This window comes from Diceros bicornis, chromosome 7 (assembly GCF_020826845.1).
Source record: "Diceros bicornis minor isolate mBicDic1 chromosome 7, mDicBic1.mat.cur, whole genome shotgun sequence".
Classification (NCBI taxonomy): Eukaryota; Metazoa; Chordata; class Mammalia; order Perissodactyla; family Rhinocerotidae; genus Diceros; species Diceros bicornis.
In genome coordinates this window covers 45,754,007-45,826,095 of record NC_080746.1, presented here as the reverse complement: position 1 = coordinate 45,826,095, position 72,089 = coordinate 45,754,007, and the positions used below count along the sequence as shown (strand labels likewise).

General features: G+C 43.8%; 1 protein-coding gene across 1 annotated transcript; it reads right to left on the bottom strand.

The window, feature by feature from the left end:
* Window positions 1-42,164: 42,164 nt before the first annotated feature.
* FZD4 (frizzled class receptor 4) lies at window positions 42,165-51,115 on the bottom strand. Its single transcript, XM_058545450.1, has 2 exons — window positions 50,666-51,115; window positions 42,165-48,574 (listed from the first exon to the last, which is right to left on the bottom strand). The coding sequence occupies exons 1-2, from the start codon at window positions 50,948-50,950 to the stop codon at window positions 47,246-47,248; spliced, it is 1,614 nt and encodes a 537-aa protein (XP_058401433.1). The 5' UTR covers window positions 50,951-51,115; the 3' UTR covers window positions 42,165-47,245.
* Between the last annotated feature and the right edge of the window lie 20,974 nt (window positions 51,116-72,089).

The following is a 72,089-nucleotide window of genomic DNA, read 5'->3' as shown; positions in this document are numbered from 1 at the left end:
CGACTTCTAGGTATTGGATTTTTGTTCCTGCTTTTCTTTTTGTGCTTTCCCACATTTCTTTCTTAAAGTAAATAACCAAACATTCTGCACTACTTCCTACTTCCCCAGGCTGGACTTAGCCTGATCTGTAAAATGGAGTGCCTTATCCATGTGGCAAGGCCTTGCCCTTCACATCAAGGCTCATGGCCAGAAACTGGAGAACCCATGTCAACTAAAGGGACAGAAACTCCTTGCTTCTGCTGCTGTCATTATTTGCCCTGTTAAAATGACCAAATGTCAGGGCAGGCCCAGTGGCGCAGCGGTTAAGTGCATGCACTCCGCTTCGGCTGCCCGGGGTTCGCAGGTTCGGATCCCGGGCGTGCACCGATGCACCGCTTGTCAAGCCATGCTGAGGTGGCGTACCATATAAAGTGGAGGAGGATGGGCATGGATGTTAGCCCAGGGCAGATCTTCCTCACAAAAAAAAAAAAAAAAAAAAAAACAGACCAAGTGTCTTAGAGGAAGGTGTGTCTGTCCTATTTCCCAAGGACAATTCCTCCTGCTGGGCACGTGGTCATCTCTCTGGAGCCTCATTTCACCAGTCATTCCCTCATTCTCTCTTCAAGCTTTCCTCTCTACTGCCTCCTTCCATTCTGCCTACAGACAGGATTACATGTTCTCATCCCTCTAAGTAGAAAGCAAGGAAGGAAATGAGATTGGGTGGGAGCAGGCCATGGCCAGAAGTTGATGGAGTGACAATATTCGGAGATGGCAAGAAGAAAATGAAAGCCAGAAAATGGAGCTAGGTCAGAGACAACTCAGATCAATGCAGTGATACGGAAGCCAAGGGGGATGAGAGTTCCAAAGAAACATGATGTAGGGAAAACCATGGGTTTAGAATTGAATCTTGGCTCCCTCACTTTCTGGCTGTATGATAATCTTTAAAACAGTGATACAATTAAAAGCCACCACTTAGGGTGTCCTGAGATTGAAATGACTTATTGCATGTAAAATTACTCGAGAAACATTTTATACTAATTAATTATTACTATTATTATTGCAAAAAGGGAAGGGCTAGCCAACAATGTTAAATGTTTCTCTGGAATCAGGGTGGAAGAGGTAGTGGGGGTCTACTAGTCTTGTCGTTTAAACATCTTAGACCTCTTCCCATGTTAAGAAAAACATTTACATAGTGATCATGGACATATATATATATATAGTGGGTTGGATAATGTCCCCCAAAATTCATTTCCATCCCAAACCTTAGAATGTGACCTTATTTGGAAATAGGGTCTTTGCTGTAATTTTAGGTGAGAATTGAGAGGAGATTACACAGGATTATGGTGGGCCCTAAATGGAATGAGAGCATCCTTATAAGAGACAGAAAAAGACACACAGAGAAGGTGATGTGAAGGTGGAAACAAAGATTCATGTTATGCTACTACAAGCTAAGCAACACCAGGAGCCACCAGAAGCTGGAAGAGTCTGGGAAGGCTTCTGCCCTAGAGCTTTCTGAGAGAGCATGGCCCTGCACACCTTGATTTCAGACTTCTAGCCTCCAGGACTGTGAGAGAATAAGTTTCTGTTGTTTTAAGCCACCTGGTTTGTGGTGATTTGTTACAGCAGCCCCAGGAAACGTATCTATATATTTCTATGTATCTGAATCCAAAGCTTCACAAAATATCCTTACTGTGTGTGATGCACTTTGATATTCTCTATTAATGCTGGTTGTGACCCATTAATTGATTTCATGACCCACTGCTCAGTTGTCACTCACAGTTGGAAAAAACATTGTTCTACTTTGTCTTTCATTGAGGATGAATGTTGACTGAGAAAAGGTATTAAATTTGGTGATTAAGAATCAATGCTGGATCCCCATTAAATAAACACAAATGAAAAGAAAGAAAAAGAGTCAATGCTGACTCACAAGAAAACAATTAAAGTAGAATGGTAAGAGCTATTAGTTAGGATACAGGTTTGATCATTATACTAGACCCAAGGTAGCAACTGCTTAAACAAGATAAAAGTTTGTTCCTCTTACTAAAGAATAAATTTTTAATAAAAAGTAAAATCTCAACTCTCATACCAATATAAATGAACACATGTCAAAGATTTTAACTCATTAACAAATGAAGGAACCAGTAAGATGTTACTACCAGTACAACAGAGAATTCAAAATACCACACTTCTATAGGTCAATTAGGAATGCTGAAATAAATTTACGAATAGATGTAAAACCAACTTTTCCCATGGGGCAGGAGTGGGGAATCAATTGTACCTCCACTGGACAGAATTTGTTTGCATGTAGAAAAGAAATAATCATTTGCACTGCCGTCAGTATCCACAGCTTACAGAGTTGTGAAAGAGTGCAGAGACAGTGAATGGAAGAGAAAGCTTGGCTGGTAAGCTCCTCAGGACACTCATGAATCTTTTTATGGCTCACTTCAAAATCTTTCACAGTTTTTCCTGATACTCTCTTCTATAATAATATGAGAGTAAGTATTCTAGAACTGTTATGGCAGCTCCCAGTGCCAGGGGACCAGCTCCTTCTATCTTATTTATTCCTCTGCCTCCCTAGGATGACACTTTCAGCTGCATGGGCCAAGATGGCTCACCAATGCCACAACCACATTCCTATCAACAGGAAGGAGGGAAAGGGGGAAGTAGTACCCCCTCCCTTTAAAGGTATAACCCAGAAGTTGCACACATCACCTCTGATCATATCCTGTTGCCCAGAACTTAGTCATATGTCCATTCCTTGCTGCAAAGGAGGCTGGCAAATGTGCCTAACTATGTTCCCATGTGCCTAGCTAAAAATTGAGGGCTGTCTTTCTAAAGAACACAGAACAGATACCAGAGAACAATTAGTAGTCTTAACTAAAGGACCTAAGCCAGGATCATGGGTTTAAGGATTAGTAAATAATAAAGAAATGAAGACAGAATATCTTGATTACTCTTTTGAGAAGTTTGGCAATGAAGGGAAGGAGAGGTAGACTAGGAACAGGAAGGGAAAGTCAGACTGAAGGAGGACTAACCTTTCCTGGTCTTCCTGAACTCCAAAGCTTGCAGTACTGATGCCGTCTCCTCCATGCAGCCTTGCCTAACCAGCATAGCTAAAAATCTCCTTCTCCCCTAACTCCCATACCCCTTGATGGATGCCCTTCTTCCTCATTGCTGACTATTTGCGTATGGCTCCTATCTCTCCTGTAGGCTCTAAGTCCCTCATTTATCTTTTTTTTTTTTTTTTTTTTTTTTTTTTTGTGAGGAGATCAGCCCTGAGCTAACATCCGCCAATCCTCCTCCTTTTTTGCTGAGGAAGACGGCCCTGGGCTAACATCGGTGCCTATCTTCCTCCACTTTATATGGGGCGCTGCCACAGCATGGCTTACCAAGCAGTGCGTCGGTGCGCGCCCGGGATCCGAACCAGCGAACCCCGGGCCGCCGCAGCGGAGGGCGCGCACTTAACTGCTTGCGCCACCGGGCCGGCCCCCCCTCATTTATCTTTTTAACCCTCACCGCTTCTAGTACACTGCCTCACCCAAAGCTAACATCTTTCTCATTGATCACCTTCCTCCTTATTGGTCTACTTTCAGGACAAAGAAAAAGAAAGAGTCTGGTAGTTCCATTCCCCTTTCAACAGCACAGAGAGTTAACGGTTCTCTTTGAATGGTACTCTTTCCATCTTTCACCAGGATGAATGTGAAAAATGACTATTCACAGACCTCAGTGATGTGAGTACTGTTGCTCAGGGGTGACAAGTTGCTAATATGCAGAAGGAATGGGTGATATTTCTTGCTTCTCATGATGCATGTTCCTATATGTTAATGATTTGTTGGGTGGCTGTTAAAGTGCTAGAATTGATAAATATGTACAGGGTCCTTTTGCAATAAAATTGGTTATGACATGAAAAGAAAAGTGAGACTTCAGATCTTGACTTTGAAAATCATGGCTTTAAATAAGATTCCATTTTGATATACAGTAACACATAAGATTTAATTAAAAAGTTAAATGTCAGTTCTACCCAGGATAGCGTATTAGAAAGTGGAATTTTGAATACCACAGACAAAGGTACAAATTCTGGTCCTGCTACTTATTAGTATATGTGAACTTGGACGAGTCACTTACTTCTCTGGGTATCTACTTTCACATCCTTTAAATGGGGATAAGAAATCCACCTGGCAGAGTTATTGTGACATATAAGGTTATTGTATATACAGTACCTGTCATAAATTCAATGGCATTCCTTATTATTTTAACACTAAACTGAGAATATTTGGATTTTTGACTGCATTGGTCTTTTTTAACCAAATGTGTGGTATTATTACATAGATACACCTACGGTTAGCAGAAGATAAGTCATATTTATGTCAATTATGGGCTATATACAAAGATGAATTAATAAATGCCTCTGCTTGGTCCATCAATCATTTCAGGCAAATTATTGGGAAGTATCACAATAATTTGTATAACACAACCCACAGTTCATCTTTCTGTAAAGTGGGTAAGGTGGGGATTGTTTATGGTAGTAGCTGTACAGCTTTTAAACTCTACCTGTTTCTTATTTACTTTGGACGACGGATCTTTTTAGACTCCTTAAAACTTTAAGTCAGTCCTAGAGACCCCAATTAAAACTACCGATGCAGTTTGTACAGAAAAGCTTTCTTCTTTTCAAATATAATTATAGGGCAGATATTTCAGAATGTATATAAATGATGGTATTTTAATAATTTTGTTGAGCCATAAGGTATGGTATCAAATACTGTTCATTCCTTCCAGTTGGGAGTAGGAAAATGGGGAAGGCAGAGTGGAATGACCTACTCAGCCTTCCTATTCTTTAATAAGGCATCGACCCTTGTCAAAGAAAACACATATACATGCACACACACACAAGGAATCCCATTTACCTTATTTTCAAATTTAAATTATAGTATCCGGTCATTCATCTTTGTCACAATCCGCCAAACGGTTTTGCAAGAACTTGTTTCATAAACAAGCTCTGCTTTCAGCATCAGCCAGGAAGGTTAAGGTTTAGATCCTGTGTGATAGAAACCCTTTTTGTAATTCTCCCCCAAACATCTGTTCAGTGGCTCATCATTAACATCTGTCATCCATTTCTAGGCTCAACCCAGACAAAGCTATGTTTTTCTAACAAACTCCCTTCCAAATTGTTACCAAGTGATTCCTACACAGACAAATCTTACACAGGGATTGAGAAGATATCTTATTGGATCAAATTCATCTTCCACTAATGCAGCAACTATCCTGCAGCCTTGGCAAAAACCCAGTGCTCAAAGGAAGGGAAATTCCTTGTAACATGCTAACACTTTTCTGCCTCACATTGTTACACTGAAAACTTTTAATTCTCTTTAACCCTTCAGGGTTAGCAAACATTATCCTATACATCCCATACATTTGTGTTTCTTTAACTTCAGCCCATCATTTACCCTAGTCAAGCCCCAGTGAGGTTGCTTTCCAAACTAACTAAAATAAGAACATATGAAATGTTTTCTAATATTTGACCCAATTATTTGCATAAAAAGACAAGAAATGTTGTCTTTGGAAAGACAGCAAAGTGGTTAAAATGATGCAGAGAGAGAGACCTGAACTGAGATCTTGGAAATGTCACTTCTGAGTCAGGTAAACTTGGTCACTTTAGTTAATGACCCTGAGCCCTCATCTACTTAATGGGGAAAATGGGTACCTCATAAAACTGTAATTGTTATAAGGGATGTTGCATGTAAGGTGTTTGACACAGTGCCTGGCACATAATAAACAACTCAGTCAATAGTAACTCCTGCTATCATCACCATTGGCAGCAGCAGCAGCAGCAGCATCAACATCATTGTTGTCATCACCATCATCATCAAGTCATTACCATCACCACCATCATCATCATCATCATCATTTTCATCATCATCATCATCACCAAAGAAGTAGAAAAAGACCAAAATGCCTTTATCTTGCTCTTTTGCTCTCAGCATGTCCTTTTCCTGATTTCTGTTCAGCCAGCATTTATTGAGTGCCTCTTATGGGCTCAAATATGTGCCAAATATCAACATGAATAAGGTAAATTCCTTATTCTCAAGGAGCTCTCTCATTAGTAAAGGAGATTGTTAGACCTATGCTCTACTTCAAATCCGATTATGATAAGTGAAATAAAGTTATTAGTAAAGCTCCCCACAGATTATTTGAAGCTGTTTTAACACCAAATCTCTGATTTTTTTTTTATTAGAAGACTTTAATTGGTGCTTATCTTAACCAGTAAGTTAGGAATTTAAACCCCAGGGCAGAACTTTCATTTCAATGAAAACCTAATGGTTATAATTTAGGTCAATGTTTATAATGTCAATAGTGCAGGGAAGAGGAGGAGAAGGGATTCACCTCTGTTTCCATGGATGTTCAAAAAGATAATAATGAAGAAGGCCTCCAAAGTGAACCAGATGGGGTAATTGAATTATTCTAACCTATTTATTTTTCTACATGAACTTATTTATTTTCTTCATCTTTTTTATTTGAGAAAGCTGCCATGACTCATTAAAGCCAGTTAGATATTATAAGGGTGGTAAATATTAATATCAATTTATATATATATATATATTTTTTTTATTGGAGATCAGAGTCCCACAGACTCCGTTTTCCATTGACTGTAGTCATCAGGAAAGAGGCCCTTTGGGATTCCATCCTGGCCGCAGGTGTGGGCTCCTTTTCCCCATTGTCTGGGGAAAGGGCAAAGGGAGCTGAGCACCTTTCAGCTCTCTATCCTTCTGCTGTCCCTCCTCCATGGGTCCCTGTCCCGGGGGGCCATCTCCCCTGTATGGGAGATGCGTGTGTCACACTGAAGATGTGACACACGTGCTGAGACCAATAGAAAGAATCTGAGTGCCTCAGAAGAGGGGGAGGGGACAGGCAGAGACGTTCTAGACAGAGGGAGCCGCTAGTGGGGTGGGGTGATGGGGTTCTGATAGCAGGGCTGTGTGGGGAAACAGCGGTGTGGAAGGGGGTGACTGAACCTGGAGGAATGAGCCAGGAGCAGCTGTCCCCAAGCAGAGCACGCATTTTGTGTCTACTGGGACAAGTTCCTAGGAGCAGGTGAGATCCAAGGCCTGTTCTAGACACCCCTCAAATGTGCTCACTGACACCCTCCTGGGCAACAGAACGCCACATGTCTTCACGGAAGTTCAGATGCATGAATTTCTCTCTCATGCTTTATCATCCAATGATATGTTACTATCCTCCTTTACCAGATTGAAAAATTGAAGCTTCCCAGCTGTGTGTCTCTGGGTACATTACTTAACTTCTCTGAATCTTCATTTTCTCACCTTTCAATGAAGAAAACAATGCCTGCGTCTCTGAGTGCCCAGGAGCATTTATGTCCATTGTCTGCTGGTAACAGGCACTCATCCAGATTAACTCAGGTTTATCAACTAGGAACTGATAAATCAAGCCCAGGTATCCTGACCAAGAGTTCTCACCTGTTTCAAGCATCTCTCTACTTCCAGGCACAGCCGGCAGACAAAGTACACCCTGTAAGTCCCAGCTGAGCTGCCACCATGTTTACAGTGAGAAGTTGGAAGGAATTTGTCCCTCACCCTTCAACCCCCATCTACTGCAACAAACCCTGGCCCTGCCAGCACACATTCCTGTGCTGATCCCTTCCCTCTCTGGGAGCCGAGAGAAGAGAATCAAGCTAACTCTAACAAGTCAAGAAAACTCCCAAGTATTTTCTTGAAAAAAATACTCAAGAAAAAAATACCTCCCCAAGGGAGGCCTCAGCCGTGAAGTAAACTGGGAGGGAAAACTAATGACGAGTGGCACTAAAAGGACCGGATTTTTCAAGATGTTTTTACTTGTCTTAAAAAAAAAAAAATCACAAAGGCAAATCAGATAACCAAAGAATGCATGGTCTGTGAGGGAGAAAAGTAGGAAATTGAGTTAGAAAAGGGAAGGGGTTGACTAAACACCACTTTGAAAATAGAGATGTTTCTAAATCAACAGGCCCTGAGGACATGTTTCCTGAGATACTTATAGCCAAACGTATGCCTTTCACTGAGAATCAGCTTAAGACTGGAATCTCGTTAAGTTGGTGAGATCTTGAAAACTTGATTTATTGTTTCTGCCTCACAGCCTTCCTCGCCTGCAGTTGCAGACACTTTGTACTTCGTTTCAGGGTCTGTAAGTCACATTCTGCCTCCCAAGCAGGACATTTTGCAGGAGAGACAGAAGGAGAAGGTGATCTGCATGTGCCTAGGATATGCCCTGCTTCCATGCCCACCTTGCCACAGAGCTTGGAAAAGCAAGTTGCCTGGGGCATAGTGCAGGTAAGCCAGGTACATAATGCCTCAGGTTGTGTCATGTGTTTTCTTAGCTGCATCTCTGGTCCATTCTGCATATCAAGTTTATGCTGTGAAGTTGTGAATACACAGATAACTTTTAATGTAAGCAGATCATACTACTTCTCTGCTTATGCCCCTTCTGTGACTTCTCACGCCACCCAAGATGAAACCCACGCTCTTTTTTTTTTTTTGTGAGGAAGATCAGCCCTGAGCTAACATCCATGCCAATCCTCCTCTTTTTGCTGAGGAAGACTGGCCCTGAGCTAACATCTATTGCCAATCCTCCTCCTTTTTTTTACCTTTTTCTCCCCAAAGCCCCAATAGATAGTTGTATGTCAGTTACACATCCTTCTAGTTGCTGTATGTGGGACGCCGCCTCAGCATGGCCGGACAAGCGGTGCATCAGTGCACGCCCAGGATCCGAACCCGAGCCACCAGTAGCGGAGCACGCGCATTTCACCGCTAAGCCACGGGGCTGGCCCCAAAACCCACGCTCTTTACCAGGTGCTAGAAGGTCCTGCATGGTCTGGCTCTGAGCGCCCTCACCATGTCCATCTTGTGTCACCCTTCTCCACCCTGACTATGCTGTAGCCACATTTGCCTTCTGACAATTTATAGGCAACACTCTTCTTTCCAGCTCACAGTCTGCGCATATGCTATTCCCTCTGCCTGGAATCTCTTCCCCTGACTCTTCGGCTAGCTAGTGCCCACTCCTTCAAATCTCAGCATTATTGTCTGTTGCTTAAAGAGGGCTTCCTTCCCTGTCTCCAATCTAAATTAGGTCCACCACTATTAAACACCCACAATTGGCTAGTCTTTTCTTTATGGGTACTTATTATAATTTGTGGGATTATTTGTTTAATATCTATTAGCTCACCCATCCCTGATAGATGGGGACATTGACCACATCTATTTTATGTGTATTGTATGCCAAGAACCTAGCATAGCTCCTGGCTCAGCACAGTGCGTGACAAATGTTTGGAGAATCAATAAATGACTGCCTTGAGGAGAACTATCAGGTTATCTCTTCCTGCAGCCAGAGCTGAAAGAGTATAGGTGGCTTCTGACCAATATCACCTCATAACAGAATATCAAATTATTAAAAGTTCCCGAAACCAATTGAATTAGAGGCAAAATGGTAGGTTGGCAGCTTGTCGTCTTCTGCTAGCCAAGGTACTGTGATAAAGAAGGGTCACTCGTCTGAAAATTATAAAGAACTCTGAGAAAAATAAGGCCTGTTTTTCAAAACCAAGAGCCCTCTAATCAGAAGTCTCCTGAGAGAGCTGGTCACTCAGGTTCCTAGTCGTACAGTCACTCGTGTGAATGCCAACATGTCAGAATTTAAAGCTGATGTTTGAAAGAGAAGCAGCTGCACCTCCAGAGAAACCTGGACCCTGCAGATCCTCGCTCCCAGCTTGTAGTGTTTTCCAGTGTTATCCTGAGAAGCCCAGCTGTTCCCATAGTGAAAGGCAACTTCCAGTCCTTCCTTTGGTTTTCCACTGATTGTAAAATCTTATTATAAAGGCATAGCATGTCATGCCATGGTCACTTATGAAAATCAGGACACTTTCAGGGAAAAGTAGATAAAGAAAGAAACTCATGACTCATGTCTGTCTCCCTCTACTGAACTAGAACTGGGAGCTCCTTCAAGGCAGAAACCGGGTGTTGCTCATTTTTCTTTATCTGGAGCCCAGAACAGTGCTAAGCACAGAGCAGATCATCAGTCAAGGTCTACTGAATGTATAGTCATGTGTCGCTTAATGCTGGGGATATGTTCTGCGAAATGCGTCGTTAGGTGATTTAGTCATGCAAACATCACAGAGTGTACTTACACCAACTTCGATGATATAGCTACCACACACCTAGGCTATATGGTGCTAATCTCAGGTACTAAAGTAGTCTGTCATTGACCAAAATGTCGTTATGTGGCACATGACTGTACGCGAATAACTGATGGATGAGAATGTGTCTAAGCAATTCGTGCAGTTTTCTTTTACTGAAATAAAGTTGACCCTCCAAGCAATCATTTAAGAAGACACCGTCTTTTTAACCTGACACACCTGTGCTCAGACCATGTAGAGACATTCTCTACAACCCCCAGAAACCCCCTCTCTTCACTCCCAACTTCTGCTCTATTTAGACTCAGCCTGTCTCCTAACTTTTGACATTATCTCCCAGCTGGAGCCTTCCCTCCCTTTGGTCAAGGCATTGGTAATCAATTTTCTACTTCCTAAGAACTGTAATTCAGACTATCTCATTCCCATCTTTGGCTGACTCGGATAAGAGTCTTCATTCAAGCTTCAGCAACTTTAGGTCCACCTACCTTCCCTCAGCTCAAGCCCTCTATGAGATTTTAAGGAGTGATTCCTTTAGAATCACTGCAGAATTCCTTCAGAAATTAGATAAGATGGTTAGCTGCCACCAAATGACGGGTGACAGGCATGGTGTCATGGGCCCAGCGATTCAACTACCTACAGCTGTGAAGGACTGAGGAGAAAAGATTCATGCATGTGATGCCACCACCTACGTTTTTTCTAGAAAGACTAAAGAAAACAACCCAAAACAAAATAACATCAAGGCACAGGTTGGTGCTTAGTTTTTCTGATCTTAACTAATTCCAAACTGCTTCTCTCAACCACTTTATGGTTTGAGGCCTGAACTGGAAATTTCTTCCCTTCTTCCCAAAGATAAAAGATACGTATAATAGTAGTTAAGAACTCGGACTGTCTGGGAGTCTGGGAGACCAGTGTAGAAATTCTGAATCTACTGTTGAGTAGCATAGGCAAGCTATGTAACCTCTGAAGCTTCAGTTTCCTTACTGTCAAGATATGGAAAATAATAGCACAAAGAAAGATTGCTCACTGGGATTTCTGGGACCTCACCTGCCCTGCATGAAGGATATTTCCAAGGTTTAGGTAATGTACCCTCAAAACAGCTTTTCCTGCTACCATTTGATCCAGCTCCAGCATCTTCTGGATACATTCCCTCCTCCTGTCTTCCTTCTCCTCCTCCTCTTCTCTCTCTCTCTGTCTGTTCTTACCTATTATGTGGATTAAGGGATGGGATGTCTAATGTCAATTTGCACAATCACAGTTAAAAGGTGTAAAAGATGTGCTATCCACCAAAATAGAAACCAACAAGACTCATCTCAGCTTCTGTTTTATCAGCTACACGTCACAAGGTCACTGCCATCACCTGTCAGGGTTCACACCACACCATCTGTGTCGCATGGGCTGAGCCTCTTGGACATGCCCACCAGTCGTTCACAACCCAGCCAGATGCACCACCACCATACCAAGTAGTTCCTCAACTACTGTAATTTTTTAATGGATAATCTTTTAAAATATTTTTAAAGCAATTAAAATGCTTACTTCCAGATCCCTGGTTAAATGATCTATTTATTCTACCTCCCTCATGGCCTTGAAGTGACGAATAAGAGACATAACGCATGTAAACCACTTGATGTATGACCCGGCACAGGCAGGGTAAACAGTAATTTAGAATATACTAAAATGCGACAGCTTGAGTTGGTAGCTTTTGCTTCCGAAGACCTTTTCTAATAGCTTCAAAGGAAAACAAATCTGTCTGGAATGATGTAGATCAGGAATAGCAAATAGATTTCAATCTTCGTGCTGGGTCTGTTTGATGAATGGTAGCTACCTGAGACCCGGTTATGTTGAGAAGCACTCTGAAGCTGCATTTGGGCTCAGCAGGAGTTCTGTGGTCAATTAGCACCATCTGCCACAGGCATGAGTTGAAGGAGTGACAACATGTATGCTGTGTTTTTGCTGTCCTTGATGATGTTTTTAACACACAGGACTGAAAGTTAGAAAACCTGGCTTCTAGTCCTGCCCTACCTAGCACATAACCTCCAGCAAGTTACCTAACTCTAGACCAGTTTCTTCACTGGCTGCAGTCCCCTTCCTCCACTTTGTATCCTAGTAATCATAAGCTACTTGTAGGTCACCCCACATAACATTCTTTTTTATATCTCTTGGGCTTAATCAAAGATTGGTTTTTTTTTTTTTTTTGCTATTTACATAAAAGTGTGAATAAAAGCATCTTGTAGTTTATATGTATAATTTATATATAGTATTATATATAATTTTGTTATATAGATAAATTGAGAGATAATTTTGTACGTATGCATGGACAAAAAGACTGCTCCCTGCATTGTCCTCAATGCATAGCACTGTACCTGGCACAGTCTAAGTGTACGGTAAGCATTTATTAAACAAATTAATGATTGAATAAACTGAAAAAATCAAAATGTCAGCAGTGGTATTAGGGCAAATGTCATTTTTTATGTTTTTCTATGAAGAACATGTAATTTTTTTTATTGTGGTAAGAATACTTAACATGAGATCTACCCTCTTAACAAATGTTTAAGTGCATAATACAGTATGGTTAACTTAGTATTGGCACAATGTTGTACGGCAGATCTCTAGAACTTATTCATCATGCATAACTGAAACTTTATACCCTTTGAACAGCAACTCCCCGTTTCTCCCTCCCCCCAACTCCTGGCAACCACCATTCTACTCTCTGCTTCTATGAGTGACTATTTTAGAGACCTCATCTAAGAGGATCAAGGAGTATTTGTTCTTTTGTGATTGGCTAATTTCACTTAGTATAACGCCCCCAAGATTCATCCATGTTGTCCCATATGGCAGGATTTCCTTCCCTTTTAAGGCTGAGTAGTGTTCCATTGTATGTATATACCACATTTTCTTCATCCATTCATCCACCAATGGACATTTAGGTTGTTTCTACACCTTGGCTATTGTGAATAATGCTGAGGTGAAGCTGGAAGTGCAAATACCTCTTCAAGATCCTGATTTCAATTCTTTTCAGTAAATACCCAGAAGTGGGATTGCTGGATCATATGGTAGTTCTATTTTTAATTTTTTGAGGAAACTCCATACTATTTTCTACAGTGGCTGCACCATTTTACATTCCCACCAACAGTGTACCAGGGGGACACGTATTTTTAATAATCAAAATACGTGCATATCTACCATCTTGTTGGCCTTTAGGAAAATAATATGTCAAAAGGAATAAGAGTTCATGAAGATGTTCACAGTCTTGAGCCAGTTTACTCCCCGGGATTGATCCTGGGGAAGAACAGGAGGAAGCAAGAAACGTCCTCCAGCTGTCCCAGAACACACTGCTTCCGCTGCAGGCACTTCCTGGGACTCGCTGGTCCAACCACACGCAGAGCCCAACGTTGGGGATAACCTCACGCCCAACCTGAAGGAAGTGGCTGGATAAGAGATGCTGTTTCAGCACTGTGGAATACTGTACAGCTATTCAAAAATAATAATTACAGAAACTTTGCAGTCTGTATAATTTATAGAAACACGGAAAATATTTAAGATGTAACATTAAGTGAAAAATATCAGAAGTGAAAGTAGTGTTAGAGTGCCGGGATTTAAATAATTTATTGTTATGTTCATTTTCAAGAACTTTCATGATTTATATCCTTGCACATCAGAGGGTGGCCCACTTGAGCAGCAGCAGTATTAGCCAGCCTCACCCAGGAACTGGTGAGAAATGCAGAATTTGGGGCCCTACCCCAGATCTGTTGAATCAGAATTCATATTTTAACAAGATCTCCAAGTGATTCATATGCACATTATAGTTTATATTATCCTTTTAAGAAAAAAGATGTTTGTTGATGGACTTTCCTCACTTTGGTCTTCCAACAATCATACTAGTTGTTAGCACAGAGGTTGTAATCCCCATGCTACAGATGAGGAGACAAGATTGGAGTTAAGTGACTTCCCCAGGGACATGTGCCATTTAGTGTCTGAACCAGCTCTCAAGCCCAAGTCTCCTGATTCTGAGGCTAAATCCAGGCCAGCCACAGCCTGCCTGGCCTTGTGCTTATGTGCCACGCCTTCCTACCTATGCCCTGACATGGACCACCCACTGTCACCTTCCTTAGGCTCAACAGCATCCCATTAGTCCACAGGGGCCCCTATTTCAGGAAGAAGAAGACAAGCTGAGGTTCCTGAGGACATTCTTCTCTCTTGCATAAGACTTTGATGACACTCTGCTGACCTCCAATCCAGGAGGGTGAGGCTTAGTGTTTGTGAACCTCCTTGGGGTCATGGTGATGTGAGTGAGCAGTGGAGAGGGCCACCATACATCAGTTTGAAGCCACCTGGCTCTCCTCAACCCCATCCATTTTCAGAGGGAGAAACAGGCCCAGAGAGAGGAAGTGACTTGACTGAAGCAAAAGAGCTAGAGTCAGAGTGAGGAGAAGAGGTTCACATGGAAGGCAGCCCAGATATTGGAACACAGGGAGATGTGGCTGGGAGCACCTGCAAAGGCACTGGCAGTGGAGGCAACTCCTCTTCCTCCTTGTCAGGTAGTGAAGGAGCAAAGGATGTCTAGAGCACTCCCTGCAGAACAGCAGTCAGTTCCCCCAATGCTGTGACATTGTGTCAGTCATGTACCCCGCTCTGATCCAAGTTCATCCTAGCCTCCACACTGAGGAATGTTTGCTCCCCTGTTTTGCACGTTGTGCATCCTCAAGTGCTTTACCCTCTTCAGCCACTGACAAAGTTGAATAACAGTCATTGGAAAGGTAAGCTTAAAGAAATAAAATGAACATTTTAGTTAAGGTCTGCTAAGAGGCACAGTTTTATTGCACACCCACCATGTGCCATGCACTGTGCTACTCATATATGCTCTTTTCAAAATAGAATTTGAAGACAGGGTTCTTCAGAAGAGAAATGCACATTCACCTAAAAAATTTCGAAAAAAAAATTCAACTACTTTGAATTAGTCTCCAAGAGAACTTCTATACAACCCACAGGAAATAGAAGATCATTAAAATACAGGATTACTTAGAGATATATGGAGAAAAGGAACGGTAATTAATATTGCTTGAGCTCAGATTGCTCCTGTAAGATTTGCAGAAATTGCATGACAGGGCAAGGTTTTCTAAAACAATATTTCATCAGGAGATAATAGCAGTATCTCATTAGACTAAAGGGAGATGAGAGATGATGGAAGATCAATTTTCATTACAGCTCTTCTCTGATTGTAATAATACCTTGTTCCTTCTCCAAACGACAGAGGAAGTAAATTCATACTCTACCTAAATAACACCAAAACACTGAGTCAATTCTGTGTTTTAAAAAATTGGTCAAAAATTGTTTGACTCCATGGAGAGATCCAGCCACAAAACCTAGTTGTACCTATGTAAGATATGTTTTAGCATTTTACAGGTAAAATATAATGTACACTTAACTATAAATAAGGTGTCTAAATGCAAAATATTTATATCTTTAATATTTTCTACTTGAAGGTAATTTCTAAAGTATCTAGAATTAGCTAAAATTTTTTCAATTAAAAAAAAAAACTTCCTGTAAGTGTCCACTTTTAGCATTCTAAATATTCTCTCTCTTGTTCTATTTTGTCCAGCAACACTGACTTTTGTCTTGAAATTCTCACCCTGCATATTATATTACACATCTATTTGTTTATTTTCCTCTTGTGTGACTCACCAATTAGAGAGAGAGCAAAGATGTTTTTTTTTTTTTTTTTTTTGTGAGGAGATCAGCCCTGAGCTAACATTCGCCAATCCTCCTCTTTTTTTGCTGAGGAAGACGGCCCTGGGCTAACATCCGTGCCCATCTTCCTCCACTTTATATGGGACGCCGCCACAGCATGGCTTACCAAGCAGTGCGTCGGTGCGCGCCCGGGATCCGAACCAGCGAACCCCGGGCCGCCGCAGCGGATCGCGCGCACTTAACCGCTTGCGCCACTGGGCCGGCCCCAAAGATGTTTTTTTAAATGCTGTGTTCCTAGTACCGAGCATAGGCCCTGGCACATAACTGGTGCTCGGTGAATAATTATTGAATAATGAATTCTCTTATCTTTGCTCTCTTATATCTTCTAAATGTCCTATGCATTACTTTTGAAATAAGAAATAAAAACCAAATTATTTTTAGAAGTAACAGAATCCAAAAGTGACCGAGATGGATCATTATATGCTGTGCTCTGAAGTTGCTTTCTCCTTTCCTGGATTTCCTCCTACCTTTTACAGCAGCTCTGGTTACCCTGAATGCTTTCCTCTGCATGCTTCTAGCTGAGTTTTAGCTGCCCTGCTTAGTGCTGGCTGGGGTTTTCCCTCAGGCAAAAATCCATGAAAAATGCGAAACTTACACATGACATTTCATTCTTCCAAGTGCTGACTCTTGTCCACTATCTGTCTGCTTTTGGGTCCTCTTCAGTGCCTTCAGATTGTTGGTTTTTGTATTTTTTTCCATAGCTTATAGTTGTTATTTGTGGCAGGGTTGGTCTTACAAGAAATACTCTGCCATTATCAGAAGTGGAACCTCATATTTCCATGTTTTAGAAAGTACTCCACAGGAATGTTGAGAATGGACTGGAGATGAGAATAGGAGTAGAGAGACCAGTCATGATATTATGGTGGAATGGCCAGGGAAAAGGTGATGAGGGTTTATAGCAGCAGCAATTACATGAAAAGGAATGTTCATATTTGAGACCTCCAGACTCTGAAATTCCAACTCTTCAGGAAAATGGCCAGCAATTGAGTCAGGACTAAAACATCGAGAGTTTCTGGTTAGAGATGTAGGTTGTGGTGAGAGTTGAGGAGATGATCTTGGATGGTATTTTCCCAAGAGAGAGAGTGGGGAGTGTGAGACGGGAAGTGGACCAGGAGTTGACCCTGGGGAAGAGGCTGATAGTGATAGGGCAGAAAGGGGGCTAAGAAGAGTCAGAGAAGAAGCAGGAAGGTGGTGGTGGTGAGGTTGACAGGAGCGAGTTGCAAAAGGAGCGTTGTTGGTTAATAACATCAAATGCCTCAAACGAACCTAGTAAACTGAGGTCCACAGAGCTCCCTTTGGATCTGGCAGTTGGAAAGTCATTGGTGACCTCTGTGGGAGCAGTTTCAGTGGAAACAGTTAAAAAGCAAATGGAAAGCGAGAAAGTGCAGGTTGTTCTGCATCTATAGATGCCTTCAAAGCATTTCACTTTTTTCCCTTGTTCTTTTTTGACACACAACTTTCATAATCATGCACCACATAATTTTTGAAAAGTGTAATTATATTAAGCCATTTTTTGTTCCCATTTTTATGTGAATATCCTTGAAAAAGAGTGCCATCTGGTTATGTTTTCAAAAGCATTTAGAAGCAAACAATTTGCAAAAAGATTATAATGTGGCAGACACTTTCAATAGTGTCCATCAGTAACTTTCCTCTCAAAAGATTTCATAATTTTACCTCCACTAACATGGAAATATCTTTGCTAATTCACACTTCCGGTTGGTTGGGATCCCAGCCTGCCAATTACTACCTATATGGCTCTAATCTTCCTGAGCCTCAATTTCCTGGCAGAGATAATGATAGTAATAATAACAACAACAATAGCAGCTAAACATTTCTATAATGCTTACTATTGCTGGGCACTGTGCTCAGTTCTTCACCTATAAAAATAATTTAGTTCTTCTGACAACTCAACTAGGTACTATTATTATCCTCACTTAAGATGAGAAAACTGAGGTACAGAGAGGCTAAGATACTTGCCTAAGCTCACAGAGCTAATGAGTGGCAGACCCAGGATTTGAACACACAAAGAAGAACCTCATTAAATGGCAACTGATATTGTTATCATCACAATTTATTCATTACTCAAAAAAATATTTATTGAGTGCCTATTCTAAGGCAGGCATTGTACAAGGACCTCAGTATAGAATGGATAGTAAAAACTTGGCTTTTGCTCTAAAAGATTCTAATCTAATCAGGGAGACAAGCAATTAAAGGGTGAACAAACAAATGAATATGTAATTGTCACTTATCATACATGCTCTGAAAAAAACAAAGATATAGTAATAAGAATAATGGGGGATTGCTTAACCCTGGGTGGTTAGGAAGGCCTCTCCAAGAAGGTAGACATCTAATCTGACATCTGGTTGATAAAAAGGATCCAGCATAGGAAGCATTAGAAGAAGAGTGTGCCAGGCAGAAGGGTCTGCATTGTGAAGGCTCCAAATGTGGAAGACCTAGGGGCCGCTTTCACAAGGGGAAATTGAGATAAGCAAAGGTTGCAGACGTGGACGGGAGACAAGATCATGCAAGGTTTTGCAGGCCATGGTAAGGAGTTTGGATTTTACTGAAAATATAGTGCAAAGTCCTAGAAAGTTTAGAAGCAAGGAATTAGCATGGTTCAGGTTATATTTTTAACATCACTCTGGCTGTGATGTGGAGAATATATTGGGCAAGGGGCAGGGGTTGGAAATAGATCAATTAGGAAGCTGTTGATGTGGTTCAAATGAGAGATGATGGCATCAGGATTAGGGTGGTGGCTGGGTAGATGGGGAGCCCCAGGGCAGAAAGCAAGAGGCCCTCAGCTGCAGGCTGAAGTTGCTCCAGTGAGAAGCTGGTAGAATCTTGCAAGTAACTGATCGCCACAGATGTGGTTAGAGTGAGGTGAGGCCAAGATGACAGGAAGTGCTGCAGAAATGTCTAACACAGCCTCTCTTTTATCTCAAGGAAAATTTGTATCTAGAAATTCTCTAGCAGACTTTTTTTAAATCTCACTGACCACCCCTTGCTGGAGGCCAGGAATGGGAGTACCCAGCAATGGGGCTGAGTTTGCTATGAGTGGCTTAGACCAATCCTGGTTCAACCTCTGGTCTGGGCATGTTGTCCCTGAACAAAATCAAAGTTCTGTGAACTAAGGAGCAGGCAGGGAATGGCTACTGGCTAGACAGCCGACCATGCCTGCCATAGACAGGTTTGGAAAGAAAATATCAAGATTTCTGATTTGGATGTGGTAAGTTTCAATTCATCTGAGAAAGAATGTTGATTAGACTGTTGAATATACAAGTCTGGAATTCAAAAGAGAGGTTTGAGCTTGATGTATTTTTTTGAAAGTTTAGTTTCCTGTTTAAAATGTGCTGAGTTGCTGAGGACATCTCAGATCTTGGAAATTATTGAGAATATAAATGGGAATCCAAATGGGGCACAAATAACCACAAGGGCTTTAGTGAGTATATCAGGATTCAGTTTTACAACGTGGAGACGTGATTAAGCTCACAGCCTGCCTATCTGAGAACAGCTGAGGACGGAAGAGGGCGAGAACATATGGCGCAGCAGTTGGGAACTATCAATCGCATCAGCCCAGCTGCCCGGGAACTTTCAAATGGAGAGTGTTTAATTGGAAAGGCTTGAATCTTACCAAGGGACCAAGGTATCCAGGGGAACATGAAAGGAGTGAGACCAGGGTTAAGATTTTGGACAAAGGAGAGTACAAGAAAACTCTTCCATCATAGGCAATGATGCTCTGGGAAGACAGAAAACTCAACATGGCGTAGAGAGAAAGAGAATGGGTATGGCTGGCCGAAGAGTTAGACAGACCTGGCTCTGACCTTGGGAAAACTCCTTACCCTCTTTGAATTCCAGCTCCTTCCTTTCTAAAACACTGATAATGCCTACTCTGGAGGCTTAGGATGAGGAAATGAGATAATGGAAGAGACCACTGGTGTCTCCCAATAAGGCAAGTATCTGCTTAGAGTTGTAATCATGTAATAACCAAAAAATGGGGCAAAATTTAAATGTCCAACAATAGAGTGACCAACTAAATCACAGAGCAACTGTATAACAGAATGTTATGTAATCATTTATAATTATGTTTTATAGGACATAATTAGTGGGGAAATATTTACCATATAAAGTTATGTGAACAGAGCAGGATATAAAGTGCATATAAACATGATCTTTAAAAAGAAAGTATATACATCAAAATGTCAACAGCGGTTGTAGTTTGGACTGAGAGGTTATAGAAGATTTTGGTTTCATTTTTACAAAAAAATACAAATGTTGGTCATTTTCCTGTGAGAATGAATTGCTTTTATAGAACATGAAAATTTAATTAGAGATAATAGATGGTGGATGTTTTCATGTCACTGTGGTTGTTACTCTTATTAGTGTATTGTTCCTATTTGCTGTTCCTCAAATCCACCTCTGGCTTAGTCCCTGGGAAAATGGCAACAATCCAGCAGAACCCAAAATGTGTACCTAGAGGAATTAAAAGGATTTTTCTTCATTTAATTTGGGTGGTTTTGACTGGCTGGGTGTGCCTCATCCTGACAGGAAGTGTGTGTCACCAGAAAAGAATTTAATTCTTTGCAGCAAAAAGATGGTTAGTGGAGAGAGAAAAAACACCCATGCATGTTTTTCATGAATTCTGCTTGACGGTGTCAGACCAGCTCTCCAGCGTAGCTGGCACCACTCAGAGAGGAGATACCTCCACTCAGGGACCACCTTGGGCAGGGATGTGCTGTACGGGCCTCCCAGGGCACTGAGAGGTCAGACTTTGTTTGACCCCCGGGCTCTAAACCTGACTTTGTCCCTTGGAAGAGTCCCCATCCCTCCCTGTGCCACAGTTTCTCAGCTGTAAAAGCTTTTGCATCTGCCAAGACCCTCCCCCTAGAAAGTAAGCCCCTTTCTGGGCAAGGACTGTGCTCCATTCCTTTCTGTAGCCCAGTGCCTGCACTCAATTAATGTCTGTTGACTGAGTGACAAAGTTGTATGAAGTGGCTTTTTAATTGTCCCATTCAATGTTGGCAATTAAATTTGTGAACATGGCCCTCCAGGGTATATTTATACATGATGGTTTATTTCTAAAAAAAATAATAATAATAATCTAAAACAAATACATGTATGGGGAAATGGTAAGATATGATAAATCTGGATCATGGTACTTGAATGGATCCACATAATATCCATATTAATCTCTTTCATTCTTGGTTTCCTCATCTGCAAAATAATATCTGCCTCATTGAGTTGTTTTGTGCCTTGAATGAGAGGTGTTTTATAAAGTGCTTAGCACATTTGCGTCCTCATTAAATGTTCATTTTCTTTCAGCAAGAGGAGTGAAAGGTAGTTCTCATTAGTCGGTCTTTAATTCTAAGGCTAACATTGGACTATTTGACTTGAAGGACCTGACCACAGTCATCCTAGCTGCCATCCCATAGTGGCTGTATCCAATAGTGACACAGATTTTTCAATGGAGAAAAAAAACGGCTCTTATTAGGACAGACCATAATGTTGATCTCAGCCAATATCCCATCAGATGTTGGAAGCCTTCTATGGTAATGCAGGAAAGTGTAATTAACTGCCTATTCATTTAGTGAACACCCACCATGTGCTAGGCATTGTACCAGGCACTGGAAATTCAGGGATGAGAAGACATAATCCCTGACCACAAAGAACTCACTGTCCAGTAGAAGAGACAGAGGCAGAAACGAATTATTACAATATAATCCAGTAAATACTAGGTTAGTAGCCCAGAGGAGGAAGTGAAACATCCACCCACACTGAGCAACAAATGTAGCTATTTCATTTTAGTAGTGTGGCCCGAAGGTCTCATATACCTCTGCAGTTTAGGTAACATTAAGAAGAGCCTGTCTACTAAAAATAAAAAAGCATCACCTTCACAAAGGATGATCTCATTTATGTAGGAAATAAAATAAAGCTAAATGTGTGAGTGATAATATACAGAATTGTATGGAAATGCAGAGACAAAGTTTGAGAAGGGAACACACCATTGTTAAAGCGTTGACTTGGAGGGAGGAGAAGGTGAAAGGAGGGTCGGGAGAAGGATGTTCTCTTGTTACCCAAATATTTCTGTACTGTTGGAAGTCTTTAACATTGAGGATGTAGTCATATATTGCTTATGTTATAACTGCGTTATTATATATGCACAGAAAATGGAAAGGAAGGAAAGGGAATTCCCTTATATGTCCACATGGTTTACTCCCTCATCTGTTTCAGGTCTTTGTTCAAATGTCACTTTCTGAATATCCTGAATTGCCACCTCACCACCATTAAAACCTCCATCTCCTTCTCTGGTTCATTTGTCTTCACAGCACTTACCACATGAGATATTTTATATATTTTAGTTCTTTTTAAAATTGATTGTCTGTCTCCTGCAACTAGAATATAAGCTCTGTGAGAGCCAAGATTGGTGTGTGCTGTGTCACAGCTCTCAGCACATGGCAGGAGCTCCACAGGCCGACTGCCCAACTGACACAGTAATATGTCAACAGTGATTATTTCTGAATGGAGGGATTAGAGATCTTTTTATTTTCTTCTTTCTGCTACTTGGTATCTGAATTTTTGTAATGAGCTCATATTGATTTTATTACCCAAGAAAACAATAAAGCTCATTAAATTAAAAAAAAAAAAAAGGTGACCTGGGAGGCAAGAAAAGGAGATGCCACTAGAAGTCACGCTCTGAGCAGAAAGAGCTGGTGGAGTCAGACCAAGGCGTGCGGGGGGAATCTCATGAGACACCTGGGTGGGGAGACAAAGTCCCTCCCTGTGACTCCTCTGCTGCCTTGTTCTTTCCAGACCATGCCGGAATAAGTGCCTGCTCTAGGGGTCACTGGCTCACAAAGGGTCTTCTGCCCAATGGCTCCCCATTCCCCCCAACACCAGGGCCCAGAAACTTACCCTCATCCTTCTATCCAGCAAATGTTTTTATCTGGGTCCTACTTAGATTTCAGCCAATTCTTTGCTGAAGCAACTTGGCTTCTTGTTTTCCTTGGGAACCAGACTCTTTTTAAGTCGAAACCATAAAAGGATGAAATCCATTACCTGATACTTTCCTATTCAGCTATTCAAACCAGGCCACAGACGGAGCCCCAAGCGCCGCACTCTCATTGTGGCAATGGCATCTGAACGGAACACTTTGAATAAGGCACCTTTGAATAAAACACATGTGAAAGTGAACGCTGAGGGTTTTTTTTCCGTTCTTTTATCTTTCTCCGTTTTTTCTATATTCCGCATCCAATCTAGAGCCATTGTCTTGAGTGAATGATTGTAGAGACAGCTTGACCCCGATCTCCAAGTATTCCCTGGAGCAGTAGGGGAAGGTGGTCATGTTGGTACAAAAGTTAAAGGACTTGGATTCTCATAATTGCTCTGCCACTAACTTGCTATGTGACCTTAGGCAAATTGTGTTACCCTCTGTACCTCAGTTTCTTCATCTGCAAAATAAGAGTGTTTGAAGTGTTTCTCAAGTCCCTGCCCAAATCAGTTTTTGTTTAACTGAGGATCAACAGTGACACCTTGTGGTACTCCTTGAGCCGTCTGTGGTTTTTTAGCCCACAGCCTGAGGCATTCATCTGCAGGAAGCCAAGTCTCCTCTTCCCACCCGCCCACCCCATCAGGTTCACTCAGTGCTGCCCTAACCTTGTCTTCCATCAGATTCAGAAAAGTGCTTTCACCCTTTGTCCACAAGCTGCTTCCCAGCCCCAATCTGGCAGATGCTGCTAAAATCAAGGTAAAAGTAAAGAACACAGACCCCAGCATGAGGACCTGTGCTCCTTTGGTGAAGTTCAAGGCTTGATGTGAATGTGAGGGTTTCAGCCCCAGTGGTTTGTGAGGCTGTCAGTGCAGCTCTAGAGAGTGGCCTGGGAACAGCTAACAGGACAGGACTGGAGACTTAATGGTTTTCCAGGGATCCTCCTAATTTGTAAAATAATCAAATTCCAAAATGCTCTACGCCTCCATTTTCCCATTCATAAAATAAAGCTGCCACTTGAACTGCCTTCAAACTCATAGTTTATTCATTCATCAAATATTTAAGGAGGATCTTCCGAGCCGCCTCGCTTGTAAAAGATGTACAAGCTCTATCAGGTGCTTCCCAGTTCCAGCATTCTATGATTTATGAACTTCAGCCTACGATTTCTTAAGTATGAATACTTATTAAATTGCTACTGTGGGTTAAAATTTTACATACGTTGTCATTTAATCTCTATAATAAATGTAAGAGGAAAGAATGGCTCCTCATTTTATAAATGAAAAAGAGAAGACCTGCACAACTTAAGAGATTTGGCTGAGGTCAGCTGGCTAGTACGTGGCAGAGCTAGACTAGACTCTTTGTCCCTCTTCTCTGGTAAGAATTTCCAACAGAAAATGTGACTCAAGAGTTGATGTAGGTGCTTTGGCTCAGTTGTCTTCTGAGATGAATTTCCTTGTTTGGAAGAATCATACGTCATCAGAATCATTGTAAAAATGTATGTAAGAGGCTCCTTGAAGACTGGAGAGGAACTCTGGGTGCCTGTCAGTTTGGGTAGATCATTGACATCCAGCAGTAAAGTGTTGGGAGGCTTCTGAGGAGAGATCAAGAGCCAACGGAGGAGAAGGAGCTGCTGTAGGTTAATTGTTCACCAGCTTCAGAAGATATGGCTGGGAGGGCAGCAGAGGGAGTGAAACATTGACTAGTTCTGATTTAGATGCAGGAATGTGTTAGGGAGGCACAGACAGTTCAGGGGGAGCGGTCTGTCGGCACCAGAGACAGCTCCCATGGGCAAAATTCCTCCCCAGAGAGGGGACAGAAAAAAAGAATGTGCTCAGAAGGGGAGAAAAGGGCTTCTGGCCTCAAAGCACACTTATTCTGCCAGCCCCTACAGCCATTTCCAGAGCCTGCTAGAGAGAAAAAAAAAAATGGCAAGGTCATGTTTGACTCACAAACTAGACTAAATTTTGGAGAGCTCGGACCTGTGGGGAGGGGTAGGAAAAACAAAGATGAATAAATAAGATACCACCCTTGCCTTGGAGCCAAACTGGAAAAACGCAATGCCTGGTCCTGAAGGCTCTTGGATTTGGGTTCAACTGACTTGGCTCCACCTAGCCGGGTAATCCCAGGCAATTTAGTTACCTTCTGAGTCTCAGTTTATTCAACTGGAAAAGAAAAGTAATAAAATCTACCTCCAAGTATTGTTATAGTAATTACAGGATAATGAGAAATCGCTTGACTCCTAGGTCAATCAATGTTGAATTGAAGAGTAGGCAAGACAATACCACTGCTTAAAATGGGTCCAAGGGCTCCCCACAGCCCTTGGGGGAAGGTTCAAGCCCCTTCTCTCTGTGATCTGGCCACAGCTCATCTCCCAGCTTCCCTCTCCACCCCACCCCTGCCTTCCCACCCTCATTCCACCCTTAGCAGCTTCTGATCTGTGACACTTTTAGAACTAACATCCTGGATGCTGAGGCTCGGGGTTTTGCTCCTTAGTGTTTTCTGCAGCCTGTAAGTCACCGAGGGGAGTTCACCCCTTAAAGGGCCCCCTCTAGCACAACCCAGCAAACTACCCCGGTCCCTTCTTGGGATTAGCCCTTAGCCCCCTGGGGCTGTGCTTGGTCACTATAGACATCACTTGGCAAGGAGCACGTTGCATTTCTCTCAATTTTTCTTAAAACACAAAACAAAAGTTTGCTGGCTGGCTGCCCAGTTTCTGTTATGTAGACCAAGATTAAATTTCTCCTGGACTAGTTTGCAGAGCCCCTGGATGTTGGACTGAAAAGTGATTTACATTTTCTCTTGGCAGGGAATTACCCAAGTGGGAATTGCCTTGAAAAATAACTGTTTCACTGGAGCCTGCGCGTGTGTGCGCACACACGTATACACATGGCCTGGTCTGGTCAGGTTGATAAGCTTCTTTTCACTGGTTGATAAGCTTCAGAAGCAGAAAATCAAGAGCCAGGAAAAGGGGTTCACAATAGGACCACCTTAATGGTAACAGGGTTGCCATGACTAAGTTTTAAATTTGATTCTGAACTCCAGGCGAAAACAGAAACATAATCAGGCAGGTAGCTCTTATTGTCAGAAAGGAGGGTCCTCCTGACCCTTCTTGGGAGTATTGAGAATGTTACCATAACACCTACCATTTACAGAGCACTCACTATATGCCAGGAGCACATTTAGTGCTTACAACAACCACACAAATGAGGTTTCTCTTTTGCGGTTGAGAGAATTCAGACTCACAGAGGTGATGACTTTTGTAAGCCTTCCCAGCTAGTAGGTGTTGAAGCCTGAATTGCTACCCAGGTATGTCTGGGTCCAGCTACCACTCCACACTGCCTTCCCAGCCTGTGACAGACATATCTGCAACAATGTTTTCAAGGCAAATATACTACTTTTTATGGCCGTTTGACCTTCAAGTAGAAATTTCAAGACTTGGGGGTTTGTTTGGTGTCACGGTCAAACAGCATGTGAGTTGACTGACTGGGGCTCGGAGCTTTGCCCCATCCCCTCCCCCATCAAAAAAAAAAAATATATATATATATAAAGGGAGTCCACCGTGCTAGGTGACCTATATTCATTTCTTTATTTAAATCTCACAACAATTGTGTGACTTAGAGTCTTAATAAAAGGTTGTTGGTACCAGTGACAGGACCCACAAGAAAGAATTTAAATAAAGGGGGACAAATCATTAGAAAGAATGTCATGGATCTGAGAGAACTTAACTTAAGGGAAAGAAGTGTGGCCAGGCTTCATAAGAGAGACTAGAAGCAGAAGCTGGAAAGTCAGAATCCAGGCAACCAGAGCCACTTCTCTGAGGAGTATTGTCTCTCGGCCCTGCTTCTCTCTGCACCTCCACGTTAGGGTGACCCTCCTGGTTTCCACGTACAGAGACCTTGTTAGGGTTACACTCCCAGCCTTTGATGGATGAATTTGGGAAAAGGACCAGGCATCATAGCTCAGCCCTTTCCCCTCCCCTTGTTTCTTTGGAGGCCTTCAGAAAGCCCCCAATCTCCCTTCGTCCATCTATGTGGGGTGGCCTCCGGCTGTTCAGGCTGTGTAGGAGCAGTCTGTCTCACTGTGGGGTTCAGCATTGCCACACTAAGCCATGTTTACAAAAAGCAGACGTGTGGCTCTTCCTCTCCCATACCCTGGCCACCCCTCAATTGGCTCTGAAGTGAGGCAAAGAAAGGGGAGCCCACTTATCAGGCCCCCTCAAACTTCAACATACACTTAAATAGGGCTACCCAGTCATGGTCTCACCCCTCTTTCCAGATCAAGAATTCACAGAGCCTCCGGGTTCTACGCTCAAATTCCTGTTAGATTCTGACTGATCCAACTTGGGTCAGTTCCCCCCGGGTCCAATCAGCTCTGCCCGGGGCCTGGAGTCACAAGGTACAAACAGGGAGGAGAGTGGTTGGAGAAAGAGAATTGGAGCTGAGCAGGAGCCTCAAGGTTTCTATTCGACATAGTGTTGTCATCTCCTTTTCACCAAGGAGGAAATTGCATCTTAGGGAGACGACAGTCTCACAGCTAATCTCAGAGCTGAAATTCTTTCCGGGGTCCTATTGACCCTCACAACTATGTTCTTAACCAACCACAGAGTTATGAGAGCCCAGAAGCTGGTCTCGAGTCGAGTGTTCTCCAGGTGGCACTGAATAGAATACCTGGCATAACATAAATTATTTCAACAGTAACACTGAGAGCAAGGCAGAGCTAAGATTTTACCTTCAGCTTTTTAGTGACATCTCCTTTCCCTTTCTCCTTTTGGGCTACCCTACAAATGTGGGGCTGCATAGACTAATAGAAAGTACACTGTACTTGGTGCCAGAAAGTCTCCACTTAGAAGCTGTGAGTCCTTAAATCACTTCACTTTAAGGTCTTTGATCATTTTTCAGTTTGTTCATTTAACAAATATATATATTAGTATATAATATATGTGTTTATTATATATTAATACACAATACATATGTACATAGCATATAATACATCATGTTATATATTAATATATAACACATATGTTTATTATTATATCAATAGATATATTGGATATCTACCACATGCCAGGCACTAAGTCATTAAAAATACAACAAATCCTACCAGATGCTTAGTTTCTTATGTAAGAAATGCAAACTAAAACTAACTATGCTGAGATAATATTTTCCTGCTCTCAGATTGCCAGACATCTAAATGTTCCACAACACATGGGTGAGGCCCAGGGGAAACATGTTCGCTTATACATTGCAGGTGGGAATATAAAGTGGTAAAACCCCACGGAGGGCAATTCGCAAAATTTGATAAAATATAGACTCATATGCCCTTTGTACCAACAATTTGTTTCTGAGAAATTATTCTTCAGATGTTCTCACACTCATAAAAAGTAAATGTGTATATGATAGTTATCATTGCAGCATTGTTTATGATAGCAAAAGATTAAAAATAACTTAAATGGCCGTCAGTACAGGCCCGGATCAGCCATAGAGTGAAACACTGGGCATCAATGACAAGGAATGAGGAAGCTCTCTAAGTTCTCAAATGGAAAATGGCCAAGACAGATTGGTGAGTGGAAAAAGCAAAGTACAGGACAGTGTGTAGAGTGTACTAATGTAATACTAATGATAGTATATTAAGACAAATACTGTAGTAATGTAGAGTAACACTAATGATAGTATAGTAATATGAATACTGTAGTAATGTAGAGTAATATTAATGATAGTATAATAATACACATAGTATTAGTATTAGTTATATACCAATATAATAAAAGAATATAATAGTATTAGTAGTAGTAATACCAAAAATTACTATAGTTTATGTGTGTGTGTGTGTGTGTGTGTGTGTGTGTAAAATCTTGTACAGGCATTTTTAAAAATCTCTGGAAAGATTTAAAAAACCAATATAAGGGGTTCTTTTCTTCTTTCAGTGTAGGTGAGAAACCAGGCAAACGGGAACAAGGGTGGGAATAAAACTTTGAACCATATGAATGTATAACCTACTCAAAAATTGAAATAAATATATGTAATTTAAAAAATAACAACAGTGCAATGAATGTGAAGAAGAAGTACCGGGTGCTACAGGAACAGGTAACAGGGGACCTGACCTAGTCTGCAAAGGAAGTCCCTGAGGGACAAACTTTTAAATTGAAACTTGAAGGATAAGTAGGCAAAGGGGCAAATGGGTGAAGAAGAACTGTCTAGGAAAAGGGACCCACATGCAAAAGCCCTGGGGAGGAAAAAGCTTCACAAGCAAGGAATGGAAATGTATGCAGTGCAGCTGGAATGCAGATACAGGGTATAGGGAGATGGGGGAAGTGGTAGCTATATACAAGGTCAGGGGCCAGATTATGCAGGGTATGCTAAAAAATTTGGCCTTTATCTGAAGGGCAGTGGGAAGCCATTGAATGGGTTTCAGCAGCAAAGTGATGGGATCAAGGTTATGTTTTGAATAGATTTCTCTGGAGCCTGTGAGGAGAAATGACTGGGGGAAGCAAGAGTGAATGCTGACAACGCATATATCTGAAAACCGCTTCGGAGAACTGTTGGGTGGTTTCTTATAAAGTTAAACATACACCTACCCTATGACCCGGCAATTTCATTCTTAGGTATTTATCCAAGTTAAATGAAAACATATGTTCACAAAAGCATTTGTACAAGAATTTTTATAGCAGCTGTATTTGCAATAGCAAGAATTATGCCCCCAAAACCCCACAAATTTCTATCAAAAGATGAATTCATAAGCAAATTGTGGTGTATTTATAAAAGGAATACTACTTGGCAATACAAAGGAAGGGACTCCTGAAACACACAACATGGATGATTCTTAAATCCATAAAAAAAAAAAACAGCCAGAAACAGAAATGCATCTACTGTATGATTCCATTGACATGAAATGAAATCCATGTACCGAAAAAATAATCTATAGTGATAGAAATCAGAAAGTAATTGCCTGGGGGAAAGGGAAATTGACTGGAAAGAAAAATGAGGAAACGTTCTGGGGCGATGGAAATGTTTCATATCTTGTTGTACACGGCAGTTACACAGTGTGTGCAACTGTCAAAACTCATCAAAGTGAACAACTGAGACTTGTGCTTTTTATCGTATGTTAAGTACACCTCAATAAAAAAGAGAAAAAAGAAAGAGTGGCATTGAGAAAGGTAGGAGGTGTTTACAATAACCCAGGAGAAAGGCGATGGTTGCCTGGTGGCCTGTCACAGGGGTCAAATAAAATAATGCGCATAAGAGGATGACTATAAAGCTCCATGCAAACCATAAGGCTCTTTAGAAACTGTGAAGCCCCATGCAAAAGTGAGGACTTGGTCTAACTTAACCCATATAAAATGTTGGAGGTGAATGTGGACAATCTGAATTGCAGTCCTGTTTATTTGCAAATGAAGGGCTTGGGGGTGATTATTCATGATCTTCTTGTTGGTCTGTCATCATTTGGCAGGAAATGGATCCAATGGCTACTGAGATTCATCATAACACTTGATATCGGGGCAAAAACAAAGGAGAGTGGCAAGTGCTGCTTTTTTTTTTTTTTTTTTTTTTGCCAGGGATTGTTTTCTGCTGAAAACTGGGCTTTCCCAAACAAAAAAAAATGCATTTCTGTTGCTAAGCTTGACTCTTGAATTTATTTTTTTTAATAATTAGGATTTGAAGGATACAGAAAAAAGGAAGTAGATTGTCAGTTCCTGAAGCAGGGCCTTTAATGATCAGTGACATGGCCACCCAGCATTCGGGAGATTTTGCTGGGAGCTGAGAGCGTGTGGGAAACACGCTGGCTGCTTGAAGCATCTGCCTCTGAGCACAGACAGGTTTGGAGAAACAGCTGTGTGGAAATCAGTCAAAAGCCATCCAAATAGCTGGTCACTCACCATTTAACTGAAGTCAACTTTTTTTCATGTTTTTTTTCAATGTTAATAAGTCCCTAATTATTTGCTTTAATTTAATATTGATTTTTCCCCCCAAAAAAACCACTTTGAATGAGCAGACACAGCTGGATCCTCCCTAGCCACACCAATGGACACTCAATGCCCTGGCACTGTACTTGGGCCCTTTGTCCATGAATAGGAGACATCCCCAGATGAGGCAGGGCCTTAGATTCCATGACCTCCGGAAGAGGACTGAAGATCCTCTTCTGAGCTGCAGTAGACATTTGTCATATTTTTATTATCTAGTATCTGTCATCCAATCCCTCTCTCTTTCTAAGGGATAGTTTGTCTTAGTGTGAGGGAGGACCCACCTTCCACATCTCGAGTGGACAGGATCTCTCTCTCTCTGTTTCTCTCTCTCCCTCTCTCTCTCTCTCTCTCTCACACACACACACACACACACACACACACACACACACACACACACCTTGGCCCTGGCACAATCTGAGGATAGGCAATGACCAGGGCTCAGCCCACCGGTGGTGTTCTCTGGAACTGGGAGTCTCCAGGGAGCAATACAAGACCATGGATGTGGTTGGTGGTTATCCATGGAGACAGCTGGAAGTCATTTGTTCAAAAGAGCAGAGCTGGCGTGCTGACAAACTCCTCCTGCCAAGGCACTTCGCTGTGACTGCTCTGGCCTCACCCTCTGACTCTCCACCTCTGGATATGAGAACTGAGGCCTAGGACTTGAAACGATGTGTCCATGTTCACACAATAAATGATCATCCGAGCCCAATCTCAAATCTTTTCACTGCTTCCTTCACAGCATAAAAATCTCCCTGAACTTCCACCCATTTCCAAGCCTAATTCTCTCCATCCTTTAAAACCTCTCCAATAAATTCCCTTCTATGTAAGTTATCTCGAGTCTGTTTTCATTGCTGACACCCAAGGCAGATGCACAATTATAAGAAAGTGGCTTCATTTCTTGTATGAAGGTTTCACAGAAATGCTCTCAAGCAGTATCTCAGACACTCAGATTCAAGGCTTTACTTTGGGGGCAATGGAAAGACCCTGGAATAAGTAGGAGTGGGGATGGGGTAGGAGGAGTAAAGAAGGGAAAGGGAGAAGGGGAAGTACCACATATTTTCCGTCTACTCTGTTCTAGGACTGAGGATACAGTGAAGGTCAACACAGGCAGAGGCTCTAACAGATGCCAGGAGCCGTGCTAAGTACTTGCCCTTGTGGTAACATCACGGGGAGGGAGGTGTTCCTGCGTCAGAAGTGGAAAGAGTGAGGTTTGGTGAGGCGGAGAAACTTGTCCATGGTCACACAGCTGTGGTCGCACAGCCACACATGAGTGGCAGAACTGGCATCTGAACCAGATCTCATTCCTAACCAGATCTGCCCTTTCCACTGTAATAAACGTGCTGAACAATGGTAGGCAAACCATTTGTCTTTTTTCTTTTTATATTATGATTTCAGAGTTGTATCCACGATTAGCAATGAGTTCACCTGAGCATAAAGATGTGAGAAGATCATCGGATTATGTATTTATTTATCTTAAAAACACGAGGTAGAAGACTTTGCTGAGCCCATGAAGAGGAGAGCTGGAGGCGTATCGAAGCCTGTTTTGATTTAAGTGGAATGGATCCAGCTTGAGTGCAAATTCGAGACTGTGTTGGCTTGTGTCACACTCTGTTTTCTCAAATTACTTTCGTATGTCTCATTTCATTTATTTCCCCCACTTCTGGATGAGAAAACTGAGGCCTAGGACATGAAACAATGTGTCTATGTTCACATAAATTATCACCAGAGCCCAAACTGAAACCGAGATCTTTTCACTTTACCCCACTGCTTTCTTCCCAGCACAAGAATTATCATCGGACCAATTGAACTTAACAAGATGAGTTGGGTTGATTTATCCTGTTGATTTGACTCAGCGCCCTGGATTATTCAGGTAAATATTAGTCCCACATCTCTTTGCAGATACATTCAATCTTTCTCTCTGTCTTTGTTTATTTCTTCACTTTTTCCCCTGCATTCCACCTCTCCTCCCTCTTCACTCTTCCCTCCTCCCTTTCTCTGTGAATCTCCTTCCCTTCTCTTCTTTCCTGCCTTCTTCTCCTCCGCTCACACACAAACACATTTGTTTTTCTTACATAGGGATAGTATCATGTTGATGACCTGGGTGGGTGAAATGAGAAGTATCTTTTAAGTCCCTGGAAGCAGAATATTTTCTTATGGATTTTTTACTGTTTGGATTGTTTTGCCAGGCTAATGAAAAAAGACTCTGAGGTCCCCTTATCTCAGGCCAACCAGAGGATGCCTTCAAGTTTTTGTTTTCTTTTTCTAAGCTGGTTCCTTACAAATGCATCCAGAAGGTCACTCTCAGGTCCCCAAGATAGTGGTGGGTGATCAATCACATCCAGGACAGCAGCATCACAGAAGATAATCTCGCGACTGGGAGGATTTGGGGAAGGAGAAAGGGGAGCCTGAGCTGTCCCAGAATTGTGAGCTCAGTAAAGGTGATCTGATGGATTGCTTTGTCCAGAAGTTCTCTGGGACAGTCACAAGCACATTCTAGCTCCAGTGGCTGTCTTCCCTACTGGTTTTTTACTCCAAATAAATAAATATACACTTAAATAAAAGGCTCAAACATTTCCCACACGGAGCCCCCAGCCAATCCTTTCAAAACAGACAGGGGGCTTCAGTCCTGGCGTTGCCAAGGACAAGCTTTGTGAGCTTGGGCAACTCACTTAACTTCTCTGAGCCTTGTCTTCCTCAACTATAAAATAAAATAATGAATTCGTTTATTCTTTCAACAAATACTTATCGAACATCTACTTTGTGACAGGCCTTGTGCGAGGAACTGAAAAGTATTCTTAAAGGATAGACACAGTCCCTGGTCTTAGGGGGTGTCAAAGTTTAGTGGGGGAAAAGATGTGTAATATAGGAAAATAGCAATAAAATAGCATAATGGCACTATGTGCAAAGTGTTATGGAAGGACAAAAGTAGAAACAACTCAACCCAGGAGCTCATTTTTAGGATTCTTGAGGATTCTTCCCAGCCCTGTGTGTATGGTTTTTTTATTTGTTTTGTTTTGATCTGCTTTTCACACTAACATAGTTGGTTCTTTCTTGACTAGTTATTTTCAAATCATTGTTGTCATTATCAACCATTACCAATTACTACATCACATACTGTTTAATTGCCCTGACAATTGTAAAAGTGAGATATTATGATCACTATGATTTTTATTTTAGGTATAAGAACACTGAAGCCCAGAGAGGTTAAGTAACCTACTCAAGCTCACACAGCTGGGAGGTTATGGAACTGGGATTTGAACCCCTAACTGTCAACTCCAAAGCTCATGCTCTTTCCACTACATGGTGCTGCTTCAGGTATCTGCAGCCACTCAGAACTGGCAACATAATTTGCAGGACCAAGTGCAAAGTAAAACTACAGGGCCCTTTATTCAAAAATTACTAAGAATTTCAAGAGAGCAACAGTAGAGCAATAAACAAAGCAAAAGGCCTTTCTAAGCACAGGGCCCCGAATGACTGCCCAGGTTGCACACCCATGAAGCCTGCCCTGCCAGCCACTATTCACTTTGCAGATAGCATCTCCCATCAAAGAGCAAAAGCATCACAGCAACCTGCAGGCCCAGACCACAGTGCAGAATTTTTCAGTGGTCAGGCTTGATGTGCATGTTTCCTAATGTTACCCAGAGGGTTCAATGGGGACCATTTGGGCAGAACTTTGTGGGCGCTCTGTGGTAGCTTTACCAGAGTAGGAAATTTTTTTTTTTTTTTTTTTGGTGAGGAAGATTCGCCCTGAGCTAACATCTGTGCTAGTCTTCCTCTATTTTGTATGTGGATTGCTGCCACAACATCGCTGACGAGGAATGTAGGTCTACACCCAGGATCCGAACCCACGAACCCGGGCCGCCGAAGCAGAGCGTGCTGAACTTGACCACTATGCCGTGGGACTGTCCCCGAAAATTTTTTTTGTGACAAAACGTACATAATCTCGGGCTGACAAGGTTCTGACCACACCTTCACCTTACATTTAGAACCTGAGGAGGTGGACATTAATGCAGCACAAATGGAAGACAGCCAAAAGGCTCTCAGCTTTCTGTTTAAATTGCAGACTAGACCTCTAGGTGGGTCCTAATGAAGGGCAGTGGAGAAAAAGCCACAAGGGCTTTGCATCTGCTGGTTTATAAGCCTCTCTCCTGAAACACCCGAGACGGTGTCACCTCCTATTGACCCGGTAGAGTTATGATCACCCTTTTGGTCAACGATTCTTAATCAGTGGTATCTAATCTTTTGCAATCACAGACTGTCGTAAAAGTATAGACCATCTCCCCAGAAAAAAAGATACGTGCACATAAAATTTTTTGCATACAATTATAGACTGCCTGCATTGACCCCAGATTTTTAAAACCCTGTTTTAGATCATATCTCCCCCAATTATAGAATCCTACAGTGTTAGACTCAGACAGAAACTTAAAGACTATTTTTGTGAAATGATCTTATTCCTCGGGGGGTGAAGGTTGAGGTCATTTGGGATAATAAACGATTCTGTACATTTTCAAAGACCTCCTCCCCTGACTGTCAACTGTACCCTTGAACTAGTTGCCCCCACGCCTAATTTGCTCCTATCAAAACACTGTAGCCAAGTGAAACAATATAATGCCACAAACGGCTGATGGCAGGACATCAGTGAGCATTGTGGAGCACCTGGACAAGCCAGGGGGTTAGGCACAAGAACAGTTCTTGGCATTGAGAAGCTCACAGATGTCTGGAGGAGAGACACATAAAAACAACAGAATGTAATATGATATGTGCAATTATAGATGTTCAAACTAGGTTCAGAGGCGACAGACAGGAAGGCACTATCAGCTCTGCTTGGTTGGATCATACGAGGCTCCCAGGAGAGGAAACACTCACACAGGGCCTTAGAGGGGAAGAGTCTTCTGGCTGAGGGGACCAGCATGTGCAAAGGCAGAGAAGGGTGAGACAGCATGAGTTATATGGGGAACTGGGAGTGCTTGGGATTGGCTAGAACATAGCGTATGTCTGAGGAACTGGTGAGAGGTGAGGCTGGAAGAGAGGGGAAGGGGCCACTTTCTGGGGCCTTGGATATCACGCTAAGGGGGTTGGACCTAAGGAAGAATGCCAGCCTGAGTGATGGATTATGGAGTTTCTTCCTGGGGATAGTGCAAGGAGGCCAGATATCCATCCGTCCCGGATGGCCTTCTGCTGGGTGGGGGTGGGGGTAGAGGTGGGAGGTGAGCAGCCTCTCTCAGATCCTTCTTATCTCTCTCTTTAAAAATCAGCCACTGCCAAACCCTAGAGAATACAAGAAGGGCCCTATAAAGCATTCAGAAACAACAGGCAGTCAGGCTAAAATACATCTCTAAGCTGTCAATGAGATTTATTCACTAGAAAAGTATGATTCTTCTCCACTAAATGACGGCTAAATGGGAGAAGGCCTTCTCACAAATACAGAGAAATTGCTCTCATTAAAAAAATTTTTAAATTTTAAAAACCTGACCCCAGCTTGACATACTGATGTGCTTCCTCTGAAGAGTTTCACATTTTTCATTCATTCTTAAAATTGAACTGGTTTCACCCTAGGTAGTGGGCTGGCTCTGAGAAAATATTAATCAAGAGAAGAGACAAGAACCATGTGAAGTCAATCTTCCACCCTGAAGATGTTCTTCCCCTATTCACCACTAGGTGTCACAAGAACCTTGTTTTAAAAGAAACAAAGCTTCAAAAATGCTGACCGAAAGAAAATAATTCCCCACAGTGTTCAGATTTTTCAGTAAAAAATATTTTTAACAAGAGTAAAAATTGCAAATATTCAGAACGTATCTCTTGAGTAGCTACATAATAGCTGTTCCTCAGACTGCCTGCAAATAAGATGGTCCCCACAGGATCACAACAAATCGATTTTTGTTGAAATATCCATGGTAAATGTACATCGTACAGGAAATTCCATTGCATTTACACTATTTTTTTAATAAAAATAATCTCTGCGATTATTTGCATTTATTTCTGAAGGAGGATGTTTTTCCTTCCTCAGAATAAGTTCAGGAAATGGGTGAAGTGTTCAGGAAGTTAGCTAAATGCTGATGTAAATCCAAAAGGAAGGTCTGTTGTTCAAAAAAAAAAAAAAAAAAAACGACCAAAAAAAGCTAGGAAGTGGTTCTGTCTTTCACTTATGGAAAATGTTATACAGAATTTCTGATTTTAAAGGAAGAGGACTAGGAAAAATGTGTGTGCCCGTGATATCTTTTTCTGTGGATCTGGTTAGGCTGTCAAGACTTTACTGATAAGAGGAGCCGGCAAAGAAAACTGTCAAGAAATAAAATCTAGATGGGAGACGTGACTGGGATTAAGTTTGTACTAAATTAAGCCCTTACTATGAAATTCCTGACAGCTATTCTAGGAAGTATGTCTTGATAGGAAACTGTCCAAAAGAGGTGGTGGGGCCCCTTAGCACTATATGAACAACTAAACACTATGCTCTCCTCACCAGGACCTTGTCCCTTCCAGCCACCAACAAATCGTGGCATGCTGTCCTGTGGACTTGGAGGGACAGTCTCATTCAGGGAAACTCCAGCTCTCCAAGGGTACTTGGTCACTGTCACAACCTGCCAAGGCCCCTTAGTGACAAGGTTGTTATTAATCTGTAGCTTGCAATGTAGGGAGTGTGCTGTATCAGGTGTACAGAGCAAACAGAAAGCTCCCGGCCTCTGAAACACTGGCAGTTTAGAAAGCAAAGATTCAGCTCAGTGAACAGTGCCACAGAGGACGCGGTTTGTTATGGTTTCTCTGAAAATCACCCCCTCCTTTCCATCTCTCTGTACCGCCTTCATTCAGGCCTTCACGGTTTCTCATCCAAACTGGTCCGCCTGCCTCCAGTTTGCCTTCTTCTCTCAGCCCACAGGCCACCCAGCAGGCAGGGAGAGGTTGGTACAACAGCAGCGCGGATGTGAGCCTTCTCTGCTTTCGAATGTTTGCGGGCACCCCTGTGCCAGCACAGGAGAGAGAACAACCTCCCAGGCCTTTCGTAACTGGCCTCGTCCCACCTTCCCTCCCACTCTAAGAGTCTCAGGCTCCAGTTACACTGAACGACTCGCTGCCCCGCAACTCCCCACAGGCGGACTCGCGGCCAAGTTGATTCACACGTTTATCCCTTTCACTCTGGGGAAATGAGGAAATGAGGATTGACCCTGCACTTCTGTTCACTTCTGTAGAGAAGTCTCTTTGGATTACAGAATTACAACATGAGAGAAGCAAAAGAACAGGGCTCAGAGGACACAGGCAGACACACCTACACAACCACCTACTCAGTGCCAATATTATAATTCAACACGTGTGCTAGAAAAGATGCTCAGATGGAGGAGGCTAGCCGATAATTAAATGCCTCCGATGGCTCATCATGAGCAAGTTTTAACTTTTATTTTTTACATATTGAATTCAGAGGATGGTTTTGAAGAGCAGACCAAGTCTTAAAAGAGCCATGGTCTCTGGGATCCACCCCTCCTCCCTTTGCCCTCTTCCCTGCGCCCTCCCTACACATTTACCTATTGAGGCAGATGTCTTTTCGGGGATCAAATGGTGAGATGACAACAATTCAGGAAATGTTTTCCCATTGCACTCATACTCAGAAGCTGTTCTATCCAAGCTCAACCAACCAGGTCCTGGGACTGAGGTTAGGAAGAAGTTACATAGTCCATGTGATAGCACTGATCCTTCAGGGGGTAGAGATGGAGGGGGCATGTGGTTTGCTGCCGTGAACCTCAGGAGGGAAAGGTTGTGTCTTATCTTGGTGTCCCCTACGATGCCCTCCCAGGACAGTAGCTGGCACATAGTGGACACACATTCAGCTATTCAACAAATATTTACTAAGCAGTAGAGGATTTGTTTTTCCAGGTTTGGAGTTTTAAGCTTGTTAATAACAGCTGAATTCTTTCTCAGTTTTGTCATCTGCACTTTTGGACTCTGAGTTGGACCTTGTCTTTTGTGTTTTTTTTTACAGTCACTCCCTCTCTCCCTTCCCCAGCCCACTCCAGTGTTCTGCGTACACTAGACTCTCAGCAAATATTTGTTGGAGAGGAGGAGGAGGAGGAAAAAGAGGGGAGAGAGACAACAATAAGCAACACAGAGGGTAGGTGATCATTCTCAAATCCATCTTTGAGACTAGAGAATTTTCTCTGAGGCTATTGCCCAAGCATCTTTCCAGAAAGTTCTGCCTATGTGATGGCTCTTATTGTCACCTTAGGTTTCTTTCCTATGCTGGCCACATTTGTCACCAGAGCCCCTCAGTTTCCCCACCTAACAAGGTAAAACCCTCCCTCCCTCCTATCTTTTCTTCCTCCCTCCCTCCTTCCCTTCTTCTTTTCACAGATATTCCTGAAACTTGTGCCAGGCCCTGAGGGCACACAGGTAGGCCCCTTTGGGTGCTGAGTCATCCTCAGGTTGCTCATCTAGTGGGGAGATGGAGACATGACTAGACCATTACACATAGTGCACTGGAGGCTCCCAGAGCTGAAAGCTTACACTTACCTGCGGTAAGAGGAGAGGGAGGCAGAACATGACAAGTAGGAGGGTCAGAAAAGTCTTCCAGGAGAGATGACCTCGGACTTCAATCTTGAAAGAAGAAAAGACACAACCTGGTTGAAGAAAGAGGGACAGGGCATTCCAGGCAAAGGGAAACGTCTGAAATGGCAAGGGAGTTAGAGGGAAACGATGGAACTGGGACAGATTTTTCTATGTGACTTATCAATTCCACCCCATTGCTTGATACTCTACCCATTTACCTCATATCAAGTGAAATGATGCAACCCTCTGGCATTTTAGAAAATTCAGACAGCCAATCATTTAATCTCTTAAAGAGAAAGCATTAGTAATGTGGGCTAGCCATGAGATTAAGCACGTTCTTGGGTGAAAACAGGATTGGGTGCTTATAGGAAACCACGTGGGAGGCTGATGAAAATCAGGCAATTGATGTGAAATGTAATAAATTTTATTTTTTATTCTCTCTCCCTGGGAGTTTGAGAAGTTGAAATCCTTTGCTGTGAGGGTAAATGCATCCATGCGTTCTTTAGTCTAAGGATGAGACAGAAGGAAAAGGACAGGGTGATTCTAGGAATTTCAGGTGGGGCCAAGGTCCATTTTCAAAGCCTATTGGACTGCATCTTTGCAGAGCCAACATTTTCAAAACATTTACGAGATGCTCCCAGGCCTACAACCCAGCTGCACTGTGAAGGAAAACCGAGGACAACGCCCTTCTCTGAGGGTGGTTTATTTCTGTTCACAGAACCTCTGAAGACAGGAGGCCAAGGCTGACCTCTTTAGTCAAGAGTCAGCTCAACTTTAAAATTATGATTGCATGTGAAAGCTAAAATGGGAAAGAGAAAAAATCAGTTCTCAAGACAGAAATGCTAAAAACCCTTGGGCCACATTCCAGTCAAGGCCCTGGCCCTGCACACAGAGCTCCCATTGGGGGTGGGTGGGCGGGCCAAGACCAGTTCAAATCACTTGAGTGTCAGGGATCATGGGGTTTATTCTAGAGGTGTCCAGTTTACAGATAAAGAAACTTGCCAGAGTGATTACACTGCGTAGTCCTTAAACAACAGCTCATGGCCAGGTCTCCCTATTGAGGGAGTTGCCTGCCAAATATTTACCCATTCCCAGGGAATTATGTGTAGTAGTTACATAAATCAGAGGAATAGAGTATGTATTAGTTTCCTAAGGATGCTGTAACAAACTGGATGGCTTAAGATGCAGAAATTTCTTCTCACACAGTTCTGGAGGCTAGAAGTCCGAAATCAAGGTTTTGGCAAGGTTGGTTCCTATCGGAGGCCTCTCTCCCAGCTTCAGGAGGTTGCCAGCAATCCTTGGTGTTTCTTGCCTGTCCCACAGCTGCATCACTCTAATCTCTGCCTCTGCCTTCACATGGGTCCTCCTCTCTGTGTCTGTGTCCAAATTTCCCTCTTATTATAAGGACACCAGTCATTGGACTAGGGCCCGCTCTAATCGAGTATGAGCTCACCCTAACTTGAGTATGTCTGCAAAGACCTTACTGCCAAAGAAGTTCACACTCACAAGTATGGGGCGTTAGGACTTCAACACATCCTTTGAGCGGACACAAGACGCCCACGACTGAGTGTAAAACAAAAACAAACCCCTGGGCTAGGCATGAGGAGACCTGGCTGTCCAACCTGCCACCTCCCCATTGGGTTACCCTGGGCAGGTCCCTCGCCCTCTCTAAGTTTCAGTTCTCTCTAAAGCAAAGCAAGGCTTGCCCTACTAACTTCAGAGACGCCATGAGAATAAAACGAAATCATGTAAATAAAAGTATGATCTATACTGAAAATGTTTCTACAAGTGCAAGGGATTATTATGAATTCATTCCAGAGTGCATTGACTTTTCCTTAACTTCATAACTACTTAATGAGCAGGTAATGAAATGAGAAACACAGCCTGTCTCACAGGGAAGAGAATTTAAATTACACGACTCCTTTCATTTATGGTTTGAGATATAAGTACAACAGCCATCTTCAGTAAAGGAGACTAGGACTGCAGATCCTTGTTCCCGGGGCTCTGTACTCACACCTAGATGGGGGTATTCAGGTGAAACACACGGGTGGAAAGCAATGTTAGGCAAACCCAGGGAGCTGACGTTCTCCTCTGGGACATCAGCAGACACCCCCAGTGGCAGTGGCTCCCCTCTCCTCTGTGTCTGTGTGGTCCATAATATTATTTGCTCCCATGACAATGTCCTGATAATGGCTTTGAATTTGCTTTGTCTGACAACTTTTCTAGATATGGGGACACAGACCACCCAACTTATAAAATTAGCTAAAGAAGCCGTTTTCCTGGCAGACTGATGTGACATACTCCCATGTGTATTACACAAACAGAAGCACTGCGTAGCCAACAAAAAAAATATGAAAATCTGAAGTAAAAAAAAAAAAATCTCTCTCTCCCCTATGTAAGAGGCCTGAAGCTCTAGCAGTGATAGCAAAACACTTTTCAGGACACCAGATTAAGTCCAAGGGACTTGGAAGGTGTATGAAAATGGCCACACATACTGGAAATACCAAAAAGAGGCGTCATGGGCTGACAGCTTGAGAACTATAATGACATCCAAAGCATCGTGTGACCACTTGAGTGTTACTGATGACCACAGTGGTGATAAATTCTGTTGACCTTGGACCTCGGGGGTTTGCTGACCCAGGAGAAATCCCAGAGGGGAAAAACAGCACCAGCAAAAAAGAAACAAAGAGGCTCTCAGAAAGAGTCTCTCGAGCTGCCCTGCAAACCGCGTTCTGCATTTCTCACTTCCCAGGGGCTAACACACACCTTCAGGGATATGCCAGATCACACACCAGTTAATAAACAAAACTTTATTTTCCTTTAATACAAAAATTAAATAGCAAAGTTTATTTTTTTGTACAGTGATAAATTAGAAATTTACAGTACAGACATGGATGCAGACATAACGTTTGTACATCCTTAAAAGCAGGGTCCGTTTCCTTCGATGTTCAGCAACTTACTCCGGGTGTGTGTAGCAGGGGTTTACCTGGTACCTCTATGTCAAACATCTGAAAGTCCCCCAGGTCGGTCTCAAGGTGGCTGGGGTGGCAGGGTAGCAGGGGGATTCAAAGAAAGGCCGCAGAGCACTAGCCTGAGTGCTGCATGAGCAGGCTGAGTCACATCTCAGCTTTTCACAGATCACACCCGATATATATTCCACCTTTCCTACAAAGAGCTCAAGGGCCTTCATCCTCAGACCTTCTAAAGTCTCATAACATCCCTGTGAGGTAGGAAAAAATTCAGAACCACCTAGATGCCATGGTGGGAGAGTCCTAGAAAGCAGCATCCCCTCCCAGAGCCCACGGCCAAACTGGGGCCTGAGGCCACCAGCAGGATGGGAGAGAAGATGGACCCAGTCTTCAGGAGTGAGCTGCTCCTGCCTCTTCTCAGAGGCCTTCTGGGATGACAGTGGTCATGTATGGAATATTATAGCAGATCAGGAAGCTACAAAAGCTTGGAGGACACGACTCATACAGGACCCCAAACAGGTCCTCTACAAATTGCCTGGGTGAATACTGGGAATTTGCGGGTACAAAGAAGAAGGGAAATAAGGTGAATCAGAAACAGAAACAGGCTACTATCGGGCAATGGGGCTTACCAAGAGGAAGAGGCCTGCTGGGGGATCCGGGGCTACTTCCCTCCTGGTGACGTCCAGCGGGCCATCACTGCACACGTGCATGGTGAGAGGCAGCAGCAGAGCCCTGACCAGCCCACAGTGAAACAAAATCCATTATTTAAGGCTCTGGTATCTGATCCTGGGTAGGAGCAAAATGCTCTTGTAGGAGTTTCCAAGATCTATGACCTAGGCCCAGAGGAAAAATGATAACCTGGGTCCTCTGCCAGACATAATACAAACCCAGACGGAGACTCTGAACCGAAATACAATAAAGGAACAAAAAGAGCTGTCAGAGTCCAGTGACTCGACATAATTGGCTAGAATAGCAACTCTCTCCAATCTCCTCCATCACAGAATGAAATTCAGGATGTAGATCAATTCTGGGGGCTCCTTCCTGTGCTCTGGGGCTCTCTTCCCTAACTGCTGCTGTAGCCACCTCACCAGACGCCAAAGACTGCACCACCCTGGTGAAATCCCCTTAAATTGAGTCTGCCCTCCAGGGCTGAGACTGTCGAGTTCCTCTTTGCCTCCTCAGGTCCCAGCTTGGTTCTCAACACAGTAAGCACTGAATTCAGTGACCAGAAAGGTGAGGGGGACCAGCGAGGACAGAGCTGGGGATGCTGGTAAAGTCACAATTCAGAACTTAGATACGGAAGTTTCCCAGATTCCGGGTTTGGGGGTGCAGGTGACGGAGTGACCGGGGAAGGGAAAGTCAGACAGCATTTCAGGAAAATAAAAAGTGTCACCCCTTCTCCGGTTTCAGGTCCCTGAGCAAGCTGCCAGCTCAGAAGCCGTCTCAGAGATCAGGAAACGGGTCTCCATAGAGGAAAAAGGATATGAATCAACCAAATAGCCTAACCAGACGGTTCAGGCCACTTCCACCCTGCCCCATGTTCCTCCACCTTGAGCTGTAGCTTTTATGAAGGAGCAGAAAGGAGTGTGCCAGAGAGGAGACTGGACAGAGGTATTCATGGGCCCTGTTGAATAAACTCTCTGGAGGCCAAGGGATTTCGTAGGAAGCTACGTCATACCTACTTATTCTAGATTTCACAGAAAGAAAAACAACCCTAACCTTTTCCCTAGCAAGATGCTGTCTGCGAATTCATCTGTACAAGTCACATGGAACACCCCAAGCCCCGAAATGCCTGCCCCCAAAGCCATATTAGATGTAGGAGCTCACACCCTTACAGCCAATTTTCATAGTCTTCCTAGGGGATTTCCAAGGAGAATGTCAAGAAACAGAGCTGATGCTTTCTGTCAAATCCCCTGTAATTGATTTGCAGGGAATCCTGGGAAGGGATGAAAGATGTGTTAAAGGTAGCAAGACCCAGGAAGAGGTTTATGGGGTGGAGACAGTGAAACAGAGGCCCCTGCTGCTTCCCAAAATCAAAAGCAAAGTTCAGCCGACCCAGGAGCATGCCCAGTCTAGGTGAGTTAGAAGAACAGAGCCCATCCTCCATGACATTCCCTAAGATACCTGACACAGGGCTTTACAAACAGTTGGCATTCAATAAATGTGCCGATAATTAACTTTTTTTTTTTTCTTAAAACAAATATCAACTAAAGAGGTGATGGAGTTGCTTCAAGGTAATTGGTAACTGACTCCTCAGCCATAAGGCTTCTTTCCTGAAACCACAATTTATTATACTCCCCATTGTCCGGAATGTGAAAGAAAAGGCCTCAAACCCTGTGACATTGCTAAGGCTACTAATCCAGTCTGCACCAACGGCCACTTCTGATCAAACACACTTTCCCCTGAGAAGGCAAGAGATGGGGAAGAGACATGTTAAAATCCAGAAAGTGGTCAGGGCGCTGGCTCCAGACTCAGGTGGCCAGGGTCACTCAAGTCCTTTTATGGTTATTATTGTTGTTTCATCATTCACGAATACTGAGCACCTACTCTGTGCCTGGCCCTCTGCTAGGTGCTGCCTTGGACACACAATCACTGAAACATGACAAAGAAAACTGCATTACAAACCCCTACGCGCTAACAGCAAGGCCAGCGCCCCGCTGCACAGTCTTTCCTCCCTTTCCTGGGCCAGAGTCTCTGCACAACTCCCAAGACACTCAAGCGGAGCGTGAGTAAGGGCAGGCTCTGCCCCTGGGTGCATGCTCCAGGGCCCTGGCCAGCTATGGGAACTGTCTGCAAGCGGCACGAGGAGTTCACATGTTACATTTCATAGCGATGGAGTCTCAGATGGAGTTCAACTGGCCCTGCTGGGGACCGTTTCTCATGCTCCTGGAGCGCTGACCCAGAGTCCAGCCAAGGTACTCAGGCTCAGCACACACAGCAGGGGCCACCCATGCCCACTTTGTGTCTGTCTCCAAAGCCCCAAGACACACAACAGACCTTACATGCACCTTCATCTTAGACAGCTCAAGAACCACGCAAAAACAGAGGAAAGAAGGAAGGGAAATGTCAAGCCATGGGCATAAAGCTCAAATAAACAAAAAATAGACATGCTTATTTCCAGAATTTGACCATCTATTTGGAATTTTGAGTCCCTGGAAATGTTTTTCCACAAACAAATGTGATAAAAGCTTTCCTACCTGTTTGAAAAAGTGGGGAGTGGGGGGGGAGCATGAATAAATAAATAAATGAGTCATTACAAAGCAGCTGCCGAAGCAAAGACAGGTATGAGCTGCAGGGAGAGGAACCTGTGACATGGTCAACAATTTGTCCTAGAGATCTGGTGATTAGAAGGCCTAAGGCGGGTTAAGAAAAAGGGTACAATTTTAAAAGAACTCCAACTTTTGAGAGGCTGCTAGGGGGTACCCCCTTGTGAGGAACATAAAGCATAAATTTTAAAAGCTCTGGATACCTCTGCAAAAGGCAATTAAGACCTGTGCTGTTAGAGTTTGCAGTTCATTTCATACGGTCTACACTTTATTCCCTACTAACCAATCAAGCTCCTGGCTGGCATTCTGGAGATTCATTAAGCACCATATAAATACTCCAGGCCACACTGCCTCCAATGAAATCTTATAAGGAGCCTTTGCCAATTACTAGGAAACAATTATGCACCAAGTAGTTGGATTAGCTGTCCTTAGTTCCCTCTACAAAATTGAAAAAGTCTCCATTGTGCTAAGTAGACCAGACTCTGATAACATTCTTATGCTAAAGGAAAAAAAAAGGCACTATCATTCTGAGAATGCAAGTTGACCATAGTTTTAAAGTCAGTTGAGTATACTCTTATGTCATGGTCCAAGAATGTGCTTTTAATTGTAATTGACACACACGAATTACACAATCTGTGCGAATGCAAAGTTGCCAAGAAACTTAACATTTTAGCTCTTCCAGACTGGCGTCTGCACAGATGCAATCACACAAAGTAAAATATATTAGGTCCCCATTGCTCAATGCAATAGGTCTCTGGGGTCGGTAAGGTAAGTCGACTTGGTAAATCTCATTTTCCTCTGAATTAAGTGATTGTCAGAAAGTGAATCACCTTTCCTTTTCCCCTCATGAGGCATGCTGCAGTGCAAAAATTCCTATAAGAATACCTATTTTGAGTCATTAATGTAAAATGAAGAAAACAGCAGCAGCCTAGAACAGAGATGTTGAAATTTAAGAGGCAAAGAGAGAAGAAAAACCCACTGGATACCTTATGTGTGTTTGTATAGTACTTTTGTTTGTTCAAACAATTCTGTTTTATGACAAAGGCACTGAAAGATTCTGACACCACCTCTTGGGAGAGCAGTCCACGAAGTTCTAAACAGCAGACAGTGCACCACCGAAAATGTTTATGTTAGATCAGCCAAACTATAAAACTCTTGTAACACTTCTCTGAACCCAGCGTTTCCAGTGTTTATAGATTGCTTTGCTATCTGAAAGACCCAGTTAGTATTTAAAATTTTAAAGGGTTAAAAAAGTTAATCTTTCTCCCTGCAAGTTACCTACTCACAGCTCAAATCCCACCCTGCAGGAAGAGCAGCATCGCCCTGGACCTCCTGGAATCTAGGCAGGACCTCCACACTCCAAGCTGCGACCTGCTAAAGTGATCAATGTTTTGATTTTTCACAGCTTTGAGAGCCTCTAACTGGCTTTTCCATTTTGGATCATTCCAAAGTCTGCAGCAAAATCATTAGTTTTATGATGCTGGTGAGGAGGGGGCGAGTGGTGGTGGGTTACGGGGGTCACTTAAGTGTTGCTAGTTTGTTCAAACTGAGATTCATTGCATGAAACTTTAAGTAGCATTTGCACCGAAATGCTGGCATTCCCCCCCTTCAAAATTTGGAAGGCGTGGAGGCTGGCTAGCCTTATACTACAGTTTCATTGCCTTTCCCAGGCTTCACCCAACCATTCCCTCTCTTTTCTCTCTTTACCTTCCCAGAATTCACCAATCTGTTGGAACACTTCTGCCACGTGTGAAGAGTTTTGGCAGACCAAATCCACATGCCCGAAGTGATGCCCACCAGCAAAGACATAAAAATTTTCAACATTTCAACTGCCATATTGGAGTCATCTGCAGAATACCGGAAGAGAGCCCAGTTGGAGATTTCGTAGAAATAACAGGCAATCACACAGGTTGCAGGAACTGTGTACAGGACTGAGAAGACCCCAATCTTGACCATCAGCCTTTCCAACTTGTCCGTCTTTGTCCCATCCTTTTGAAGATTTGACCGAATTTTGAACAAGGCCACCAAACCCGCAGCAATGAACAAAGTTCCGATTACTAAGTAAGTGAAGAGAGGAGCCACCACAAACCCCGTGAGGGCATCAAGGTTTTGGTTCCCAACATAGCACAGGCCAGTTAGTTCATCAGCATCCACTAGTCTCATAATCAAGATGACAATGGTTTTCACTGCAGGGATGGCCCAGGCTGCAATGTGGAAATAAGAGCTGTGCATTTCAATGGCTTCATGACCCCATTTGAGTCCGGCTGCCAAGAACCAAGTGAGTGTCAGAATAACCCACCAGATGGAACTGGCCATTCCAAAAAAGTACATCAGCAAGAAAATGATTGCACATCCTGTGTTCTTAAGTCCTTCTTGGATGAGAACAGGTTCTGCTGCCTCTTCAAAATCGCAGGATATCCTTTCCCGGCCTACAGTCAGCCTGACAATATAAGCAATGCTATAAATATTATAGCACATACTGAGAAATATGATGGGGCGCTCAGGGTAGGAAAACCTGGAAGAATCGATGAGGAAAGTCAGCACCGTGAAGGCGGTGGAGATGAAGCACAGGCTGGCCCACACTGCCATCCAGATATCGGTGAACTCCTTGGCCGAGCGGCTGTACAAGCCAGCATCGTAGCCACACTTGAGAACGCAGTTCAGGCTCCTTTTCACCCAGATGTACTGATCGGAATTGGCTCCCACGGAATGGCACTCTTCCCCAGGCTGGATGGGGGTTTTGTGGGGTAACGGCACCTCCTCGTCACCCGGCCCTTCCATGCACATGTGGTTGTGGTCATTCTGTGGCGGGAATTTGCTGCAGTTCAGGCTCTCCGGCCAGGCAAATCCAAATTCCTTCAGGACAGGTTCACAGCGTCTCTTGACTGAAAGACACATGCCGCCGCACGGGCCGATGGGGATGTTGATCTTCTCTGTGCACATTGGCACATAAACCGAACAAAGGAAGAACTGGAAAAGTCATGAAATGAACAAAGAAAACAATGACTTGGAAGTCTGACCAAACACTTGCACAAAGCTGAGCTGAACGCTTCCAGGCAAAGTACGTATCTACTTTTAAACCAGCCTATAGAGAGTCTGACTGTTTACTGTGACCTCCAACAAGGGTGCCTAATAATCCATCACTTACACACTTTTCTTCTTTTGGTTCTAGTAATCCTTTCCAGGAGAACATAAATAAATACATGCATAAAAAGGACCTGAAGAATTACATAATACCTTTCTGCACAACACTTAAGGAAATAAACCTAAAAAACGCACTTTGAGTCACCCTCCCCTTTCAGCTACTATTTGGAAGAACTGAACAGACTAATTAAGTGACTCAGTCATTTCGGTGATGAGGTGATTTCTTTTTATCCCCATTTCTTTATCACCATAAGAAAAAAAATGTAGATCTACCTTTTCTCCTGTTAATATTCTCTACTTTATCTCCTAAAATTATTTTTTAATCAGTCCCATAACGAAACAGAAAACGTCCTAATTGAGACACTGTTAGACCCAAGGATGGGAGGCAGGTTGAGGTCTCCAGTCACCAAGGGCTTGTTTGGCCAGGTTTTCTCAATGAAGCACAACAGGAAAATATAAATGTTAAGTCCCTGAAACTGCACTACCAGCAGGGGAGAGTCCAGTTGCTGTCCTCAATTCCTCCAGCATTGATAAACAGTCTGCTTGGCTCCTTACAGATGTTGTCTATGAAGTCTAGAGTTACAAGTAACTATTTTCCAGTATGTAAAGGGATCCAGTCCTGTCCTTCAAAACAGCTTGGCTGCTTCCCCAGGATACATGTAATTAAAAATATATATCCCTGCAAAGGCTGTTTCTCCAACGAAATTGCAACTGATGTCAGGATATGTGCTGTTTCCAAACTGAGGGCTAGAGGATCATTTCTTAAGCTTTTATAACCTAGTTCTAAAGTTCTGAAACTTCCAAAGGGAGAGTTCACCAGCAACAGGTCTAATCCCAACCATCTTTCTGAAACCACAATCCAACTTTTAAAATGACGTGTGTAAAAACATGCACCTAGTAAGTAAGCTGCCTGCCTGTTTCTTATCTTTCAGAAGTTAACAGCCAGAACCACGGATTTCTGAAGCTTTTAGCCTGGACAACTATCTTCTATTTTTTTCCCAACCTCTCTTTTCTAAATTTCTAAAAATCACTCTTACCTTCACTAACCAAAACACAACCAGTGTTAAACTTTTCAAATTTCCTTTCAGTTCTTTTTTTTTTTTTAATGAATTGGTTGTTGTTTTTGTAAGATTATAATCACCCTGTATATGTAAATTGTTTCTTCACTTATTATTGTAGGATGAACATTTTCTATGTCATTACATAATCTTTAAAATTTTTAATGACTGCAAAAAAAAACTTCCCAATACACAAACTACCTTCCTGAAGCTTGTCCATAAACATTACCTTTTTCCCAAGCTGAGTTGTCTCCCCCTCCAAGTAACAAAACCTGCCCTCAACCCTGAGGATAAGAACGAACTCAAGCCAATTCAACCATTGCTTCCTGCATGACCTCTAAAATCATGCAGGATGACGCCAGGAGGGGCCATTCGGCAGACAACCGGGCAGTGGTGTTTCATTTAATAACCCACCCAAAAATATGGGAGAGAAGGGAGGACGGTGAGGGAGGAGGAGTTCTCGTCTCCTTATCTCTCCTTCCAAGTCTTAGCTGCAGCTGGCTGCCCTGCCGGGAACTCGCCCACCGAGCGGCGGCGGCCAGAATCCTTGGCAAAGATAACCCTCAGGTCCACTGGGGTTAGGGGCTTGGCCAGACACGGGTGGGCAGGGGAGAAAACGGAAGGGCGGGTGTACGAGTGGGTTCTTTCGCAGGCCAGACGACTTACACAACGTTTTGGCTTCCAGTCCCTGAGAAAGGACTGAAAAGTGGGGGTGGGGATGGAAATCACTTTTCCAGGATAGTTTTACCCTTTAGTCTAGGAAGGGGGCAAAGGGCTCGACTTGGCAAGGCCTCCACGGAGTTAGTCTGGGGCGTCCCTGCCCAGGGGGTCCCGCCAGGGGTGGGGGTGGGGTGCCCACCTGCAGCTGGCTGGAGCAGCCGTACTGGATGAGAGGCGTGAACGTTGTCAGCTGCAGCTCGGCGTCCGTCTGCAGCTCGTGCCCCACCAGGTTGGGCATCTTGGTCACGTTGTAGCCCAGGTTCTGGCACATGGAGATGCGGATGGGGTCGCACCGCCGCTCCTCCTCGTCCCCGAAGCCCCGCGCCGGCCCCAGGAGTAGCAGCAACAGCAGCAGCAGCCGCAGACTGAGACCGACGCCCCCGGGCGCCCCCGGGACGCTCGACCCCGCGCCCCGCCAGGCCATGGCCAGAGCCGGGGGCAGCAGCGGCGGCGGCGGGGGCTGCTCCAGCAGACACCCCCAGTTTGCACGGGGGCGTCGGCTGCCCGCGCTGCTCCCAGCTCCGAGAAGGGGAGTGTGATAAGGCACCAAGGGCGACGAGGGGGCAGCGGCCGGCTCTCCGGCAGCTGCGCGCGTCTGTGTGGGATATTAGACGCCCCGGGCCGGGGCCGACGGACAGACTACGAGGGTCATGGCTGCAAGCGGCGAGCCCCAACCCAGCGCCAGCTGCGTCCGCTCGGCGTCTCGGCGGAACCCGCCAGCACCCAGCGCCGCACCGCTCTCACCGCCCGAGCCCTCCGCGGCGCTGGAGGTTCGCTGGGCGGCGGCGGGGCGGGACGGACAGCGCGCCCCTCCAATGGCCGGGCACCGTGGGCAGCGAGGGGCGGGGCCGCTCCGCCGCTGGAAGGGTCAGGCCGCCACCCGCCGGCCCCCCTCCTCCGTTCCCCCCCCCCTCCCCGGAGCGCCCCGCCCCGCTTCCCGGCTCTCACTTTCCTCCCACCGGGTTCGCGGCGCTCAGGGGCCGCGCTGGGATAGAGCCCAGTCGCTCCGGCCAAGGTAGCTTGCGCCCTCCTCTTTCAGGTGAGAAGTGCTCCCAGATCAGTCGGCTTGCTTCCCTTTCCGTTTTCCAGCTGTCACCTCGGCCCGTGGCCACCTCCGTATCCCTATCCTACACAAAGAACACTGGATTTGGATTGACAAAGATTGTGGCTTTAAATCCCGGCTGTGTGACTTTGAGCAATTTGCTCAACCTCTCGGCGTCAGTTTCCTCACCCGTAAAGTGACTTGGGAGGATTAGAGATAATGCACAAAACGCTGAGCACGGTGCCTGGTACCGCGCGAGCTCGCAGCTATTTTCACTCCTAACTTGCTAGGGTTGGAGCCCGGCCCCCTCTTCCCGCCCCCAGACTCGGCCCGACCTGCGCCCGGGAGCTGCAGGTCTCCAGCCGCGAGTGGGGGAGGCGCCCCGGAGCAGCCGAGCAGCCGACGGTCTCGCGCTCCGATTTCCTCACCGTATGAAATGAAATTCCACAGGGGGATTCGAGAGGAAATGAGACCGGGACGCTCCGTGCTTCTCGGCCCGCCGCCCTTCCTGTCTCGGGGACACGGTTTCTAAATAAGGTTGGGAGGGTGAGAGGGCGGGAGGGGAGACGCTTGACCTGTGCACCGGGGGCGAAGAAGGCGCATAACCGCCGGGGCTCCCCTCCCCCAGCCCCCAGGCAACCCTCCCCTGCAGCCTGCATCTTTTTCTAACTTATTCTGCTTCTGCTTAGGGTTTTGGGGATCTGGGGATCTTGCGACCCGTGTTTTGTTCCAACTCGCGCCTCGCTCATTCCCAGCCCTCTCCCCCACCCCCACCCCTCGGACGGAGCTTTGTGCCAGTGTGCCCTCTCCGCTTTCCAGTTGGGCCAGTGAAACCCTCGACAGGTGGATTCCTAAGCTATTTACTTGTTGCTTGACTGTGGTCAAGCTACTGTGCCTCTCTGAGCCTCAAATTGGCCATCTGTAAAATAAGGAAGTGTATGACTGCCCAACACAGTTGGCCTAAGAGTTAAGTGAGATAATGCCAGTAAATCATTTAGCAGAGTGTCTGACACACAGTAAGTGCTCAATAACTTAGATATTGTTGTTGTTCTGGGACAACCTCCTGCTTTCCTGCTTTCCAATCTCCTGCAGCCCAGGTCTGAGGATCTGGGTAAAGAGCTTTCTACTCTCTTCTGAGATCTTTTTGTCCAACACTTGCCACTGTTTTCCTGGGGCTTGGAGACAGGGACCAAGTTATTATGCATGTTTGTATCCTCCCGTGTCAGCCAAGTCTGGCATAAGGCAAAGGCTGGATACAAGTTAGAAGGATGTCTGCACCACTCATGTAGTGCTTATATGTGTCTTGTATTTTTAGTTTTCTTATATTGGCAGCTGGACTTGGCTGAGGGCAAGAATGGAATCAACTTTTTTTGGTAATTTTGCTCTGTGCCTAGAACTGTGTTGGGCACATAGAAGCTGCGTTGTCTCCAGCCATCATCATAACCTCCCAGGAAAAGAAGCTCACCCTTAAAGAGATGAAGAAACTGAGGTTTGAGCCATAGTGATACTTAGAAAATGAAAGACCAACCAAACCAGGGCCCAAAGGAGGCCTTTCAAAGATGGGGGCAGGGTTATTTCACCAGAAAAGTTCCCAGCTGGAAATCTACATACTCAGCAGTAGGGGTGAATCTTCTGTATGCCTGTGCTGAGTAATGCATGAGACTATTGGCCTACAAAGATAAATAAATGATTAGATGACTGAATCAAGTGAATAGATGATCCTCACCCTCTAGGAACTCACAGGAGGAGACAAAGAAGAAACAGACAACTGGAACTGAATGTGATAAGTGCACAGAGAATTGTGGATAAATTGAAGGTAGAGGTAGCTGGGTTTGGAGGGCGGCTCCAAGGGGATGACCTGTAGGATTCTGAGCTACTCAACAAAGCAGAATTAATGTGCAGTGGGCTCTTCTCCCAGGGCACTTGCGAGGAGGGGAGGGGGGCTTGCTTTGTGCTAAACATATGTGTACACGGTTTATTAAACAGTGAACTCCATGAGGTCAAGGAGCAAGAGCTTTCCCTTGCACAGGGCCTGGCACACAGAGGGAAAACCATTAGTGTTGGGTGAAGGAATACTATTATTAAATCAATAACAAATAACTCATATAGAACCCTTCCTCTGTGCCAGCTACTGTCTTACCTGCTTTACATGCATTATCTCATCTATCACATGCAAGAGCTTGAGAAAACTAATGTTCTAAGAGGTTAAGCAATTTCCCCAGGATCACACAGTAAGTGACAGAGAAGGGCTCAGATGCATGTCTGCCTGGCCCAAAAGTCTCTGCGTGGTATTGCTCTCACAGAGGAAACTGCTTGACACTCAGCCTAATCCTTAGTTAAAGACGACCCTTTTGTGATCTGGACCTCTTGTTCCCAGCCCTGGCATCCCTGCCTCAGCTTCCTTGAAGCCCCTGTCTCCTTTGAGAACACTTGAAGAAGCCCCTTCCCCGTCAGAAGCTTTTCCTGTCAACAGCTTTTCTTTTCCGGCATGGAACTCATTGCAGGTATTTTCCAAAAAAGAAAGCCAGAGGAATCACATTTCAGTCTGAATGTGGAAAGAAAACAAAGACCACAACTCAGAGCTAAGTCTGAATGGCCTGGAGCCCCTCAGCCTCCCTGTCTCAGAGTGGTTTACACAGTCACCAGTCTGCTCCCAGTGACAGGCATGGCATGTTTGTCTTTGTTGCAGAAAACACGTCCCTGAGGCAATTCCAGGCAGAGGTCTGTCCACCCTGTAACATGCAGAGCGTTTAGGAGAGGAGTAGAAGAAGGGACACGTGAATAGGACATTCCGTTAACCTAAAAGGCAGGCCAGGGACCCCTAGTGGCTCTGGCAGGACTGCCTGGGCACATTCCTCTGGCCACTGTCTGAAAGTAAGGATAACAGCCACTTTGGAGCTGCAACAAACATGACTCCAGCAGGCTGTTGGGCAGTTGGAGGGCTCTCCATTTGCATCTAATGAGAGGCTGGGTTCTAATTAACTCCTGTGATGTGTTAATTTTTCAACCTGACATTTTCTGCTCTAATAGATTCTTATAATGGTTCCTAAATTAAAGGCTGCATTTGAAGACTAGTGTTTAGGTTAAAATCCACCACCTAGAGGGGTGGGGGGCCGTAAACATCTTTTCCCTCCTGAGGAAAACCTCTCATTTGCAGTTCTTTGCTAACCCAATTAAGTGCTGAAGTAGTCACCCCAGAGCCTGCTTTTTATTTCCTGCGAAACAATCCAACTAATCCATATTCAGTAGCTTCCAAGAAAAGTCTTATTCCAACCACTCATGAAGAAACCAGCTTCTTTGAATCTGGACAGAACATTTAGAACTCACAAAGAGTTGTCTTGATGGAAACTGCAAGAAAGTGGTTCATTATCCTGTTTGGTTTTTGAGGGGAAAATTCACTGGGACTTAAACCTCATAAAGATTGAGAATTGACTGTGAAACAACAGAAGCATAGGGAGAGGCCATGCTGTATCCCATCAGTTTATAGATAGTCTGGGTGCTCCACCTTCCCCTGCACCCGAACTAGTTACAAAACAAAAACGTGTGCTGGGTAAAGCGGAAGGGAATGCTAGTCTTGCTCAAAGTTGAGGAATCAGAGTCCGCAAGAGGTTAATTAATAGCTCATAAGTGGCAGAGCCAAACTCCCTTCTTACCCATTGCGCCACTAGCCAGCAGAGAAGAATCAAGTCACCACAGACCTCTTGCGGGTCAAGGAATCAAAGCCCTGTTGTTCCTCCTACCAAGCATAAGATGGTACATATGACATTCTTATTTGTTGGTGGTGATTGTTTAATGCACAAATGGGCAACCAAGAACCTTTGCAGGGGGCCAAAAATAATGCCAATACGCTTTGTACCTCCACGACCTCATTTCATTTCAGTATTTGTCAGTCAAGCCATTAACAAATGTTTAGTGATGGGTTATTGTGGACTTGCCATTCCCATACAAGGAGGTATGCACACATATAAAAGGTGGTCCCCGCCTTCCAGGAGCTTGCAGTCACATTGGAGGAGATTAAGACATGAGACGAAGCACGAAAGAGCTTGTTTAGAGTTAAGTGCTTTATCTTGAGCTCCCTTACTGTAAAATAAGTTTGTTTTTTTGTTTTTGTTTTTGGTGTTTTTGGTCTCCTTCACAATCTCTGAGGTCAGAGGTGTGTCTTCTTCACCACTGTGTTCCTGAACAGCAAAGAAAAACACTACCTGACCCATAGAAGATATTCACTAGATACTTGTTGAATAAATAAAGGAATGGTTCAGGCTATAAGTGCTCTAATTCTTCAGAAAAAGAGAGCATTATGTGCTGGGTAGAGGCAACCACCAAAATACAACCTAACTGGCCCCAGAATGATGGTCAAGTCTATTCTCTAAGCCACTTCTATAAAACAGCTTTCAGCTGTCTTCTGAACTTGGATGTGTTGCCAATAATTATCTTCCTTTTCTGTCTTACTATGCTGATTCTTAAATCTTTTAAGGTAGAAAAATGTCTTAGCCAAAATTGTTGTTTGATTCAGAAGCCTATTTCTCTATATCATGAATCTGCCCAGATATTTTCTTATCACTGTTCATTGGCTGGTCTCACCACTCATCTCATTCTTGTCAGCTGAAGCCATTAGGAATTGTGTATGCCACAAGACAGGTGGTAATCAGGAATTATAAGTCAGAGGATCACTTGTAAGTGGTAAGTTTGTAGAAAAATTGGAACGCGAGCTTAGCTATGAGGAATGTGTGAGTTTCCAAGAGACCTGGAAAACATGGAAAGTAAGGCATGTGTAATAATATTCTCATAGGCAGCACTCTCATCAGTTGTCAGAGGAGAAATGAACAGGAATAAAAATGATGCTAAATAATGACCAAATGGTGAACTAGCCACCTGCCGTGGATAAGCATGAACTAGACTAGACAAAGTCCTAGGTAGTGGTTTTAAAATATAACCTCAAATTCATCAATGTCCTTGCCATTGAAAGGTATAGTTGATGTTTCCTCCTCTTGAATCTGGAAGGGCTTGTGACTTCTTCAACCAACAGAGTACGGTGTAAGTGACACTAAGTGACTTCCAAAGGTACGTCATAAAAGCCGTGCAGTTTCCACCTTATTTGCTGGGAAATTTGCTTTGGAGCTCTGAGCAGCCTTGTGAGTACTCCAACTACCTTGAGACCGCCATGCAGTAGAGGCCACATGTAGGCTTTCCAGTTGATAGTCCCAAATGAGCCTGTCCTTTAGCCATCCCCAGCTAAGTGCCAGAAATGTGAATGAAGAAGCCATTTTGGAAGTAAATTCTCTGGCCCCAGCTGTTCCTACCCCTAGCTGTTTGAGTCATCCCAGCCCAGACATTGTGGGGCATAGAAGAACCATCCTTGCTGTGCCATTTCCAAATTCCTGACACATAAAATCCATGATGGTCATTGTTTTATGCCTATCTTAGTACATTTGGGCTGCTATGACAAAATACCACAGACTGGGTGGCTTATAAACAGAAATTTATTTCTCACAGTTCTGGATGCTGAAAAGTCCAAGATCAAGGCACCAGCAGATTTAGTGTCTGGTGAGGACCCACTTCCTGGTTCATAGATGGCCATCTTTTTGCTGTGTCCTCACATGGCAGAAAGGACAAGGGAACTCTCTAGGGTCTCTTTTATAAGGACACTAATCCTATCCTTGAGGGCTCTGCCCTTATGACCTAATCACTTCCCAAAGCCCCCACCTCCACATACCAACAAATTGAGGATTAGGATATCAACATAAATTTTAGGGAGACATGAACATTCAGTCTTTTGCAATACCTGTAGGTTTAGTTTGGTTTGTTATTCAGCAACATATAACCAGAACAGAATTAAGTAACAAGATATCAAAAGAGAGTGTGACTCAGCTAGAAAAAGAATGAATATCACCCAAAGATGGATAAAGGGACTTTAGATCCTCTCTTGGGGAGAAGGACAGCATGTTTTCAGTTGCATGGGGGACAGTTGGGTCATGTTAAGTGGAAACATGGTTTTGCTATTGTCTTTATTTAGAAGTTAGGTATGGTTAAAAGAAGTGTGCATGAATGCCAAGTTGACGAGGAGTGGACTCTGGTAGCTTTGTACTGTCAATTTAGCTACAGTGGGAACTATGTCCCAGAATTCCCTTCCCTACATGGTCCCAGATTGGGATTGCCACAAGAGAAATTGGCGTGAGGCTAGGGAGATGGAAATGAAGCAGCATTTCATGCTCTGAAAGCCAGTGTCAGGTGTCAGGTACAGTGGCAGCTCACACACATTGTCTCTAATCTGCTGGCTCACTGGTTGGCATGGGGCAGCACCCTGACCTGTATGATTTCTTCCTCAGCTGCTCTGAGTCCTGGGCAAGTGTGTGAGTAGCTCCGTGGCTAAGGGCTCTAGCTTCTGCAGGTCACCGGCATCATCAAGATTAGGGGTGGTTAGAGACAGACATGGGATCCAGTCTGTCCTTGTGGGCTCCAATTTACCCTTGACTTCCCAAACTTTGTGCCCAGCTTTCCTTCTTGGTTGTAGGCCTGGCTGATCTATAGTAACTTCAGGCCCAACACCAGGCACAGAGGTAATACCTTGCATAGAGTGCTTCACTGGCTTCTACAGTTTTGTAAGGTCTAATCTTTATTATAAATTCTTTTTTTTTTTTTCCTGAGGAAGATCAGGCCTGAGCTAACATCCATGCTAATCCTCCTCTTTTTGCTGAGGAAGACTGGCTCTGAGCTAACACCTATTGCCAATCCTCCTCCTTTTTTTTTTTTTCTCCCCAAAGCCCCAGTAGACAATTGCGTGTCACAGTTGCACATCCCTCCAGCTGCTGCATGTGGGACGCAGGCAGCCCCAGCACGGCCGGAGAAGCGGTGCGTCGGTGCGCGCCCAGGACCCGAACCCGGGCCGCTAGCAGCGGAACGCGCGCACCTAACCGCTAAGCCATGGGGCCGGCCCCTATTATAAATTCTTTATGGAACCTCACTCATAGAGAGAGACTCTGCTTCTCTGCTCAAACCCTGACTGATATATCCCATCAAAAAAGATTCACAGAATGTTAGCTCTGGCAGCTGCCTTACAGTTTATCTGGTCTGCTCTTCATTTTATGAATGGGGAAACTGAGGGCCTAAATGTGACTGGCCCAAGTGGCATATACATAGTGAGTGGTTGAACCAGTTTGCTAACCTGCTCTGTGACCTAAGTATTTGCCAAATTCTTTAATTTATGGAATTGCAACTAACTTGCTACACCAGATCATATTTTCTATAGCAAGCACTTAATTGAGCCCATTTTGTCAGGCACTGTGCTAGGTGTTTTACACAGATTACCTCATTTAATCCACGTGCCCTCCAGAATATATCCTAAATCTCTCCACCTCCACCACCCCCAATGTCCAGCCCTCATCAGCTCTCACCTGGACAACTGTCTCCTAACAGGCCTTACTGCTCCTACCATTGCTCATTAACAATCTTTTCTCTATACAGCAGAGGGATCTTTTCAAACTGGCTTCCACAGACCATGTTCCTCTCCTGCAGAAAACCAGTCAGTGGTTTCCCATTGCTGTTGGAATAAAATTTTTTAGGCCTACAAGGTCCTGTGAGATCTGGCCCCATCTCCCCTCAGCTCTGGTCACACTCTCTCCTTGCTCACCACACTCCAGCTATATTGTCCTTCTCTCTACTCCTAAAACATGCCCGGCTCATTGCTGCTTCTAGAGTCTTCGCTATCTCCTCTGCATAGAGTGCCGCTCTCTCTCATCTTCCTGTAGTTGCTCCTTCCTGATGAATGTCATTTCCTCTGAGAGGTCTTCCCTGAACACTAATGTCTCATCCTTCCCTTCAGTCACTCACTCCTTAGCCCTGTTTCATTTCCTTCATGCACTTATCGATGTCTGTCACCATCTTGGTTATTTACTTGCTTATTTGTTAATTTTCTCTCTCTCCTAACTAGAAAGAATCTCCACAACGACAGGGTCTTAACTGTCTTATTCACTAATAGATCCCAGGTGCCTTGCAGGTACAGTAAATCTTTATTAAATGAACAAACCTATATAGTACCCACTGTTATTCTCCACATTTTACAGATAAGGAAACAGAGTCCCTGAGAGATTAAGAAACTTGCCTGAGGTCCTACAGTAAATGGCAGAGATATTCCAACACAGGTCCACCTGAGTCCACAGCCTCTGCTTTTGACCATTGTGCATTCGACTTTAGATGGCTTCATTGCCTCCTCAAGTGTCCTCTGGGTGCAAAATGTAGCATAGGATATTAGAACTGCAAGGAACTTTTGATAATCAGCTAGTTCTTGCCTTGTCATTATAGTAAAGATAACCAGTTAACAACTGTCTACTGAATCCTTACTGTATGCACTGCTACGGTAACTGAAATTGCTCCCCCAAACAGAGCAGACATTAAGGGTCACGCATTTATTACATCCTGGGAATTTCCACATGCCTGCGTTTTTATCTGATTTTCCCTCTGTAGCCCTCAATTTTTCAGTTTCAAGAATTTGACTGATTTTTAGGCCTCCCTACCTTAGTTTTTCTCCATTATCTCTTTTCCCCTCAAGAACCCATACCTGGGGTTTCATTTCTGTTCTAAAACTAGAAGAAGTGACACATTTTAAGAAAGCCATTTTCAGACACATGCAAAGAAACAGTAGCAGCTGATAGCATCTGTTAGACTACCAGAGACCCGGAAGGAACCTTCCAGATCACATGCTGCAGAACCCCACTTAACAGATAAAGAAGCTGAAACCCAATGGGTGGAGATGACTTATCCAAGACAGGGTGAGAACTAGATATCCTTTACCCTGTCTCCAGGACTCTTGCCACCATATCACACTGTCTTCCTTCCACCTCCTTAATCAGGAAACCAGGATTGCTATGGAAACGGGGTTATGTGTCAACAACAGACCCATTAATCAGACCTGAGGCTTCAGACTGCATATACAGGGAGCTAGGGCGCAGACTGCTCTGTACAACCAGGCCCTTTCTCTTTCTCGGTGCTGCCACACATTACCACTTGTGCTAAGAATGGCTAGACCCGCCCTACCTACCTGCCCTGCAGAGTGGCCAATCCCTCCCCTACCTCAACGATCCCATTTCTCATTCCTCCTTGTCCAAACATTGGGTTCGAGAAAAGCTGTGTTGAATGACTTTCTCATTTCTGCTTTTGTGACTCTTTAAGCCTCCCTTGAGCGGCAAGCCGAGGCATTCCTGCTAAGGATGTCTGAATTATACCATCCCCATGAGGCCAGAGCAGGGGGAGTTATGTGGCTCAGAGAATGTCAGAACTGGAATATACCCTTAGAGACCAAGGAGTCTATCTCATCACCTCATTTGCAGAAAAATGTGGATACAGAGAGAAAAGGAAATTTTGATTGTCCACTTTGATACTGCTAGCTAGACACAGAGCAAGGCTAGAACCCAGGCCTTCCAACTTCGCAGTTAAGTTCTTACTATATCGTGCTGAAGCCTTAGCACTTAGAACCCGAGAGACACAACGAGCCCCCGGGAAAGAGTATTGACTGACTAACAGTACCTTCCAACAAGGAAATCAGGAAATTCTGTTTCCTTCCTAGAATTAAGCCCCACCATAGTAACTCTCTACAGGAAAAACAAAAGCAATAACAAGATTTCTTTATCATCCTAGGGCTTTTGGGAGAATTAAAGAGACATATATGAAGGTCTTCACCATTGGGCTTGGAAAATTCTGTTAGCTTTCCTTCAGCTCTTTGTTGTGGCATTGAGTTAAAACTTGCTTGTGTTGTAGTACTTATGTCCAAGAATTCTCCACTCCTCATTCTAGAGGGAAGTTTTCTGTGCCTCTTAGTAAGGGTGATGCTATGGTGAAATTCTAGGGGCATAATTCATCTTACAGCCTAGGTGAATAGTGCCCCCTGCAGTTGTGCAATATATGGCTCTTTATACTATGGTAGGGCAGCAAATAATAGCTAAAGTGCTTAACATACACCGTTTAAGTTAATAAGATCCTCTAAAAGGTAAGGACTATTGTTACATCTGTTATCAGTGACAGAAAAGATTTGGAGGGATTAAGGCACTTGCCCAAGATTACGGGACAGGGCAGAGTTAGGTCCATCCACAAACAGACTTGCAAATAGAGCCAGCAAATTACAGGCTGCGAGATCTGACTGGAAATTCTAACTTGACAGTTTATTAGCTGTAATGCTGACCAACTCGATCTTTCTGAGCTTCAGTGTCCACATGTTTAAAATGGGGATAATAGAAATTGTGGCAGACACTGTTGATTGTTTAGCCAATAGCCTCCCTTGCTGCTACTTGCCCAGTCCAAACCTTCCTTCCTTTCTAACCACAATGGATCAGGCTGTCAGGTACTTCAGAGGAAGATGAGCTCTTTCCTAGTCTTAGGGCATGGGGGTAAATCTTTCCCCTTGCAAGTGATTGGTTTAGGAATGGGCATATGGCATAATTCTAGCCAATGATATGGAAGTAGATATAGAGGGCTCAACTTTTAGGACATTTTCTCTAACTTTTAGAAAGGATATGACAAAAAGATCTGCCTCTTCTTATTCCAGCTTTTGAATGTTGTATGAGGATGTGATGACTCGAACTGTTGCTGCCATCTTGCTACCAAAAAGGGCGTAGGCCAAATGCTGAAGATGAAAGTGTGGTTAATTTTATATGTCAACTTGACTGAGCCATCGGGTGCCCAGATATTTGGTCAAGAATTATTCTGGGTGTTTCTGTGAGGATATTTTTGGATGAGTTTAACATTTAAATCCATAGAATGAGTAAAGCAGATTGCCCTCCCTAATGTGGGTGGGCCTCATCCAATCAGTTGAAGGCCTAAATAGAATAAAAAAGGTTGACCTTCCCCTGAAAATGAGTAAATTCCTCCTGCCTTTCTGCTGTAGAGCTGGGACATCAGTTATTTCCTGCCTTCAGACTCGAACTGAACTATTGGCTCTTTCTGGGTCTCAAGCCTGCCAGCCTTCAGACTGGAACTACATCATCAGCTCTCCTGGGTCTCCAGCTTGCCAGCTCACCCTGCAGGTGTTGGGACGAGTCAGCCTCCATTTGTTATAATAAATCTATTTATATATATAGAGAGAGAGAGAGAGAGAGAGTCTCCCTTTGGTTCTGTTTTTCTGAAGAACTCTGACTAATACAATGAGAGAGCTGAAAAACAGAAAGAACCTGGGTTCTTGCAGATATGATTGAGCTACTGAATTAATCAAACCCAGTAATCTTTATGTCTAGGCTTGTGGTTAAGTGAGATAATACATTTTTAATACATGTTTCTTCTTGTTTAAGCCACTTTTAGTTGGATTTCCTATTTCTGGCACCTGTAGTTATCATAACTGACCCGGAAATCAAACCAGTAGGATTGTTGTGAAAATTTAATGGTGGTCAGTAAATATTAGTTCTCTTCTTAGCATCTAAGTTATAGCACAAGACTCTTTCCTTAAGAATCATAATCCCTTGGGGCTGGCCAGGTGGTGCAAGCAGTTACGTGCACGCGCTCTGCTGCAGCACCCCGGGGTTGCCCGGTTTGGATCCTGGGCGCGCACCGACGCACCGCTTGTTAAGCCATGCTGTGGCAGCATCCCATATAAAGTAGAGGAAGATGGACATGGATGTTAGCCCAGGGCCAGTCTTCCTCAGCAAAAAAGAGGAGGATTGGCATCGGATGTTAGCTCAGGGCTGGTCTTCCTCACAAAAAAAAAAAAAAAAGAATGATAATCCCTTAAGTGGTATAGTCTTTTGTTTGTCACAGAATGCTTCCATAGGCATTCTTCTACCAGACTGTAAATTTCTTAAAGATTGAGACCGTGTTTGATTTATCTCTAACTCTAGCTCCTAGCACAGGTGTTGAATGTTTCTTAGACTATATCTTAATGGATTTGTTCTTCACTGATGCTCACTTGGAAGTAATTACCTAGGAATTGGGCAAAGTGAACTTGACACAGCTCTAGATGTGTACCACATAGTATAGTTAGTTGTTGGTTATAGGACAGCTCAATTTGGTTCTTTGATTGTCAAACCTTATGTTGACAGTGATGTGCTTCTATATTAAATGCTGTTATCTAAGGCCTATGCTATATTGAAGGCATCGTTAGCTTGATAATCCATCATGTGGACATTCCCTGACTGTTAAGATTGCCACTAAGGACAGAATTAGGTTGCTTGATAGGGCTGGGGTAACCCAGGGCTTTAGGAAGAGCAATAGAAAATGCTAAATGTGATTCTAAAAAGTAAACAAGAATTTAAAGGATAGATAGCCATCACCTAGCTGCCTTTGCCTGCTGGACGATATGTTCTTCTGTATACCATAGACCAAAAACAAGAAAAGGAAAGAGAAGAGGATCCTTATGAGAGAGAATTGTGTGTATGTGTTGGGGGAATGGGGTGTGGAGTGGAAGGAGTTATCAAGGGAAAGGAAGCCTATCGCTATTTGTATCTTTGGGCTTCTTCCAAGAGGAAGAGCCTTTCTAAGGGACATTCAACTCTTCACCATGACTCCCATGTAGACTTTGTGAATGAAGGGAATCCTTGACCAAGAAAGCCTTCTTTATGGCCAGCAGGTCTCTGAGGAAGTGATTAATACTATTTCAACAGCTGTTCCCTAATTTAACCTCTAGAGATTCTAGAATCTAGGTCAGGCGTATGGCTCAGGAACTTGCATTTTCTGTCAAGTACCCCAGGTGATGCTGTGGGTAATTTTTCAGACCCTACCTTGAGTATTACTGATATAGGCACCATATTTTGAAGAGATCCCTGGCAGCTAATTACTATGGCCTAAAATGTCTTCATCAGGCTTTATCTTTCAGGGTAGGGAAAGTAGGTGGGAGAAGCTGGATCTGGAAAGCATTATGCTTAGGTATTCTCTTCAGGAGGTCCTCTTGGTCCCCTCTGCCCACAAGAGAGAACTTAACCCTGAACAAAGGGCATGCACAATGTCAGGGCTGCTTCTAGCCCATTTTCTGTGAGAATTAGTAAAGTTATCTCCTGTAGGTGGACACTGCCCTTGGGGTTCATGGCTTGGTGAGAGAAGGAAGGCTAGATTTTAGCCCCACTTGCCCACAGTGGGGCGCCTTTGTACACTGTACAATCTGCTCCACCATACAGGATGGCCTTACATTATATGACACCCTTCCATTGGTTTTCACCACATGAGAATCGTAGTAATCTGAGGATTAATTTTAAAAATTAAAAAAGCTGTTTGGGGGTCCCCAATAGAGCCCTAAATAAACAGTATCCTTTTTCCCACTCCAAACAAGTTGAACAAATAAATAAATAAGCCAAAAATACTCCCTGTATTGGTAAGAGGGGCTAAACTAATCAGTAGATGGCTACAGCTCTAGTGCAGAAATATAGCTGCCCTTTATTCACTGACTAGTAGATACCAGGTGCTGAATTGACACTATTTCTAATCCCCAACCCCCACCCCAACAGCTTTGGGAGGTAAATATTATCATCCCCATTTTGTAGATTAGGAAACCGAGTTGGTAAGTTGGAGGAGAATTCAAACCCAGGCCTGACTAGACCCAAAGCTCCCAGCTTTCTACTTGGCACTGCCACTTCTGGAGAACCAGCTGGAACTTCTACAACCAAAACCCAATTAAATCAACCAATAATTTTTATGAGATTTCCAAAGCTGTCCTCTGGCAGAATTTTTTCCTTTCCCCAAGGTTCCCCTTCGGCACCAGCCAAAAAGGCCTGGCTCTTCCAGCAGATGTAGAAATGCATACAGCCTGAAGTCCTCCCATTCCAGGTTATTTTTCATTGCCCTTGGAGCTTGAGGTCTAATGCCAGCACGAATGTACTATTTTGAAACTAAATGCATTTCTCAGAAAACTCAGGCAGAGTGCCATTTCCAGGATATATTTTATATCATCACCAGGTCTTTGGTCCCACAGTGCAGTATCAGTGCTGCTGTCCTTCAGCCTGGGCTTCGCGGCATGTGGAGAAGGGTTGCTCTGTGTAGCATTGGCTTCCCAAGCATGTTGGGAAAACCACATTCATATACTCAAAGGGCTATTTTGCTTTCATGGCTTTCATCATTACAAAGATACATTTTTCCATGGGATAGTTCTTGTCTTAGATCAGGTTCCTGAGAAGCAGAGCCGGAGATGTGTTGTGTTCAAGTGATTTATTGAGTGTTTTCAAGAAGGAGAATGAGAGAAACAGCATAGAACAGGGGAAAGGAGCGAAACAAGAATTTGGCTTCAGCTGGAGTCTAGCTTCAGCGTGATCCCATGGGGAGCTCTGGAGCACAAATTGCACCACAGGGTTAATCCCGCCTTAAGATTAGGAGGTCTGGCCTTTTGGATCCGCATGACAATCAGTTATTGGCCACTGGCTGTGGAGGCCACGTGTATGTATGTGAGTACACATAGCCTCCTGGTCAAGGTGTGTCCCATTTGCTCAAGGTGGTTTCCTCTTTGCCAAGGGCAATTCTCCAGAGAAGAGGGTAGCTGTGAGTTGTACTAACCAGCTCTCCCAGCGGCGCAGGGAAACTGCCCGGGTGCACTGTGGCTGGTACAAGGGATCTGGGCAGGACACCAACACCAGTTCTGAAGCACAAGACACAAAAATCATTTGAATCTGAGTATTGGTTCATTAATCTCAGAGTTCCCAGAGATTATGTCTCATTATATATTCCTTTCTACACATTTAATTGGTGAGTAAACCAAGGCTAAAATCACATAGCAAAATAGTCTTATGCTTCTAAGTAGCTATGACTAAAGATAATGTTCAAGCAACAGTCACCCGATTTCAACACTCAGCCAGCCTGCTGAAATATATAACTTTGACTGCTACAGCATAAATTCCACGTTCTATTCATTTTCATGACCAACAGTACTTCATATAGTTCACTCTTATAGTATGACCAATAGGTGGCACCAGAAACACCCGCACTTATTCCAAGTAATTTATGCATTATGTATGTGTTTGCTAAAATTTCAATTCCTCTCTACTTAGGTTTTTCATGTTGAAAAGGCACTCATAGCATTAAATCCAAACCAAAACTTGGTAACTTAGTTTCCCATTTGCTATTTGACCTCTTTCTTGTAGGGTTATTTGAGTGTGAAAAAAAAATAGGGTGATAGGGCCAGTGAATTCAGAAAGAAAACATCTATTCATTAGCAAAAGGAAGGAAAAAAGACTGGAGTCCTGCATCCTTTTCCTTCAAGGTCTCTTGAGTGTATAAATGCCGAATATTATTAGGAAATATTTGAATAACAGGATAAAAAAGTCAAGGATACTGCCTCCAAAACATGAACTTTATTCCCCGCTGAAAACAGACTTGGATGACAACCAAGTTGTTCAAGGATTGCCCTGGCCAATATCTGACCACAGGGTTCCACTCCGGGAAAGGTCTCGAAGTCCAACGTTCACCATTTTCAAATTTGTTTCTTTTGAAGTTTGTACTTGATTGTTGGTGAGGGGAAGTAAAGGGGGGAAGGGGTGCTGCATCTTCCAATTTTTTTTTCCAGCAATCCAGCCTTGCTCTCTTTTCCTACATCAGGCTATTCCAAAGAGCAGAATAACTTAGAGGGAAAAGCACTGAACTGAGAATTAAGCCACAGTACACAATACACTGAACTGAGAATTAGGCCACTTGCATTATTTGACTCTCCAACTATGTTAAAAATGGGGATACTGAGTCTCAGAAAGGTCATTTAGGTGTAGCCAGGACCTCAATCCAGTTCCTCTGACCCCAAGGCCAAGTTAAATCTGGATACGCCATGAGCTCACCATGCAAATTGGGACAATCCCTTTCATCTTATTGGGCTTCAGCTTCATCAATAACGTTTAAGAGGCTGGACCACATGGCCCCAACACACCTTCCAGCTAGAAATCTCCAGATTCTGAACAGTACGTGTAGAGTGTGGTGTCTTGTGCACTGATTGGGACTGGGGGTGTGGTTTGGCACTATAGTCAGTAGGAAGGGAGGGTAAAGCTCACTTTGATAGTGTTCCAAAGTGGAAGGTGAAACGGCTATTATACAATGCGTTAACAGTCTGGTTCTTGTATTTTGCGGGAAAAGTAAATACCAGGTCCTGATTAGTCTTTCCTATACCTGTCGTCAGCTTATTATCCTGTAAACACTGTACCTCTAGGAGCTTTCCTTTCCAAATGAAATGATCCCAGGGTTTGGAATTCCTCTTTTCATGGCATGCTCTTCTGCCATGCATGCCGCAAATTATTTTCACTGCCCTTCTCTGAACCTTTACTATTTTTGCTCTGCCTTTTTGACAGCAAGACTGATTAAAGGGAGATTTTTTTTTTTTAATTTTTACTTAAAAGGTAGAGGCAACAGACTCTTCAAAGATACATATGGATTCCTTGCTCATGTATATCTCCATAATGTGAATGGGAAACTCAGGGAAGAGGAAGAAAAGAAACGAACCTTAATTGAGCAGACTCTCTGCTCAGTCTGTTTGATATCTTCTCTCTCTTCATGCTCTCAGACCCGAGGCAGTGGGGTGTGGTGATTGTGTGCTCAGGCACTTGAGTTGGACAGACCTGGCTTCTCCTCAGGACCCTGACACTGCTTCACCATGCAGCGCTACTTCCCACTAGATGAAAAAACTGAGGTCCTAAGTTAAGTAAAAGATTTTCAAACTCATATTGGTCTAACACTCTTATGGATATCTGTAGTTTCTTTTCCCCAGCACCCCTCCTTACCCAGGGAAACCATCCTACCCCCCATTTTTTTGCTAGATCAGATCCTATAGCAGTCAAAGAGTGAACTCTGGAGCCAGATAGCCTGGTGTAAATCTCAGCTCTACCACTTAGCTATGTAACTTTGGACAGATTCCTTAACCTTTCTGTGCCTTAGTTTCTTTGTCTATCAAATGGGGATGATCAAAGTTCTTGCAAAGATTTAATGAGCTAATACAAATGAAGCGCTTACAGCAGTGCCTGACACTGTAAGTGCTCACCAAGTGTAAAGTATTGTTATTCTTCTTGCTCTACCTGCCTCCCAGCTACAGAGGAGGGCACGTGACTCAGATCTGGCCAATCAGAATGTCCTATCTTCTTGTTCACCATGATTGGTCTAGGGCAGGGCCAGCAAAATTTTTCGATAAAGAGCAGATAGCCGTATTTTAGGCTTTATGGGCTATATGGTCTCTGTCCCCACTACTCAATTCTACTGTTATAGCAGAAAACAGACATAGACAATACATAGATGAATGGGTGTGGTGTTAAAACTGAAATTTATGGACACTGAAATTTGAATTTCATATAAGTCTCAAGTATTGCAAAATATTATCCTTCTGTTGTGTTTTTTTCCAACCATTTAAAAATGACAAAACCGTTCTTAGCTCACATACTGTCCAAAAGCAGGAGGCAGGCTGGATTTGGCCCGTGGTCATAGTTTGTTGACTCCTAGGCTAAGGGATGGGCATGTGACCTATAAAGGGCCGAAGTCCTGCCATGAGATTTAATTCGTGGACACCAGGAGACAGTGTGTGTGCCTCTTCCTTTTGGATCATGATTCCCGTGGCTGTCTTCCTTCCCACATGGAGAGATGCTGTCTGTGGCAGGAGAGAAGGAGACCAACAGCAAAAAGAATCAGAGCCAAGCAGAGCAGCTAAGAGATAGAGAAGGAGAAACGGAGCCCTGAAAACTTCATTTGAGCCTCTAGATCTAGCCATGCCTATTAATTCCACGAGCCAATGAATTCTCTTTTTGTTTTCTAATCTAGTTTGAATCAGGTTTTGGTCACCTACAATGAGAGCCTTCTGATAGAGACTTATGGGCTTGTTTTTTCTTACACTATGCAACACCACCTTACAAAATTATTAAGAAAAAGGGAAAATTAGCATGTAATGTGTACTTACCACGTGCTTTCACGTGTGATCTCTCATTTACTTTTTATAACAACCCTCTGAGGTTGGCATTATGTTCCTCATTTGACCAAGAGCACAGACACATTTGGTGTCAGTAGATTGCTTGCTCGGATCCAGTGTTTGATGGCAGAATGGAGCAGCTTAAAGAGATTTTTAAGGGGGTAGAGGAAAGGACTGCTCAGGTCCCTTTTCTCTCCCACTTCACTCCCCAAGAAAGAATGATGGAAGTGTAAACTTTGTCAGGGCACGCTTAATCCCTTTTCTGGGAAAGAGAGCATGTACTGATCAGGAATCCCCACTGTTCCCTCTGGCCGCTCTGGGCAGTAGGGAGTGGCGGTCCTGGAGTTCTTGCCCAGCTGCCCAGCAGAGAGTGGATGAGCAGCTGAAGCACATTGATGAACAGCTTGGGTTAATCCAGGCTGCAGTTTGCAACTCCCTTGTAGAACCGATCCAGGATTTCCTTCAGAAGTATCACTTCACGGCAGCTGGCTGGCTTGACTTTGCCAACTGCTTGACCTCTGGCTGCACAGGAAGCTTCAGCAGGTAGAACTTGGCCAGCCTGAGGAGCCGACACACCCTGAGCTCCTTAGGACAGAACAGAAAGGCTTGCACAAACAGGCTTTGCATGATACAGGATGAGAAAGGAGCCAAGGAAAATAATCTTCCACATCCATTAACCCTCACCTTGATAGATCAGCCCTTTGAGTTTGGGATGGAAGACAAAGATCTACCATATTAATAGCTACTGCTTATTGGACAACTATGTATTTCATTCCATTTCTTATTAAAATAGCTACCACTGTTTATCAAACAGTCACTGTGTGCCAGACACTTTACTTACATTATTCTTAACCATCTCCACAACCTTGCAAAGTTGGATGGACAAGGTAACTGAGATGACCAGAGGTTAAGAAATGACGAACACTAGGAGGGAAGGGGAATTTGCACCTGGTCTGTCTCTATTTCCACCTCACTGTCATAGGGGGTGAGGGATTAAATGAGAAGAGAGGGGCAAGACTTTTCCAGTCTCCAGTAGTTGGTCAGGATCGGTCAAGCCACCAGAAATAGAACTGGAGCTTGAGGCTTGAATCTTTCCTCAGGTTCTGGGACTCTTTGAAGGCAGGGATTTTGGTTATTTTGTGTTTACCTGATGTACCCTCAGCACCTAACTCATGCTTGGCCCTGAGCAGGCACACAAAGAATGTTTGTTGAATGAATGAGTGAGTCCAAGTGTCTGCTTTCCGTAAAACAGGAAATGGCTGAGGGGACACTGACTTGATGAGGTCCTCTGTTTGTTTTTGTTGCTTTCTGGAACCCTTAAAAGTCATGTGAACTCTTAGGGCATCTACACTACCGTTGAGTGCAGTGGAGTAGACATTTACCCAATTTCACAGGTCATGTTATAGGCAATGATTTACCTAATGACACCGTAGTGGCCTAAAAAAGTTAATGCATCTTTCAAAAACACCTCCTACTGGACTTCTGGGGAGTAGCTTGAAGCAGGGAAAGACTGACTCACAAACTTTCTTTAGGCCTTTTTTTGCTGAATCTTAACCAGACAGTGATCAAGAGCTGGGTGCTGAAAAAGTTAAGCAGAGACCAAGTCTTTCAGATGGGGAAGCAGGGCAAAGGAGGGAAAAATTGGGCAAAAAGGTCAAACACTGGAGCTTTGGCTATTTCCTGCCAGGCAGGCAGGCAGGCCCTGAACCCAATTCCCTTTTGCTTGCTCTTTGAGGCAAGGCTGAGTTAGCAAGCTATAAACTCCACTAGTGTAAGTGGGAGGAATGTGAAGATGAATGTAGGGAGGTCTTCGTTCCAGAGGAAAGGGCATGATAGTGCGCCAGCTGGAGATGGAAGACAGAACATATCCCAAGTGTGAGCCAAGGGAGATTTGAAATTAGAATCTGGGCTCAACCTGCATCTAGGTTTTAAGAACTCTGGTAAGTGGATAGGGCTGTCAAGTAGTTGGAGGAAATTTTATAGAGACCTGAAGTGACACAGCATTGATTTGCCAAGATAAATTATTAGCAAATTTCTATGATCATTTGAGTCAATATATCTTCTTGGCAAGGAGAAGCATTTGTGCAAGGGAACTGGTGACCTGGAGGGGAAGGGTAAAAGAAGAGGAGAGCCATGCAAAGGTGAGCAGGAGAAGGTCAGTTGGTGCCCAGAGAAGCCCATCTGGCTTTGCCATCAAAGGCAGCTTGATGGAGACGGGTTGTCTAAACAACTTGCCAAATTTCCGGTGGGTTGTGGATGACGCCCTCTCATAGAACTCGTGGCCTGGGATCCAGGCCTGGAGCTTACTTTGGAACTTGCTGTGGAGGATCATTTTTATTGGGAAGTGTGGTTTGGAATGTAAAACTGGTAGGACTCTGTCTATCTTTGAAGATCAATGTTTGCTGGCACAAACTAAAGCTCCCTGAGTTCTTGGATATTTAACAACTGCCTCTTTCCTCACCGTGATTAGACTAGGTATAAACAATGACTATGTAGGAACTAAGATTTCAAGGATGATGATCCTCTTAAGGTTTGCTTTCAGTGGAAGGATTTAAAACTATATTCTCTTTACATGACCTCACCCAGTCGTAGGGTGGGTGGGTTGCAGAAAAGGTATTGCATTAATGGCCGGAAGGTGGGGAATCTGGGCCAACTCTACCATTAATGTGTGAGGTTGAGCAAGTCATTTAACCTCTG

Bases quoted from the DNA above. Each gene is read 5' to 3' on its own strand.
- FZD4 (XM_058545450.1), bottom strand. From the start codon at position 50,950: ATGGCCTGGCGGGGCGCGGGGTCGAGCGTCCCGGGGGCGCCCGGGGGC. The intron at 48,575-50,665 runs GTGGGCACCCCA...TGACTTTTCCAG, and splicing joins GCTGCTCCAGCCAGCTGCAG to TTCTTCCTTTGTTCGGTTTA.